The sequence below is a fragment of the Trichomycterus rosablanca genome, chromosome 22 (genome assembly GCF_030014385.1).
Source record: "Trichomycterus rosablanca isolate fTriRos1 chromosome 22, fTriRos1.hap1, whole genome shotgun sequence".
Taxonomy (NCBI): domain Eukaryota; kingdom Metazoa; phylum Chordata; class Actinopteri; order Siluriformes; family Trichomycteridae; genus Trichomycterus; species Trichomycterus rosablanca.
This window is the reverse complement of record NC_086009.1, coordinates 11,271,072-11,343,160: the sequence shown is the minus strand read 5'-3', so window position 1 is coordinate 11,343,160 and position 72,089 is coordinate 11,271,072. Positions and strand designations below refer to the sequence as shown.

Here is a 72,089-nt window from a genome sequence, read left to right as displayed (position 1 = left end):
CTATTCCATTGCTGGTATTTTTTTTTATTAACGTCCAAAACCTGATATTTCATTTGACAACTTCCAAAACCAAGTATAAAAGTCATAGAAAGTCATAGGAAGATACAAAAACACAAAATGCACTTCTCGTTCGCTTCATAGGAAGTCATAGGAAGATACAAAAACACAAAATGCACTTCTCGTTCGCTTCAAATGCTTTTTTGTGCCTCTCATGCGCTGAGGAAGCATTTAACGATGACCTTAAAAAGTTATCAACTTTTAAGTAGGGGATACAAACATTTAAAAAAATCATTTTCTCAGGTGCTTAAAACGGCTTCTTTAGTTTTTGTATTTCATTTATTAACGTCCAAAACAAGTTTCTCAGTGTGTACATTTAATATTACAATATGCTTTTCTGGTGTGTTTAAAGACGATATTTTGAGCTTCTCCTTGGCTGAAAACTCATTTAAAAACTTGCAAAAGCAAGTATAACACATAAAGATATAAAACTAAACAAGGACACAAAAGTAACTTCTCGTTCACTTCAAATGTTTTTTTGAGCCTCTCAAGCGCTGACAAACAGTGCTTTTAACGACGACCTTTTACAAAAATCAACTTTTAAGTAAGGGATAAATCCAAATTGAAAAAATGCTTTTGTCAGGAGCTTAAAACGGTTGTAAGCTTCTCCACTGTTTGCATTTCATTCATTAGCCTCCAAAAAAGATTGTCAAAAAATCAAAATGTATTTGACATCATCCAAAATCAAGTAAAGTAGTCTGTACATTCGGTATCACAAAATGGCTTTTCTTGTGTGCTGAACAATGTGTTTTAGGCTTGTTGGGTTTTGATCATTCCTTTAAAACATCAAAACCAAGTGTCTTTTTGTTAAGGTTACACAAACATGCAAGGAAACACTCAATGCACTGCTTGTTCGAATAAAATGATTTTTTGGTGCTTCTCTCGTGATGAAAAAGAATTAAACGTTCTTAAACAAGGACAGTAAAATATGTGTAAAACACAAAAAAAAATTGCTCTCTAAAGTTCTTAAAGCAGTCATTTTAAGCTATTCCATTGCTGGTATTTCTTTTATTAACGTCCAAAACCTGATATTTCATTTTACAACTTCCAAAACCAAGTATAACAGATAAAGTCATAGGAAGATACAAAAACACTAAATGCACTTCTCGTTCGCTTCAAATGCTTTTTTGTGCCTCTCATGCGCTGAGGAAGCACTTAACGATGACCTTAAAAAGTTATCAACTTTTAAGTAGGGGATACAAACATTCAAAAAATGATTTTCTCAGGTGCTTAAAACGGTTTTAAGGCTTCTCTAGTTTTTGTATTTCATTTATTAACGTCCAAAACAATTTTCTCAGTGTAAACATTTAACATCACAATATGCTCTTCTGGTGTGTTTAAACACGATATTTTGAGCTTCTGCTTGGCTGAAAACTCATTTAACAACTTGCAAAACCAAGTATAACACATAAAGATATAAAACTAAACAAGGACACAAAAGTAACTTCTCGTTCACTTCAAATTTTTTTTATGAGCCTCTCAAGCGTTTACAATGCATTTAACGACGACCTTTAACATGGATCAACTTTTAAGTAAGGGATAAATCCAAATTGAAAAAATGCTTTTGTCAGGAGCTTAAAACGGTTGTAAGCTTCTCCACTGTTTGCATTTCATTCATTAACCTCCAAAAAAAATTGTCCAGGAATGAAAATTTATTTGACATCATCCAAAATCAAGTAATGTAGTCTGTACATTCAATATCACAAAAAGGCTTTTCTTGTGTGCTGAACAATGTGTTTTAAGCTTGTTGGGTTTTGATCATTCCTTTAAAACATCAAAACCAAGTGTCTTCTTGTTAAGGTTACACAAACATGCAGGAAACACTCAATGCACTGCTTGTTCGCATAAAATAATTTTTTGGTGCTTCTCTCGTGATGAAAAAGAATTAAACGTTTTTAAACAAGGACAGTAAAATAGGTGTAAAATAAAAATAAAAAATTGCTCTCTAAAGTTCTTAAAGCAGTAATTTTAAGCTATTCCATTGCTGGTATTTCATTTATTAACGTCCAAAACCTGATATTTCATTTTACAACTTCCAAAACCAAGTATAACAGATAAAGTAATGTGAAGACACAAAAACACAAAATGCACTTCTCGTTCGCTTCAAATGCTTTTTTGTGCCTCTCATGCGCTGAGGAAGCACTTAACGATGACCTTAAAAAGGTATCAACTTTTAAGTAGGGGATACATACACATTTAAAATAATGATTTTCTCAGGTGCTTAAAACGGTTTTTAGGCTTTTCTAGTGTTGGTATTTCATTTATTAACGTTCAAAACAAGTTTCTCAGTGTGTACATTTAATCTCACAATATGCTCTTCTGGTGTCTTTAAACACGATATTTTGAGCTACTCCTTGGCTGAAAACTCATTTAACAACTTGCAAAACCAAGTATAACACATAAAGATATAAAACTAAACAAAGACACAAAAGTAACTTCTCGTTCACTTTAAATGTTTTTTTGATACTCTCAAGCGTTTACAATGCATTTAACGACGACCTTTAACATGGATCAACTTTTAAGTAAGGGATAAATCCAAATTGAAAAAATGCTATTGTCAGGAGCTAAAAACGCTTGTAAGCTTCTTTACTGTTTGCATTTCATTCATTAGCCTCCAAAAAAGATTGTCCAGAAATTAAAATGTATTTGACATCATCCAAAATCAAGTAAAGTAGTCTGTACATTCGGTATCACAAAAGGGCTTTTCCTGTGTGCTGAACAATGTGTTTTAAGCTTGTTGGGTTTTGATCATTCCTTTAAAACATCAAAACCAAGTGTCTTCTTGTTAAGGTTACACAAACATGCAAGGAAACACTCAATGCACTGCTTGTTCGCATAAAATAATTTTTTGGTGCGTCTCTTGTGATGAAAAAGAATTAAACGTTTTTAAACAAGATACAAATAAAAAATTGCTTTCTAATGTTCGTAAAACAGTCATTTTAAGCTATTCCATTGCTGGTATTTCATTTATTAACGTCCAAAACAAATATTATAGCATGTAAAGTTATAAAAATAAAAAAAATCATGAAATGCTTATCTCTAACGCTTAAAAGCCTTTTTTAAGTTAATCAAGTGTTTGGAAAAAAAACTGACAACGTTTAAAAACAAGTTTCCAAAATAAAGTAGTGTGTACATACAAAATCACAAAATGGCCATCTCGTAGGCTTAAACACGTTGTTTGGAGCGTCTTCGGTGCTGATATTTCATTTTACAACTTCCAAAACCAAGTATAACAGATAAAGCCAAAGGAAGATACAAAAACACAAAATGCACTTCTCGTTCGCTTCAAATGCTTTTTTGTGCCTCTCATGCGCTGAGGAAGCACTTAACGATGACCTTAAAAAGGTATCAACTTTTAAGTAGGGGATACATACACATTCAAAAAAATGATTTTCTCAGGTGCTTAAAACGGTTTTTAGGCTTCTCTAGTTTTGATATTTCATTTATCAACGTCCAAAACAAGTTTCTCAGTGTGTACATTTAATATCACAATATGCTCTTCTGGTGTCTTTAAACACGATATTTTGAGCTTCTCCTTGGCTGAAAACTCATTTAACAACTTGCAAAACCAAGTATAACACATAAAGATATAAAAATAAACAAAGACACAAAAGTAACATTTCGTTCACTTCAAATGTTTTTTTGAGCCTCTCAAGCGCTGACAAACAGTGCTTTTAACGACGACCTTTAACAAGGATCAACTTTTAAGTAAGGGATAAATCCAAATTAAAAAAATGCTATTGTCATGAGCTAAAAACGTTTGTAAGCTTCTTTACTGTTTGCATTTCATTCATTAGCCTCCAAAAAAGATTGTCCAGGAATGAAAATTTATTTGACATCATCCAAAATCAAGTAAAGTAGTCTGTACATTCGGTATCACAAAAGGGCTTTTCCTGTGTGCTGAACAATGTGTTTTAAGCTTGTTGGGTTTTGATCATTCCTTTAAAACATCAAAACCAAGTGTCTTCTTGTTAAGGTTACACAAACATGCAGGAAACACTCAATGCACTGCTTGTTCGCATAAAATAATTTTTTGGTGCTTCTCTCGTGATGAAAAAGAATTAAACGTTTTTAAACAAGGACAGTAAAATAGGTGTAAAATAAAAATAAAAAATTGCTCTCTAAAGTTCTTAAAGCAGTCATTTTAAGCTATTCCATTGCTGGTATTTCATTTATTAACGTCCAAAACCTGATATTTCATTTTACAACTTCCAAAACCAAGTATAACAGATAAAGTAATGTGAAGACACAAAAACACAAAATGCACTTCTCGTTCGCTTCAAATGCTTTTTTGTGCCTCTCATGCGCTGAGGAAGCACTTAACGATGACCTTAAAAAGGTATCAACTTTTAAGTAGGGGATACATACACATTTAAAATAATGATTTTCTCAGGTGCTTAAAACGGTTTTTAGGCTTTTCTAGTGTTGGTATTTCATTTATTAACGTTCAAAACAAGTTTCTCAGTGTGTACATTTAATCTCACAATATGCTCTTCTGGTGTCTTTAAACACGATATTTTGAGCTACTCCTTGGCTGAAAACTCATTTAACAACTTGCAAAACCAAGTATAACACATAAAGATATAAAACTAAACAAAGACACAAAAGTAACTTCTCGTTCACTTTAAATGTTTTTTTGATACTCTCAAGCGTTTACAATGCATTTAACGACGACAAGGATCAACTTTTAAGTAAGGGATAAATCCAAAATTCAAAAAATGCTTTTGTCAGAAGCTTAAAACGGTTGTAAGCTTCTCCACTGTTTGCATTTCATTCATTAGCCTCTAAAAAAGATTGTCCAGGAATGCAAATTTATTTGACATCATCCAAAAACAAGTAAAGTAGTCTGTACATTCGGTATCACAAAAAGGCTTTTCTTGTGTGCTGAACAATGTGTTTTTAGCTTGTTGGGTTTTGATCATTCCTTTAAAACATCAAAACCAAGTGTCTTCTTGTTAAGGTTACACAAACATGCAAGGAAACACTCAATGCACTGCTTGTTCGCATAAAATAATTTTTTGGTGCGTCTCTTGTGATGAAAAAGAATTAAACGTTTTTAAACAAGATACAAATAAAAAATTGCTTTCTAATGTTCGTAAAACAGTCATTTTAAGCTATTCCATTGCTGGTATTTCATTTATTAACGTCCAAAACAAATATTATAGCATGTAAAGTTACAAAAATAAAAAAAATCATGAAATGCTTATCTCTAACGCTTAAAAGCCTTTTTTAAGTTAATCAAGTGTTTGGAAAAAAAACTGACAACGTTTAAAAACAAGTTTCCAAAATAAAGTAGTGTGTACATTCAAAATCACAAAATGGCCATCTCGTAGGCTTAAACACGTTGTTTGGAGCGTCTTCGGTGCTGATATTTCATTTTACAACTTCCAAAACCAAGTATAACAGATAAAGCCAAAGGAAGATACAAAAACACAAAATGCACTTCTCGTTCGCTTCAAATGCTTTTTTGTGCCTCTCATGCGCTGAGGAAGCACTTAACGATGACCTTAAAAAGGTATCAACTTTTAAGTAGGGGATACATACACATTCAAAAAAATGATTTTCTCAGGTGCTTAAAACGGTTTTTAGGCTTCTCTAGTTTTGATATTTCATTTATCAACGTCCAAAACAAGTTTCTCAGTGTGTACATTTAATATCACAATATGCTCTTCTGGTGTCTTTAAACACGATATTTTGAGCTTCTCCTTGGCTGAAAACTCATTTAACAACTTGCAAAACCAAGTATAACACATAAAGATATAAAAATAAACAAAGACACAAAAGTAACATTTCGTTCACTTCAAATGTTTTTTTGAGCCTCTCAAGCGCTGACAAACAGTGCTTTTAACGACGACCTTTAACAAGGATCAACTTTTAAGTAAGGGATAAATCCAAATTAAAAAAATGCTATTGTCATGAGCTAAAAACGTTTGTAAGCTTCTTTACTGTTTGCATTTCATTCATTAGCCTCCAAAAAAGATTGTCCAGGAATGAAAATTTATTTGACATCATCCAAAATCAAGTAAAGTAGTCTGTACATTCGGTATCACAAAAGGGCTTTTCCTGTGTGCTGAACAATGTGTTTTAAGCTTGTTGGGTTTTGATCATTCCTTTAAAACATCAAAACCAAGTGTCTTCTTGTTAAGGTTACACAAACATGCAGGAAACACTCAATGCACTGCTTGTTCGCATAAAATAATTTTTTGGTGCTTCTCTCGTGATGAAAAAGAATTAAACGTTTTTAAACAAGGACAGTAAAATAGGTGTAAAATAAAAATAAAAAATTGCTCTCTAAAGTTCTTAAAGCAGTCATTTTAAGCTATTCCATTGCTGGTATTTCATTTATTAACGTCCAAAACCTGATATTTCATTTTACAACTTCCAAAACCAAGTATAACAGATAAAGTAATGTGAAGACACAAAAACACAAAATGCACTTCTCGTTCGCTTCAAATGCTTTTTTGTGCCTCTCATGCGCTGAGGAAGCACTTAACGATGACCTTAAAAAGGTATCAACTTTTAAGTAGGGGATACATACACATTTAAAATAATGATTTTCTCAGGTGCTTAAAACGGTTTTTAGGCTTTTCTAGTGTTGGTATTTCATTTATTAACGTTCAAAACAAGTTTCTCAGTGTGTACATTTAATCTCACAATATGCTCTTCTGGTGTCTTTAAACACGATATTTTGAGCTACTCCTTGGCTGAAAACTCATTTAACAACTTGCAAAACCAAGTATAACACATAAAGATATAAAACTAAACAAAGACACAAAAGTAACTTCTCGTTCACTTTAAATGTTTTTTTTATACTCTCAAGCGTTTACAATGCATTTAACGACGACAAGGATCAACTTTTAAGTAAGGGATAAATCCAAAATTCAAAAAATGCTTTTGTCAGAAGCTTAAAACGGTTGTAAGCTTCTCCACTGTTTGCATTTCATTCATTAGCCTCTAAAAAAGATTGTCCAGGAATGCAAATTTATTTGACATCATCCAAAAACAAGTAAAGTAGTCTGTACATTCGGTATCACAAAAAGGCTTTTCTTGTGTGCTGAACAATGTGTTTTTAGCTTGTTGGGTTTTGATCATTCCTTTAAAACATCAAAACCAAGTGTCTTCTTGTTAAGGTTACACAAACATGCAAGGAAACACTCAATGCACTGCTTGTTCGCATAAAATAATTTTTTGGTGCGTCTCTTGTGATGAAAAAGAATTAAACGTTTTTAAACAAGATACAAATAAAAAATTGCTTTCTAATGTTCGTAAAACAGTCATTTTAAGCTATTCCATTGCTGGTATTTCATTTATTAACGTCCAAAACAAATATTATAGCATGTAAAGTTACAAAAATAAAAAAAATCATGAAATGCTTATCTCTAACGCTTAAAAGCCTTTTTTAAGTTAATCAAGTGTTTGGAAAAAAAACTGACAACGTTTAAAAACAAGTTTCCAAAATAAAGTAGTGTGTACATTCAAAATCACAAAATGGCCATCTCGTAGGCTTAAACACGTTGTTTGGAGCGTCTTCGGTGCTGATATTTCATTTTACAACTTCCAAAACCAAGTATAACAGATAAAGCCAAAGGAAGATACAAAAACACAAAATGCACTTCTCGTTCGCTTCAAATGCTTTTTTGTGCCTCTCATGCGCTGAGGAAGCATTTAACGATGACCTTAAAAAGTTATCAACTTTTAAGTAGGGGATACAAACATTAAAAAAAATCATTTTCTCAGGTGCTTAAAACGGCTTCTTTAGTTTTTGTATTTCATTTATTAACGTGCAAAACAAGTTTCTCAGTGTGTACATTTAATATTACAATATGCTTTTCTGGTGTGTTTAAAGACGATATTTTGAGCTTCTCCTTGGCTGAAAACTCATTTAAAAACTTGCAAAACCAAGTATAACACATAAAGATATAAAACTAAACAAGGACACAAAAGTAACTTCTCGTTCACTTCAAATGTTTTTTTGAGCCTCTCAAGCGCTGACAAACAGTGCTTTTAACGACGACCTTTTACAAAAATCAACTTTTAAGTAAGGGATAAATCCAAATTGAAAAAATGCTTTTGTCAGGAGCTTAAAACGGTTGTAAGCTTCTCCACTGTTTGCATTTCATTCATTAGCCTCCAAAAAAGATTGTCAAAAAATCAAAATGTATTTGACATCATCCAAAATCAAGTAAAGTAGTCTGTACATTCGGTATCACAAAATGGCTTTTCTTGTGTGCTGAACAATGTGTTTTAGGCTTGTTGGGTTTTGATCATTCCTTTAAAACATCAAAACCAAGTGTCTTTTTGTTAAGGTTACACAAACATGCAAGGAAACACTCAATGCACTGCTTGTTCGAATAAAATGATTTTTTGGTGCTTCTCTCGTGATGAAAAAGAATTAAACGTTCTTAAACAAGGACAGTAAAATATGTGTAAAACACAAAAAAAAATTGCTCTCTAAAGTTCTTAAAGCAGTCATTTTAAGCTATTCCATTGCTGGTATTTCTTTTATTAACGTCCAAAACCTGATATTTCATTTTACAACTTCCAAAACCAAGTATAACAGATAAAGTCATAGGACGATACAAAAACACAAAATGCACTTCTCGTTCGCTTCAAATGCTTTTTTGTGCCTCTCATGCGCTGAGGAAGCACTTAACGATGACCTTAAAAAGTTATCAACTTTTAAGTAGGGGATACAAACATTCAAAAAATGATTTTCTCAGGTGCTTAAAACGGTTTTAAGGCTTCTCTAGTTTTTGTATTTCATTTATTAACGTCCAAAACAATTTTCTCAGTATAAACATTTAACATCACAATATGCTCTTCTGGTGTGTTTAAACACGATATTTTGAGCTTCTGCTTGGCTGAAAACTCATTTAACAACTTGCAAAACCAAGTATAACACATAAAGATATAAAACTAAACAAGAACACAAAAGTAACTTCTCGTTCACTTCAAATTTTTTTTATGAGCCTCTCAAGCGTTTACAATGCATTTAACGACGACCTTTAACATGGATCAACTTTTAAGTAAGGGATAAATCCAAATTGAAAAAATGCTTTTGTCAGGAGCTTAAAACGGTTGTAAGCTTCTCCACTGTTTGCATTTCATTCATTAACCTCCAAAAAAAATTGTCCAGGAATGAAAATTTATTTGACATCATCCAAAATCAAGTAAAGTAGTCTGTACATTCGGTATCACAAAAAGGCTTTTCTTGTGTGCTGAACAATATGTTTTAAGCTTGTTGGGTTTTGATCATTCCTTTAAAACATCAAAACCAAGTGTCTTCTTGTTAAGGTTACACAAACATGCAAGGAAACACTCAATGCACTGCTTGTTCGCATAAAATAATTTTTTGGTGCGTCTCTCGTGATGAAAAAGAATTAAACGTTTTTAAACAAGATAGGTGTAACATACAAATAATAAATTGCTCTCTAAAGTTCTTAAAGCAGTCATTTTAAGCTATTCCATTGCTGGTATTTCATTTATTAACGTCTGATAGCTGGTATTTCATTTATTAACGTCCAAAACATGTTTCTCAGTGTGTACATTTAATATCACAATATGCTCTTCTGGTGTGTTTAAACACGATATTTTGAGCTTCTCCTTGGCTGAAAACTCATTTAACAACTTGCAAAACCAAGTATAACACATAAAGATATACAACTAAACAAAGACACAAAAGTAACTTCTCGTTCACTTCAAATGTTTTTTTGATACTCTCAAGCGCTGACAAAGCATTTAACGACGACCTTTAACAAGGATCAACTTTTAAGTAAGGTATAAATCCAAATTGAAAAAATACTTTTGTCAGGAGCTTAAAACGGTTGTAGTAAGCTTCTCCACTGTTTGCATTTCATTCATTAACCTCTAAAAAAGATTGTGCAGGAATGAAAATTTATTTGACATCATCCAAAATCAAGTAAAGTAGTCTGTACATTCGGTATCACAAAAAGGCTTTTCTTGTGTGCTGAAACAATGTGTTTTAAGCTTGTTGGGTTTTGATCATTCCTTTAAAACATCAAAACCGAGTATCTACTTGTTAAGGTTACACAAACATGCAAGGAAACACTCAATGCACTTCTTGTTTGCATAAAAAGGTTTTTTGGTGCTTCTCTCGTGATGAAAAAGAATTAAACGTTCTTAAACAAGGTCAGTAAAATAGGTGTAAAATACAAATAAAAAATTGCTCTCTAAAGTTCTTAAAGCAGTCATTTTAAGCTATTCCATTGCTGGTATTTTTTTTTATTAACGTCTAAAACCTGATATTTCATTTTACAACTTCCAAAACCAAGTATAACAGATAAAGTCATAGGAAGATACAAAAACACAAAATGCACTTCTCGTTCGCTTCAAATGCTTTTTTGTGCCTCTCATGCGCTGAGGAAGCACTTAACGATGACCTTAAAAAGGTATCAACTTTTAAGTAGGGGATACATACACATTCAAAAAAATGATTTTCTCAGGTGCTTAAAACGGTTTTTAGGCTTCTATAGTTTTGGTATTTCATTTATTACCGTCCAAAACAAGTTTCTCAGTGTGTACATTTAATATCACAATATGCTCTTCTGGTGTGTTTAAACACGATATTTTGAGCTTCTCCTTGGCTGAAAACTCATTTACCAACTTGCAAAACCAAGTATAACACATAAAGATATAAAACTAAACAAAGACACAAAAGTAACTTCTCGTTCACTTCAAATGTTTTTTTGAGCCTCTCAAGCGCTGACAAAGCATTTAACGACGACCTTTAACAAGGATCAACTTTTAAGTAAGGGATAAATCCAAATTGAAAAAATGCTTTTGTCAGGAGCTTAAAACGTTTGTGAGCTTTTCCACTGTTTGCATTTCATTCATTAGCCTCTAAAGAAGATTGTCCAGAAATGAAAATTTATTTGACATCATCCAAAATCAAGTAAAGTAGTCTGTACATTCGGTATCACAAAAAGGCTTTTCTTGTGTGCTGAAACAATGTGTTTTAAGCTTGTTGGGTTTTGATCATTGCTTTAAAACATCAAAACCGAGTATCTTCTTGTTAAGGTTACACAAACATGCAAGGAAACACTCAATGCACTGCTTGTTCGCATAAAATGATTTTTGGTGCGTCTCTCGTGATGAAAAAGAATTAAACGTTTTTAAACAAGATACAAATAAAAAATTGCTTTCTAATGTTCGTAAAACAGTCATTTTAAGCTATTCCATTGCTGGTATTTCATTTATTAACGTCCAAAACAAATATTATAGCATGTAAAGTTATAAAAATAAAAAAAATCATGAAATGCTTATCTCTAACGCTTAAAAGCCTTTTTTAAGTTAATCAAGTGTTTGGAAAAAAAACTGACAACGTTTAAAAACAAGTTTCCAAAATAAAGTAGTGTGTACATACAAAATCACAAAATGGCCATCTCGTAGGCTTAAACACGTTGTTTGGAGCGTCTTCGGTGCTGATATTTCATTTTACAACTTCCAAAACCAAGTATAACAGATAAAGCCAAAGGAAGATACAAAAACACAAAATGCACTTCTCGTTCGCTTCAAATGCTTTTTTGTGCCTCTCATGCGCTGAGGAAGCACTTAACGATGACCTTAAAAAGGTATCAACTTTTAAGTAGGGGATACATACACATTCAAAAAAATGATTTTCTCAGGTGCTTAAAACGGTTTTTAGGCTTCTCTAGTTTTGATATTTCATTTATCAACGTCCAAAACAAGTTTCTCAGTGTGTACATTTAATATCACAATATGCTCTTCTGGTGTGTTTAAACACGATATTTTGAGCTTCTCCTTGGCTGAAAACTCATTTAACAACTTGCAAAACCAAGTATAACACATAAAGATATAAAAATAAACAAAGACACAAAAGTAACATTTCGTTCACTTCAAATGTTTTTTTGAGCCTCTCAAGCGCTGACAAACAGTGCTTTTAACGACGACCTTTAACAAGGATCAACTTTTAAGTAAGGGATAAATCCAAATTAAAAAAATGCTATTGTCTAAAACGTTTGTAAGCTTCTTTACTGTTTGCATTTCATTCATTAGCCTCCAAAAAAGATTGTCCAGGAATGAAAATTTATTTGACATCATCCAAAATCAAGTAAAGTAGTCTGTACATTCGGTATCACAAAAGGGCTTTTCCTGTGTGCTGAACAATGTGTTTTAAGCTTGTTGGGTTTTGATCATTCCTTTAAAACATCAAAACCAAGTGTCTTCTTGTTAAGGTTACACAAACATGCAGGAAACACTCAATGCACTGCTTGTTCGCATAAAATAATCTTTTGGTGCTTCTCTCGTGATGAAAAAGAATTAAACGTTTTTAAACAAGGACAGTAAAATAGGTGTAAAATAAAAATAAAAAATTGCTCTCTAAAGTTCTTAAAGCAGTCATTTTAAGCTATTCCATTGCTGGTATTTCATTTATTAACGTCCAAAACCTGATATTTCATTTTACAACTTCCAAAACCAAGTATAACAGATAAAGTAATGTGAAGACACAAAAACACAAAATGCACTTCTCGTTCGCTTCAAATGCTTTTTTGTGCCTCTCATGCGCTGAGGAAGCACTTAACGATGACCTTAAAAAGGTATCAACTTTTAAGTAGGGGATACATACACATTTAAAATAATGATTTTCTCAGGTGCTTAAAACGGTTTTTAGGCTTTTCTAGTGTTGGTATTTCATTTATTAACGTTCAAAACAAGTTTCTCAGTGTGTACATTTAATCTCACAATATGCTCTTCTGGTGTCTTTAAACACGATATTTTGAGCTACTCCTTGGCTGAAAACTCATTTAACAACTTGCAAAACCAAGTATAACACATAAAGATATAAAACTAAACAAAGACACAAAAGTAACTTCTCGTTCACTTTAAATGTTTTTTTGATACTCTCAAGCGTTTACAATGCATTTAACGACGACAAGGATCAACTTTTAAGTAAGGGATAAATCCAAAATTCAAAAAATGCTTTTGTCAGAAGCTTAAAACGGTTGTAAGCTTCTCCACTGTTTGCATTTCATTCATTAGCCTCTAAAAAAGATTGTCCAGGAATGCAAATTTATTTGACATCATCCAAAAACAAGTAAAGTAGTCTGTACATTCGGTATCACAAAAAGGCTTTTCTTGTGTGCTGAACAATGTGTTTTTAGCTTGTTGGGTTTTGATCATTCCTTTAAAACATCAAAACCAAGTGTCTTCTTGTTAAGGTTACACAAACATGCAAGGAAACACTCAATGCACTGCTTGTTCGCATAAAATAATTTTTTGGTGCGTCTCTTGTGATGAAAAAGAATTAAACGTTTTTAAACAAGATACAAATAAAAAATTGCTTTCTAATGTTCGTAAAACAGTCATTTTAAGCTATTCCATTGCTGGTATTTCATTTATTAACGTCCAAAACAAATTTTATAGCATGTAAAGTTACAAAAATAAAAAAAATCATGAAATGCTTATCTCTAACGCTTAAAAGCCTTTTTTAAGTTAATCAAGTGTTTGGACAAAAAACTGACAACGTTTAAAAACAAGTTTCCAAAATAAAGTAGTGTGTACATTCAAAATCACAAAATGGCCATCTCGTAGGCTTAAACACGTTGTTTGGAGCGTCTTCGGTGCTGATATTTCATTTTACAACTTCCAAAACGAAGTATAACAGATAAAGCCAAAGGAAGATACAAAAACACAAAATGCACTTCTCGTTCGCTTCAAATGCTTTTTTGTGCCTCTCATGCGCTGAGGAAGCACTTAACGATGACCTTAAAAAGGTATCAACTTTTAAGTAGGGGATACATACACATTCAAAAAAATGATTTTCTCAGGTGCTTAAAACGGTTTTTAGGCTTCTCTAGTTTTGATATTTCATTTATCAACGTCCAAAACAAGTTTCTCAGTGTGTACATTTAATATCACAATATGCTCTTCTGGTGTGTTTAAACACGATATTTTGAGCTTCTCCTTGGCTGAAAACTCATTTAACAACTTGCAAAACCAAGTATAACACATAAAGATATAAAAATAAACAAAGACACAAAAGTAACATTTCGTTCACTTCAAATGTTTTTTTGAGCCTCTCAAGCGCTGACAAACAGTGCTTTTAACGACGACCTTTAACAAGGATCAACTTTTAAGTAAGGGATAAATCCAAATTAAAAAAATGCTATTTTCAGGAGCTAAAAACGTTTGTAAGCTTCTTTACTGTTTGCATTTCATTCATTAGCCTCCAAAAAAGATTGTCCAGAAATGAAAATTTATTTGACATCATCCAAAATCAAGTAAAGTAGTCTGTACATTCGGTATCACAAAAGGGCTTTTCCTGTGTGCTGAACAATGTGTTTTAAGCTTGTTGGGTTTTGATCATTCCTTTAAAACATCAAAACCAAGTGTCTTCTTGTTAAGGTTACACAAACATGCAGGAAACACTCAATGCACTGCTTGTTCGCATAAAATGATTTTTTGGTGCTTCTCTCGTGATGAAAAAGAATTAAACGTTTTTAAACAAGGACAGTAAAATAAGTGTAAAATAAAAATAAAAAATTGCTCTCTAAAGTTCTTAAAGCAGTAATTTTAAGCTATTCCATTGCTGGTATTTCATTTATTAACGTCCAAAACCTGATATTTCATTTTACAACTTCCAAAACCAAGTATAACAGATAAAGTAATGTGAAGACACAAAAACACAAAATGCACTTCTCGTTCGCTTCAAATGCTTTTTTGTGCCTCTCATGCGCTGAGGAAGCACTTAACGATGACCTTAAAAAGGTATCAACTTTTAAGTAGGGGATACATACACATTTAAAATAATGATTTTCTCAGGTGCTTAAAACGGTTTTTAGGCTTTTCTAGTGTTGGTATTTCATTTATTAACGTTCAAAACAAGTTTCTCAGTCTGTACATTTGATATCACAAAAAGGCTTTTCTTGTGTGCTGAACAATGTGTTTTAAGCTTGTTGGGTTTTGATCATTCCTTTAAAACATCAAAACCAAGTGTCTTCTTGTTAAGGTTACACAAACATGCAAAGAAACACTCAATGCACTGCTTGTTTGCATAAAATGATTTTTTGGTGCTTCTCTCGTGATAAAAAAGAATTAAACGTTCTGAAACAAGGACAGTAAAATAGGTGTAAACTACAAATAAAAAATTGCTTTCTAAAGTTCTTAAAGCAGTCATTTTAAGCTATGCCATTGCTGGTATTTCATTTATTAAAGTCCAAAACAAGTTTCTCAGTGTGTACATTTAATCTCACAATATGCTCTTCTGGTGTCTTTAAACACGATATTTTGAGCTTCTCCTTGGCTGAAAACTCATTTAACAACTTGCAAAACCAAGTATAACACATAAAGATATAAAACTTAACAAAGACACAAAAGTAACTTCTCGTTCACTTCAAATGTTTTTTTGAAACTCTCAAGCGCTGACAAAGCATTTAACGACGACCTTTAACAAGGATCAACTTTAAAGTAAGGGATAAATCCAAATTGAAAAAATGCTTTTGTCAGGAGCTTAAAACGTTTGTGAGCTTTTCCACTGTTTGCATTTTATTCATTAGCCTCTAAAAAAGATTGTACAGAAATGAAAATTTATTTGACATCATCCAAAATCAAGTAAAGTAGTCTGTACATTCGGTATCACAAAAAGGCTTTTCTTGTGTGCTGAACAATGTGTTTTAAGCTTGTTGGGTTTTGATAATTCCTTTAAAACATCAAAACCAAGTGTGTTCTTGTTAAGGTTACACAAACGTGCAAAGAAACACTTAATGCACTGCTTGTTTGCATAAAATGATTTTTTGGTGCTTCTCTCGTGATAAAAAAGAATTAAACGTTCTTAAACAAGGACAGTTAAATAGGTGTAAAATACAAATAAAAAACTGCTCTGTAAAGTTCTTAAAGCAGTCATTTTAAGCTATTCCATTGCTGGTATTTCATTTATTAACGTCCAAAACCTGATATTTCATTTTACAACTTCCAAAACCAAGTATAACAGAAAAAGTCATAGGAAGATACAAAAACACAAAATGCACTTCTCGTTCGCTTTAAATGCTTTTTTGTGCCTCTCATGCGCTGAGGAAGCACGTAACGATGACCTTAAAAAGTTATCAACTTTTAAGTAGGGGATACAAACATTCAAAAAAATCATTTTCTCAGGTGCTTAAAACGGCTTCTCTAGTTTTTGTATTTCATTTATTAACGTCCAAAACAAGTTTCTTAGTGTGTACATTTAATATCACAATATGCTCTTCTGGTGTGTTTAAACACGATATTTTGAGCTTCTCCTTGGCTGAAAACTCATTTAACAACTTGCAAAACCAAGTATAACACATAAAGATATAAAACTAAACAAAGACACAAAAGTAACTTCTCGTTCACTTCAAATGTTTTTTTGAAACTCTCAAGCGCTGACAAAGCATTTAACGACGACCTTTTACAAGGATCAACTTTTAAGTAAGGGATAAATCCAAATTCAAAAAATGCTTTTGTCAGGAGCTTAAAACGGTTGTAGTAAGCTTCTCCACTGTTTGCATTTCATTCATTAACCTCTAAAAAAGATTGTGCAGGAATGAAAATTTATTTGACATCATCCAAAATCATGTAGAGTAGTCTGTACATTCGGTATCACAAAAAGGCTTTTCTTGTGTGCTGAAACAATGTGTTTTAAGCTTGTTGGGTTTTGATCATTCCTTTAAAACATCAAAACCGAGCATCTTCTTGTTAAGATTACACAAACATGCAAGGAAACACTCAATGCACTTCTTGATTGCATAAAAAGATTTTTTGGTGCTTCTCTCGTTATGAAAAAGAATTAAACGTTCTAAAACAAGGACAGTAAAATAGGTGTAAAATATAAATAAAAAATTGCTCTCTAAAGTTCTTAAAGCAGTAATTTTAAGCTATTTCATTGCTGGTATTTCATTTAGTAACGTCCAAAACCTGATATTTCATTTATTAACGTCCAAAACACGTTTCTCAGTGTGTACATTTAATATGACAATATGCTCTTCTGGTGTGTTTAAACACGATATTTTGAGCTTCTCCTTGGCTAAAAACTCATTTAACAACTTGCAAAACCAAGTATAACACATAAAGATATAAAACTAAACAAAGACACAAAAGTAACTTCTCGTTCACTTCAAATGTTTTTTTGAGCCTCTCAAGCGCTGACAAACAGTGCTTTTAACGACGACCTTTTACAAAAATCAACTTTTAAGTAAGGGATAAATCCAAATTGAAAAAATGCTTTTGTCAGGAGCTTAAAACGGTTGTAAGCTTCTCCACTGTTTGCATTTCATTCATTAGCCTCCAAAAATGATAGTCAAAAAATCAAAATGTATTTGACATCATCAAAAATAAAGTAAAGTAGTCTGTACATTCGGTATCACAAAAAGGCTTTTATTGTGTGCTGAACAACGTGTTTTAAGCTTGTTGGGTTTTGATCATTCCTTTAAAACATCAAAACCAATTGTCTTCTTGTTAAGGTTACACAAACATGCAAGGAAACCCTCAATGCACTTCTTGTTTGCATAAAATGATTTTTGGTCCGTCTCTCGTGATGAAAAAGAATTAAACGTTCTTAAACAAGGACAGTAAAATAGGTGTAAAATACAAATAAAAAAATTGCTTTCTAAAGTTCTTAAAGCAGTCATTTTAAGCTATTCCATTGCTGGTATTTTTTTTTATTAACGTCCAAAACCTGATATTTCATTTGACAACTTCCAAAACCAAGTATAAAAGTCATAGAAAGTCATAGGAAGATACAAAAACACAAAATGCACTTCTCGTTCGCTTCATAGGAAGTCATAGGAAGATACAAAAACACAAAATGCACTTCTCGTTCGCTTCAAATGCTTTTTTGTGCCTCTCATGCGCTGAGGAAGCATTTAACGATGACCTTAAAAAGTTATCAACTTTTAAGTAGGGGATACAAACATTTAAAAAAATCATTTTCTCAGGTGCTTAAAACGGCTTCTTTAGTTTTTGTATTTCATTTATTAACGTCCAAAACAAGTTTCTCAGTGTGTACATTTAATATTACAATATGCTTTTCTGGTGTGTTTAAAGACGATATTTTGAGCTTCTCCTTGGCTGAAAACTCATTTAAAAACTTGCAAAAGCAAGTATAACACATAAAGATATAAAACTAAACAAGGACACAAAAGTAACTTCTCGTTCACTTCAAATGTTTTTTTGAGCCTCTCAAGCGCTGACAAACAGTGCTTTTAACGACGACCTTTTACAAAAATCAACTTTTAAGTAAGGGATAAATCCAAATTGAAAAAATGCTTTTGTCAGGAGCTTAAAACGGTTGTAAGCTTCTCCACTGTTTGCATTTCATTCATTAGCCTCCAAAAAAGATTGTCAAAAAATCAAAATGTATTTGACATCATCCAAAATCAAGTAAAGTAGTCTGTACATTCGGTATCACAAAATGGCTTTTCTTGTGTGCTGAACAATGTGTTTTAGGCTTGTTGGGTTTTGATCATTCCTTTAAAACATCAAAACCAAGTGTCTTTTTGTTAAGGTTACACAAACATGCAAGGAAACACTCAATGCACTGCTTGTTCGAATAAAATGATTTTTTGGTGCTTCTCTCGTGATGAAAAAGAATTAAACGTTCTTAAACAAGGACAGTAAAATATGTGTAAAACACAAAAAAAAATTGCTCTCTAAAGTTCTTAAAGCAGTCATTTTAAGCTATTCCATTGCTGGTATTTCTTTTATTAACGTCCAAAACCTGATATTTCATTTTACAACTTCCAAAACCAAGTATAACAGATAAAGTCATAGGAAGATACAAAAACACTAAATGCACTTCTCGTTCGCTTCAAATGCTTTTTTGTGCCTCTCATGCGCTGAGGAAGCACTTAACGATGACCTTAAAAAGTTATCAACTTTTAAGTAGGGGATACAAACATTCAAAAAATGATTTTCTCAGGTGCTTAAAACGGTTTTAAGGCTTCTCTAGTTTTTGTATTTCATTTATTAACGTCCAAAACAATTTTCTCAGTGTAAACATTTAACATCACAATATGCTCTTCTGGTGTGTTTAAACACGATATTTTGAGCTTCTGCTTGGCTGAAAACTCATTTAACAACTTGCAAAACCAAGTATAACACATAAAGATATAAAACTAAACAAGGACACAAAAGTAACTTCTCGTTCACTTCAAATTTTTTTTATGAGCCTCTCAAGCGTTTACAATGCATTTAACGACGACCTTTAACATGGATCAACTTTTAAGTAAGGGATAAATCCAAATTGAAAAAATGCTTTTGTCAGGAGCTTAAAACGGTTGTAAGCTTCTCCACTGTTTGCATTTCATTCATTAACCTCCAAAAAAAATTGTCCAGGAATGAAAATTTATTTGACATCATCCAAAATCAAGTAATGTAGTCTGTACATTCAATATCACAAAAAGGCTTTTCTTGTGTGCTGAACAATGTGTTTTAAGCTTGTTGGGTTTTGATCATTCCTTTAAAACATCAAAACCAAGTGTCTTCTTGTTAAGGTTACACAAACATGCAGGAAACACTCAATGCACTGCTTGTTCGCATAAAATAATTTTTTGGTGCTTCTCTCGTGATGAAAAAGAATTAAACGTTTTTAAACAAGGACAGTAAAATAGGTGTAAAATAAAAATAAAAAATTGCTCTCTAAAGTTCTTAAAGCAGTAATTTTAAGCTATTCCATTGCTGGTATTTCATTTATTAACGTCCAAAACCTGATATTTCATTTTACAACTTCCAAAACCAAGTATAACAGATAAAGTAATGTGAAGACACAAAAACACAAAATGCACTTCTCGTTCGCTTCAAATGCTTTTTTGTGCCTCTCATGCGCTGAGGAAGCACTTAACGATGACCTTAAAAAGGTATCAACTTTTAAGTAGGGGATACATACACATTTAAAATAATGATTTTCTCAGGTGCTTAAAACGGTTTTTAGGCTTTTCTAGTGTTGGTATTTCATTTATTAACGTTCAAAACAAGTTTCTCAGTGTGTACATTTAATCTCACAATATGCTCTTCTGGTGTCTTTAAACACGATATTTTGAGCTACTCCTTGGCTGAAAACTCATTTAACAACTTGCAAAACCAAGTATAACACATAAAGATATAAAACTAAACAAAGACACAAAAGTAACTTCTCGTTCACTTTAAATGTTTTTTTGATACTCTCAAGCGTTTACAATGCATTTAACGACGACCTTTAACATGGATCAACTTTTAAGTAAGGGATAAATCCAAATTGAAAAAATGCTATTGTCAGGAGCTAAAAACGCTTGTAAGCTTCTTTACTGTTTGCATTTCATTCATTAGCCTCCAAAAAAGATTGTCCAGAAATTAAAATGTATTTGACATCATCCAAAATCAAGTAAAGTAGTCTGTACATTCGGTATCACAAAAGGGCTTTTCCTGTGTGCTGAACAATGTGTTTTAAGCTTGTTGGGTTTTGATCATTCCTTTAAAACATCAAAACCAAGTGTCTTCTTGTTAAGGTTACACAAACATGCAAGGAAACACTCAATGCACTGCTTGTTCGCATAAAATAATTTTTTGGTGCGTCTCTTGTGATGAAAAAGAATTAAACGTTTTTAAACAAGATACAAATAAAAAATTGCTTTCTAATGTTCGTAAAACAGTCATTTTAAGCTATTCCATTGCTGGTATTTCATTTATTAACGTCCAAAACAAATATTATAGCATGTAAAGTTATAAAAATAAAAAAAATCATGAAATGCTTATCTCTAACGCTTAAAAGCCTTTTTTAAGTTAATCAAGTGTTTGGAAAAAAAACTGACAACGTTTAAAAACAAGTTTCCAAAATAAAGTAGTGTGTACATACAAAATCACAAAATGGCCATCTCGTAGGCTTAAACACGTTGTTTGGAGCGTCTTCGGTGCTGATATTTCATTTTACAACTTCCAAAACCAAGTATAACAGATAAAGCCAAAGGAAGATACAAAAACACAAAATGCACTTCTCGTTCGCTTCAAATGCTTTTTTGTGCCTCTCATGCGCTGAGGAAGCACTTAACGATGACCTTAAAAAGGTATCAACTTTTAAGTAGGGGATACATACACATTCAAAAAAATGATTTTCTCAGGTGCTTAAAACGGTTTTTAGGCTTCTCTAGTTTTGATATTTCATTTATCAACGTCCAAAACAAGTTTCTCAGTGTGTACATTTAATATCACAATATGCTCTTCTGGTGTCTTTAAACACGATATTTTGAGCTTCTCCTTGGCTGAAAACTCATTTAACAACTTGCAAAACCAAGTATAACACATAAAGATATAAAAATAAACAAAGACACAAAAGTAACATTTCGTTCACTTCAAATGTTTTTTTGAGCCTCTCAAGCGCTGACAAACAGTGCTTTTAACGACGACCTTTAACAAGGATCAACTTTTAAGTAAGGGATAAATCCAAATTAAAAAAATGCTATTGTCATGAGCTAAAAACGTTTGTAAGCTTCTTTACTGTTTGCATTTCATTCATTAGCCTCCAAAAAAGATTGTCCAGGAATGAAAATTTATTTGACATCATCCAAAATCAAGTAAAGTAGTCTGTACATTCGGTATCACAAAAGGGCTTTTCCTGTGTGCTGAACAATGTGTTTTAAGCTTGTTGGGTTTTGATCATTCCTTTAAAACATCAAAACCAAGTGTCTTCTTGTTAAGGTTACACAAACATGCAGGAAACACTCAATGCACTGCTTGTTCGCATAAAATAATTTTTTGGTGCTTCTCTCGTGATGAAAAAGAATTAAACGTTTTTAAACAAGGACAGTAAAATAGGTGTAAAATAAAAATAAAAAATTGCTCTCTAAAGTTCTTAAAGCAGTCATTTTAAGCTATTCCATTGCTGGTATTTCATTTATTAACGTCCAAAACCTGATATTTCATTTTACAACTTCCAAAACCAAGTATAACAGATAAAGTAATGTGAAGACACAAAAACACAAAATGCACTTCTCGTTCGCTTCAAATGCTTTTTTGTGCCTCTCATGCGCTGAGGAAGCACTTAACGATGACCTTAAAAAGGTATCAACTTTTAAGTAGGGGATACATACACATTTAAAATAATGATTTTCTCAGGTGCTTAAAACGGTTTTTAGGCTTTTCTAGTGTTGGTATTTCATTTATTAACGTTCAAAACAAGTTTCTCAGTGTGTACATTTAATCTCACAATATGCTCTTCTGGTGTCTTTAAACACGATATTTTGAGCTACTCCTTGGCTGAAAACTCATTTAACAACTTGCAAAACCAAGTATAACACATAAAGATATAAAACTAAACAAAGACACAAAAGTAACTTCTCGTTCACTTTAAATGTTTTTTTGATACTCTCAAGCGTTTACAATGCATTTAACGACGACAAGGATCAACTTTTAAGTAAGGGATAAATCCAAAATTCAAAAAATGCTTTTGTCAGAAGCTTAAAACGGTTGTAAGCTTCTCCACTGTTTGCATTTCATTCATTAGCCTCTAAAAAAGATTGTCCAGGAATGCAAATTTATTTGACATCATCCAAAAACAAGTAAAGTAGTCTGTACATTCGGTATCACAAAAAGGCTTTTCTTGTGTGCTGAACAATGTGTTTTTAGCTTGTTGGGTTTTGATCATTCCTTTAAAACATCAAAACCAAGTGTCTTCTTGTTAAGGTTACACAAACATGCAAGGAAACACTCAATGCACTGCTTGTTCGCATAAAATAATTTTTTGGTGCGTCTCTTGTGATGAAAAAGAATTAAACGTTTTTAAACAAGATACAAATAAAAAATTGCTTTCTAATGTTCGTAAAACAGTCATTTTAAGCTATTCCATTGCTGGTATTTCATTTATTAACGTCCAAAACAAATATTATAGCATGTAAAGTTACAAAAATAAAAAAAATCATGAAATGCTTATCTCTAACGCTTAAAAGCCTTTTTTAAGTTAATCAAGTGTTTGGAAAAAAAACTGACAACGTTTAAAAACAAGTTTCCAAAATAAAGTAGTGTGTACATTCAAAATCACAAAATGGCCATCTCGTAGGCTTAAACACGTTGTTTGGAGCGTCTTCGGTGCTGATATTTCATTTTACAACTTCCAAAACCAAGTATAACAGATAAAGCCAAAGGAAGATACAAAAACACAAAATGCACTTCTCGTTCGCTTCAAATGCTTTTTTGTGCCTCTCATGCGCTGAGGAAGCATTTAACGATGACCTTAAAAAGTTATCAACTTTTAAGTAGGGGATACAAACATTAAAAAAAATCATTTTCTCAGGTGCTTAAAACGGCTTCTTTAGTTTTTGTATTTCATTTATTAACGTGCAAAACAAGTTTCTCAGTGTGTACATTTAATATTACAATATGCTTTTCTGGTGTGTTTAAAGACGATATTTTGAGCTTCTCCTTGGCTGAAAACTCATTTAAAAACTTGCAAAACCAAGTATAACACATAAAGATATAAAACTAAACAAGGACACAAAAGTAACTTCTCGTTCACTTCAAATGTTTTTTTGAGCCTCTCAAGCGCTGACAAACAGTGCTTTTAACGACGACCTTTTACAAAAATCAACTTTTAAGTAAGGGATAAATCCAAATTGAAAAAATGCTTTTGTCAGGAGCTTAAAACGGTTGTAAGCTTCTCCACTGTTTGCATTTCATTCATTAGCCTCCAAAAAAGATTGTCAAAAAATCAAAATGTATTTGACATCATCCAAAATCAAGTAAAGTAGTCTGTACATTCGGTATCACAAAATGGCTTTTCTTGTGTGCTGAACAATGTGTTTTAGGCTTGTTGGGTTTTGATCATTCCTTTAAAACATCAAAACCAAGTGTCTTTTTGTTAAGGTTACACAAACATGCAAGGAAACACTCAATGCACTGCTTGTTCGAATAAAATGATTTTTTGGTGCTTCTCTCGTGATGAAAAAGAATTAAACGTTCTTAAACAAGGACAGTAAAATATGTGTAAAACACAAAAAAAAATTGCTCTCTAAAGTTCTTAAAGCAGTCATTTTAAGCTATTCCATTGCTGGTATTTCTTTTATTAACGTCCAAAACCTGATATTTCATTTTACAACTTCCAAAACCAAGTATAACAGATAAAGTCATAGGACGATACAAAAACACAAAATGCACTTCTCGTTCGCTTCAAATGCTTTTTTGTGCCTCTCATGCGCTGAGGAAGCACTTAACGATGACCTTAAAAAGTTATCAACTTTTAAGTAGGGGATACAAACATTCAAAAAATGATTTTCTCAGGTGCTTAAAACGGTTTTAAGGCTTCTCTAGTTTTTGTATTTCATTTATTAACGTCCAAAACAATTTTCTCAGTGTAAACATTTAACATCACAATATGCTCTTCTGGTGTGTTTAAACACGATATTTTGAGCTTCTGCTTGGCTGAAAACTCATTTAACAACTTGCAAAACCAAGTATAACACATAAAGATATAAAACTAAACAAGAACACAAAAGTAACTTCTCGTTCACTTCAAATTTTTTTTATGAGCCTCTCAAGCGTTTACAATGCATTTAACGACGACCTTTAACATGGATCAACTTTTAAGTAAGGGATAAATCCAAATTGAAAAAATGCTTTTGTCAGGAGCTTAAAACGGTTGTAAGCTTCTCCACTGTTTGCATTTCATTCATTAACCTCCAAAAAAAATTGTCCAGGAATGAAAATTTATTTGACATCATCCAAAATCAAGTAAAGTAGTCTGTACATTCGGTATCACAAAAAGGCTTTTCTTGTGTGCTGAACAATATGTTTTAAGCTTGTTGGGTTTTGATCATTCCTTTAAAACATCAAAACCAAGTGTCTTCTTGTTAAGGTTACACAAACATGCAAGGAAACACTCAATGCACTGCTTGTTCGCATAAAATAATTTTTTGGTGCGTCTCTCGTGATGAAAAAGAATTAAACGTTTTTAAACAAGATAGGTGTAACATACAAATAAAAAATTGCTCTCTAAAGTTCTTAAAGCAGTCATTTTAAGCTATTCCATTGCTGGTATTTCATTTATTAACGTCTGATAGCTGGTATTTCATTTATTAACGTCCAAAACATGTTTCTCAGTGTGTACATTTAATATCACAATATGCTCTTCTGGTGTGTTTAAACACGATATTTTGAGCTTCTCCTTGGCTGAAAACTCATTTAACAACTTGCAAAACCAAGTATAACACATAAAGATATACAACTAAACAAAGACACAAAAGTAACTTCTCGTTCACTTCAAATGTTTTTTTGATACTCTCAAGCGCTGACAAAGCATTTAACGACGACCTTTAACAAGGATCAACTTTTAAGTAAGGTATAAATCCAAATTGAAAAAATACTTTTGTCAGGAGCTTAAAACGGTTGTAGTAAGCTTCTCCACTGTTTGCATTTCATTCATTAACCTCTAAAAAAGATTGTGCAGGAATGAAAATTTATTTGACATCATCCAAAATCAAGTAAAGTAGTCTGTACATTCGGTATCACAAAAAGGCTTTTCTTGTGTGCTGAAACAATGTGTTTTAAGCTTGTTGGGTTTTGATCATTCCTTTAAAACATCAAAACCGAGTATCTTCTTGTTAAGGTTACACAAACATGCAAGGAAACACTCAATGCACTTCTTGTTTGCATAAAAAGGTTTTTTGGTGCTTCTCTCGTGATGAAAAAGAATTAAACGTTCTTAAACAAGGTCAGTAAAATAGGTGTAAAATACAAATAAAAAATTGCTCTCTAAAGTTCTTAAAGCAGTCATTTTAAGCTATTCCATTGCTGGTATTTTTTTTTATTAACGTCTAAAACCTGATATTTCATTTTACAACTTCCAAAACCAAGTATAACAGATAAAGTCATAGGAAGATACAAAAACACAAAATGCACTTCTCGTTCGCTTCAAATGCTTTTATGTGCCTCTCATGCGCTGAGGAAGCACTTAACGATGACCTTAAAAAGTTATCAACTTTTAAGTAGGGGATACAAACATTCAAAAAAATTATTTTCTCAGGTGCTTAAAACTGTTTTTAGGCTTCTCTAGTTTTTGTATTTCATTTATTAACGTCCAAAACAAGTTTCTTAGTGTGTACATTTAATATCACAATATGCTCTTCTGGTGTGTTTAAACACGATATTTTGAGCTTCTCCTTGGCTGAAAACTCATTTAACAACTTGCAAAACCAAGTATAACACATAAAGATATAAAACTAAACAAAGACACAAAAGTAACTTCTCGTTCACTTCAAATGTTTTTTTGAAACTCTCAAGCGCTGACAAAGCATTTAACGACGACCTTTAACAAGGATCAACTTTTAAGTAAGGGATAAATCCAAATTGAAAAAATGCTTTTGTCAGGAGCTTAAAACAGTTGTAGTAAGCTTCTCCACTGTTTGCATTTCATTCATTAACCTCCAAAAAAGATTGTCCAGAAATGAAAATTTATTTGACATCATCCAAAATCAAGTAAAGTAGTCTGTACATTCGGTAGCACAAAAAGGCTTTTCTTGTGTGCCGAACATTGTGTTTTAAGCTTGTTGGGTTTTGATCATTCCTTTAAAACATCAAAACCAAGTGTCTTCTTGTTAAGGTTACACAAACATGCAAAGAAACACTCAATGCACTGCTTGTTTGCATAAAATCATTTTTTGGTGCTTCTCTCGTGATGAAAAAGAATTAAACGTTCTGAAACAAGGACAGTAAAATAGGTGTAAAATACAAATAAAATATTGCTTTCTAAAGTTGTTAAAGCAGTCATTTTAAGCTATTCCATTGCTGGTATTTCATTTATTAACGTCCAAAACAAGTTTCTCAGTGTGTACATTTAATCTCACAATATGCTCTTCTGGTGTCTTTAAACACGATATTTTGAGCTTCTCCTTGGCTGAAAACTCATTTAACAACTTGCAAAACCAAGTATAACACATAAAGATATAAAACTAAACAAAGACACAAAAGTAACTTCTCGTTCACTTCAAATGTTTTTTTGATACTCTCAAGCGCTGACAAAGCATTTAACGACGACCTTTAACAATTATCAACTTTTAAGTAAGGGATAAATCCAAATTGAAAAAATGCTTTTGTCAGGAGCTTAAAACGGTTGTAGTAAGCTTCTCCACTGTTTGCATTTCATTCATTAACCTCTAAAAAAGATTGTGCAGGAATGAAAATTTATTTGACATCATCCAAAATCAAGTAATGTAGTCTGTACATTCAATATCACAAAAAGGCTTTTCTTGTGTGCTGAACAATGTGTTTTAAGCTTGTTGGGTTTTGATCATTCCTTTAAAACATCAAAACCAAGTGTCTTCTTGTTAAGGTTACATGCAAAGAAACACTCAATGCACTGCTTGTTTGCATAAAATGATTTTTTGGTGCTTCTCTCGTGATAAAAAAGAATTAAACGTTCTGAAACAAGGACAGTAAAATAGGTGTAAAATACAAATAAAAAATTGCTCTCTAAAGTTCTTAAAGCAGTCATTTTAAGCTATTCCATTGCTGGTATTTCATTTATTAACGTCTGAAACCTGGTATTTCATTTATTAACAAAAAAAATTCATTTATCACAAAAAGGCTTTTCTTGTGTGCTGAAACAATGTGTTTTAAGCTTGTTGGGTTTTGATCATTCCTTTAAAACATCAAAAGCGAGTATCTTCTTGTTAAGGTTACACAAACATGCAAGGAAACAATCAATGCACTTCTTGTTTGCATAAAAATATTTTTTGGTGCTTCTCTCGTTATGAAAAATAATTAAACGTTCTTAAACAAGGACAGTAAAATAGGTGTAAAATAAATAAAAAAAATTGCTCTCTAAAGTTCTTAAAGCAGTCATTTTAAGCTATTCCATTGCTGGTATTATTTTTATTGACGTCCAAAACCTGATATTTCATTTTACAACTTCCAAAACCAAGTATAACAGATAAAGTCATAGGAAGGTACAAAAACACAAAATGCACTTCTTGTTCGCTTCAAATGCTTTTTTGTGCCTCTCATGCGCTGAGGAAGCACTTAACGATGACCTTAAAAAGTTATCAACTTTTAAGTAGGGGATACAAACATTCAATAAAATGATTATTTCAGGTGCTTAAAACGGCTTCCCTAGTTTTTGTATTTCATTTATTAACGTCCAAAACCTGATATTTCATTTTACAACTTCCAAAACCAAGTATAACAGATAAAGTCATAGGAAGATACAAAAACACAAAATGCACTTCTCGTTCTTTTCAAATGCTTTTTTGTGCCTCTCATGCGCTGAGGAAGCACTTAACGATGACCTTAAAAAGGTATCAACTTTTAAGTAGGGGATACAAACATTCAAAAAAATGATTTTCTCAGGTGCTTAAAACGGTTTTTAGGCTTCTCTAGTTTTTGTATTTCATTTATTAACGTCCAAAACAAGTTTCTTAGTGTGTACATTTAATATCACAATATGCTCTTCTGGTGTGTTTAAAGACGATATTTTGAGCTTCCCTTGGCTGAAAACTCATTTAACAACTTGCAAAACCAAGTATAACACATAAAGATATAAAACTAAACAAAGACACAAAAGTAACTTCTCGTTCACTTCAAATGTTTTTTTGAAACTCTCAAGCGCTGACAAAGCCTTTAACGACGACCTTTAACAAGGATCAACTTTTAAGTAAGGGATAAATTCAAATTGAAAAAATGCTTTTGTCAGAAGCTTAAAACGGTTGTAAGCTTCTCCACTGTTTGCATTTCATTCATTAGCCTCCAAAAAAGGATGTGTAGGAATAAAAAATTTTTTGACATAATCCAAAATCAAGTAAAGTAGTCTGTACATTCGGTATCACAAAAAGGCTTTTCTTGTGTGCTGAAACAATGTGTTTTAAGCTTGTTGGGTTTTGATCATTGCTTTAAAACATCAAAACCGAGTATCTTCTTGTTAAGGTTACACAAACATGCAAGGAAACACTCAATGCACTGCTTGTTCGCATAAAATGATTTTTGGTGCGTCTCTCGTGATGAAAAAGAATTAAACGTTTTTAAACAAGGACAGTAAATAGGTGTAACATACAAATAAAAAATTGCTTTCTAAAGTTCTTAAAGCAGTCATTTTAAGCTATTATATTGCTGGTATTTCATTTATTAACGTCCAAAACAAATATTATAGCATGTAAAGGTACAAAAATGAACAAAATCATGAAATGCTCATCTCTAGTGCTTAAAAGCCTTTTTTGACTTCATCACGTGTTTGGAAAAAAAATTGACAACGTTTAAAAACAAGTTTACAAAAAAAAGGTTGTGTGTACATTCAGAATCACAAAATGGCCATCTCCTAGGCTTAAACACGTTGTTTGGAGCGTCTTCGGTGCTGATATTTCATTTTACAACTTCCAAAACCAAGTATAACAGATAAAGTAATGTGAAGACACAAAAACACAAAATGCACTTCTCGTTCGCTTCAAATGCTTTTTTGTGCCTCTCATGCGCTGAGGAAGCACTTAACGATGACCTTAAAAAGGTATCAACTTTTAAGTAGGGGATACATACACATTCAAAAAAATGATTTTCTCAGGTGCTTAAAACGGTTTTTAGGCTTCTCTAGTTTTGGTATTTCATTTATTACCGTCCAAAACAAGTTTCTCAGTGTTTACATTTAATATCACAATATGCTCTTCTGGTGTGTTTAAACACGATATTTTTTTTGAGCTTCTCCTTGGCTGAAAACTCATTTAACAACTTGCAAAACCAAGTATAACACATAAAGATATAAAACTAAAAGTAACAAAAGTAACTTTTCGTTCACTTCAAATGTTTTTTTGAGCCTCTCAAGCGCTGACAAACAGTGCTTTTAACGACGACCTTTTACAAGGATCAACTTTTAAGTAAGGGATAAATCCAAATTGAAAAAATGCTTTTGTCAGGAGCTAAAAACGTTTGTAAGCTTCTCCACTGTTTGCATTTCATTCATTAGCCTCCAAAAAAAATTGTCCAGGAATGAAAATTTATTTGACATCATCCAAAATCAAGTAAAGTAGTCTGTACATTCGATATCACAAAAAGGCTTTTCTTGTGTGCTGAACAATGTGTTTTAAGCTTGTTGGGTTTTGATCATTCCTTTAAAACATCAAAACCAAGTGTCTTCTTGTTAAGGTTACATGCAAAGAAACACTTAATGCACTGCTTGTTTGCATAAAATGATTTTTTGGTGCTTCTCTCGTGATAAAAAAGAATTAAACGTTCTGAAACAAGGACAGTAAAATAGGTGTAAAATACAAATAAAAAATTGCTTTCTAAAGTTCTTAAAGCAGTCATTTTAAGCTATTCCATTGCTGGTATTTCATTTATTAACGTCTGAAACCTGGTATTTCATTTATTAACGTCCAAAACAAGTTTCTCAGTGTGTACATTTAATCTCACAATATGCTCTTCTGGTGTCTTTAAACACGATATTTTGAGCTTCTCCTTGGCTGAAAACTCATTTAAAAACTTGCTAAACCAAGTATAACACACAAAGATATAAAACTAAACAAAGACACAAAAGTAACTTCTCGTTCACCTCAAATTTTTTTTATGAGCCTCTCAAGCGTTTGCAAAGCATTTAACGACGACCTTTAACAATTATCAACTTTTAAGTAAGGGATAAATCCAAATTAAAAAAATGCTTTTGTCGGGAGCTTAAAACGATTGTAAGTTTCTCCACTGTTTGCATTTTATTCATTAGCCTCCAAAAAAGATTGTCCAGGAATGCAAATTTATTTGACATCATCCAAAATCAAGTAAAGTAGTCTGTACATTCGGTATCACAAAAGGGCTTTTCTTGTGTGCTGAACAATATGTTTTAAGTTTGTTGGGTTTTGTTCATTCCTTTAAAACATCAAAACCAATTGTCTTCTTGTTAAGGTTACACAAACATGCAAGGAAACACTCAATGCACTTCTTGTTTGCATAAAATGATTTTTTGGTGCTTCTCTCGTGATGAAAAAGAATTAAACGTTCTTAAACAAGGACAGTAAAATAGGTGTAAAATACAAATAAAAAAATTGCTTTCTAAAGTTCTTAAAGCAGTCATTTTAAGCTATGCCATTGCTGGTATTTCATTTATTAACGTCTAAAACCTGATATTTCATTTTACAACTTCCAAAACCAAGTATAACAGATAAAGTCATAGGAAGATACAAAAACACAAAATGCACTTCTCGTTCGCTTCAAATGCTTTTATGTGCCTCTCATGCGCTGAGGAAGCACTTAACGATGACCTTAAAAAGTTATCAACTTTTAAGTAGGGGATACAAACATTCAAAAAAATTATTTTCTCAGGTGCTTAAAACTGTTTTTAGGCTTCTCTAGTTTTTGTATTTCATTTATTAACGTCCAAAACAAGTTTCTTAGTGTGTACATTTAATATCACAATATGCTCTTCTGGTGTGTTTAAACACGATATTTTGAGCTTCTCCTTGGCTGAAAACTCATTTAACAACTTGCAAAACCAAGTATAACACATAAAGATATAAAACTAAACAAAGACACAAAAGTAACTTCTCGTTCACTTCAAATTTTTTTTATGAGCCTCTCAAGCGTTTACAATGCATTTAACGACGACCTTTAACATGGATCAACTTTTAAGTAAGGGATAAATCCAAATTGAAAAAATGCTTTTGTCAGGAGCTTAAAACGGTTGTAAGCTTCTCCACTGTTTGCATTTCATTCATTAACCTCCAAAAAAAATTGTCCAGGAATGAAAATTTATTTGACATCATCCAAAATCAAGTAAAGTAGTCTGTACATTCGGTATCACAAAAAGGCTTTTCTTGTGTGCTGAACAATATGTTTTAAGCTTGTTGGGTTTTGATCATTCCTTTAAAACATCAAAACCAAGTGTCTTCTTGTTAAGGTTACACAAACATGCAAGGAAACACTCAATGCACTGCTTGTTCGCATAAAATAATTTTTTGGTGCGTCTCTCGTGATGAAAAAGAATTAAACGTTTTTAAACAAGATAGGTGTAACATACAAATAAAAAATTGCTCTCTAAAGTTCTTAAAGCAGTCATTTTAAGCTATTCCATTGCTGGTATTTCATTTATTAACGTCTGATAGCTGGTATTTCATTTATTAACGTCCAAAACATGTTTCTCAGTGTGTACATTTAATATCACAATATGCTCTTCTGGTGTGTTTAAACACGATATTTTGAGCTTCTCCTTGGCTGAAAACTCATTTAACAACTTGCAAAACCAAGTATAACACATAAAGATATACAACTAAACAAAGACACAAAAGTAACTTCTCGTTCACTTCAAATGTTTTTTTGATACTCTCAAGCGCTGACAAAGCATTTAACGACGACCTTTAACAAGGATCAACTTTTAAGTAAGGTATAAATCCAAATTGAAAAAATACTTTTGTCAGGAGCTTAAAACGGTTGTAGTAAGCTTCTCCACTGTTTGCATTTCATTCATTAACCTCTAAAAAAGATTGTGCAGGAATGAAAATTTATTTGACATCATCCAAAATCAAGTAAAGTAGTCTGTACATTCGGTATCACAAAAAGGCTTTTCTTGTGTGCTGAAACAATGTGTTTTAAGCTTGTTGGGTTTTGATCATTCCTTTAAAACATCAAAACCGAGTATCTTCTTGTTAAGGTTACACAAACATGCAAGGAAACACTCAATGCACTTCTTGTTTGCATAAAAAGGTTTTTTGGTGCTTCTCTCGTGATGAAAAAGAATTAAACGTTCTTAAACAAGGTCAGTAAAATAGGTGTAAAATACAAATAAAAAATTGCTCTCTAAAGTTCTTAAAGCAGTCATTTTAAGCTATTCCATTGCTGGTATTTTTTTTTATTAACGTCTAAAACCTGATATTTCATTTTACAACTTCCAAAACCAAGTATAACAGATAAAGTCATAGGAAGATACAAAAACACAAAATGCACTTCTCGTTCGCTTCAAATGCTTTTATGTGCCTCTCATGCGCTGAGGAAGCACTTAACGATGACCTTAAAAAGTTATCAACTTTTAAGTAGGGGATACAAACATTCAAAAAAATTATTTTCTCAGGTGCTTAAAACTGTTTTTAGGCTTCTCTAGTTTTTGTATTTCATTTATTAACGTCCAAAACAAGTTTCTTAGTGTGTACATTTAATATCACAATATGCTCTTCTGGTGTGTTTAAACACGATATTTTGAGCTTCTCCTTGGCTGAAAACTCATTTAACAACTTGCAAAACCAAGTATAACACATAAAGATATAAAACTAAACAAAGACACAAAAGTAACTTCTCGTTCACTTCAAATGTTTTTTTGAAACTCTCAAGCGCTGACAAAGCATTTAACGACGACCTTTAACAAGGATCAACTTTTAAGTAAGGGATAAATCCAAATTGAAAAAATGCTTTTGTCAGGAGCTTAAAACAGTTGTAGTAAGCTTCTCCACTGTTTGCATTTCATTCATTAACCTCCAAAAAAGATTGTCCAGAAATGAAAATTTATTTGACATCATCCAAAATCAAGTAAAGTAGTCTGTACATTCGGTAGCACAAAAAGGCTTTTCTTGTGTGCCGAACATTGTGTTTTAAGCTTGTTGGGTTTTGATCATTCCTTTAAAACATCAAAACCAAGTGTCTTCTTGTTAAGGTTACACAAACATGCAAAGAAACACTCAATGCACTGCTTGTTTGCATAAAATCATTTTTTGGTGCTTCTCTCGTGATGAAAAAGAATTAAACGTTCTGAAACAAGGACAGTAAAATAGGTGTAAAATACAAATAAAATATTGCTTTCTAAAGTTGTTAAAGCAGTCATTTTAAGCTATTCCATTGCTGGTATTTCATTTATTAACGTCCAAAACAAGTTTCTCAGTGTGTACATTTAATCTCACAATATGCTCTTCTGGTGTCTTTAAACACGATATTTTGAGCTTCTCCTTGGCTGAAAACTCATTTAACAACTTGCAAAACCAAGTATAACACATAAAGATATAAAACTAAACAAAGACACAAAAGTAACTTCTCGTTCACTTCAAATGTTTTTTTGATACTCTCAAGCGCTGACAAAGCATTTAACGACGACCTTTAACAATTATCAACTTTTAAGTAAGGGATAAATCCAAATTGAAAAAATGCTTTTGTCAGGAGCTTAAAACGGTTGTAGTAAGCTTCTCCACTGTTTGCATTTCATTCATTAACCTCTAAAAAAGATTGTGCAGGAATGAAAATTTATTTGACATCATCCAAAATCAAGTAATGTAGTCTGTACATTCAATATCACAAAAAGGCTTTTCTTGTGTGCTGAACAATGTGTTTTAAGCTTGTTGGGTTTTGATCATTCCTTTAAAACATCAAAACCAAGTGTCTTCTTGTTAAGGTTACATGCAAAGAAACACTCAATGCACTGCTTGTTTGCATAAAATGATTTTTTGGTGCTTCTCTCGTGATAAAAAAGAATTAAACGTTCTGAAACAAGGACAGTAAAATAGGTGTAAAATACAAATAAAAAATTGCTCTCTAAAGTTCTTAAAGCAGTCATTTTAAGCTATTCCATTGCTGGTATTTCATTTATTAACGTCTGAAACCTGGTATTTCATTTATTAACAAAAAAAATTCATTTATCACAAAAAGGCTTTTCTTGTGTGCTGAAACAATGTGTTTTAAGCTTGTTGGGTTTTGATCATTCCTTTAAAACATCAAAAGCGAGTATCTTCTTGTTAAGGTTACACAAACATGCAAGGAAACAATCAATGCACTTCTTGTTTGCATAAAAATATTTTTTGGTGCTTCTCTCGTTATGAAAAATAATTAAACGTTCTTAAACAAGGACAGTAAAATAGGTGTAAAATAAATAAAAAAAATTGCTCTCTAAAGTTCTTAAAGCAGTCATTTTAAGCTATTCCATTGCTGGTATTATTTTTATTGACGTCCAAAACCTGATATTTCATTTTACAACTTCCAAAACCAAGTATAACAGATAAAGTCATAGGAAGGTACAAAAACACAAAATGCACTTCTTGTTCGCTTCAAATGCTTTTTTGTGCCTCTCATGCGCTGAGGAAGCACTTAACGATGACCTTAAAAAGTTATCAACTTTTAAGTAGGGGATACAAACATTCAATAAAATGATTATTTCAGGTGCTTAAAACGGCTTCCCTAGTTTTTGTATTTCATTTATTAACGTCCAAAACCTGATATTTCATTTTACAACTTCCAAAACCAAGTATAACAGATAAAGTCATAGGAAGATACAAAAACACAAAATGCACTTCTCGTTCTTTTCAAATGCTTTTTTGTGCCTCTCATGCGCTGAGGAAGCACTTAACGATGACCTTAAAAAGGTATCAACTTTTAAGTAGGGGATACAAACATTCAAAAAAATGATTTTCTCAGGTGCTTAAAACGGTTTTTAGGCTTCTCTAGTTTTTGTATTTCATTTATTAACGTCCAAAACAAGTTTCTTAGTGTGTACATTTAATATCACAATATGCTCTTCTGGTGTGTTTAAAGACGATATTTTGAGCTTCCCTTGGCTGAAAACTCATTTAACAACTTGCAAAACCAAGTATAACACATAAAGATATAAAACTAAACAAAGACACAAAAGTAACTTCTCGTTCACTTCAAATGTTTTTTTGAAACTCTCAAGCGCTGACAAAGCCTTTAACGACGACCTTTAACAAGGATCAACTTTTAAGTAAGGGATAAATTCAAATTGAAAAAATGCTTTTGTCAGAAGCTTAAAACGGTTGTAAGCTTCTCCACTGTTTGCATTTCATTCATTAGCCTCCAAAAAAGGATGTGTAGGAATAAAAAATTTTTTGACATAATCCAAAATCAAGTAAAGTAGTCTGTACATTCGGTATCACAAAAAGGCTTTTCTTGTGTGCTGAAACAATGTGTTTTAAGCTTGTTGGGTTTTGATCATTGCTTTAAAACATCAAAACCGAGTATCTTCTTGTTAAGGTTACACAAACATGCAAGGAAACACTCAATGCACTGCTTGTTCGCATAAAATGATTTTTGGTGCGTCTCTCGTGATGAAAAAGAATTAAACGTTTTTAAACAAGGACAGTAAATAGGTGTAACATACAAATAAAAAATTGCTTTCTAAAGTTCTTAAAGCAGTCATTTTAAGCTATTATATTGCTGGTATTTCATTTATTAACGTCCAAAACAAATATTATAGCATGTAAAGGTACAAAAATGAACAAAATCATGAAATGCTCATCTCTAGTGCTTAAAAGCCTTTTTTGACTTCATCACGTGTTTGGAAAAAAAATTGACAACGTTTAAAAACAAGTTTACAAAAAAAAGGTTGTGTGTACATTCAGAATCACAAAATGGCCATCTCCTAGGCTTAAACACGTTGTTTGGAGCGTCTTCGGTGCTGATATTTCATTTTACAACTTCCAAAACCAAGTATAACAGATAAAGTAATGTGAAGACACAAAAACACAAAATGCACTTCTCGTTCGCTTCAAATGCTTTTTTGTGCCTCTCATGCGCTGAGGAAGCACTTAACGATGACCTTAAAAAGGTATCAACTTTTAAGTAGGGGATACATACACATTCAAAAAAATGATTTTCTCAGGTGCTTAAAACGGTTTTTAGGCTTCTCTAGTTTTGGTATTTCATTTATTACCGTCCAAAACAAGTTTCTCAGTGTTTACATTTAATATCACAATATGCTCTTCTGGTGTGTTTAAACACGATATTTTTTTTGAGCTTCTCCTTGGCTGAAAACTCATTTAACAACTTGCAAAACCAAGTATAACACATAAAGATATAAAACTAAAAGTAACAAAAGTAACTTTTCGTTCACTTCAAATGTTTTTTTGAGCCTCTCAAGCGCTGACAAACAGTGCTTTTAACGACGACCTTTTACAAGGATCAACTTTTAAGTAAGGGATAAATCCAAATTGAAAAAATGCTTTTGTCAGGAGCTAAAAACGTTTGTAAGCTTCTCCACTGTTTGCATTTCATTCATTAGCCTCCAAAAAAAATTGTCCAGGAATGAAAATTTATTTGACATCATCCAAAATCAAGTAAAGTAGTCTGTACATTCGATATCACAAAAAGGCTTTTCTTGTGTGCTGAACAATGTGTTTTAAGCTTGTTGGGTTTTGATCATTCCTTTAAAACATCAAAACCAAGTGTCTTCTTGTTAAGGTTACATGCAAAGAAACACTTAATGCACTGCTTGTTTGCATAAAATGATTTTTTGGTGCTTCTCTCGTGATAAAAAAGAATTAAACGTTCTGAAACAAGGACAGTAAAATAGGTGTAAAATACAAATAAAAAATTGCTTTCTAAAGTTCTTAAAGCAGTCATTTTAAGCTATTCCATTGCTGGTATTTCATTTATTAACGTCTGAAACCTGGTATTTCATTTATTAACGTCCAAAACAAGTTTCTCAGTGTGTACATTTAATCTCACAATATGCTCTTCTGGTGTCTTTAAACACGATATTTTGAGCTTCTCCTTGGCTGAAAACTCATTTAAAAACTTGCTAAACCAAGTATAACACACAAAGATATAAAACTAAACAAAGACACAAAAGTAACTTCTCGTTCACCTCAAATTTTTTTTATGAGCCTCTCAAGCGTTTGCAAAGCATTTAACGACGACCTTTAACAATTATCAACTTTTAAGTAAGGGATAAATCCAAATTAAAAAAATGCTTTTGTCGGGAGCTTAAAACGATTGTAAGTTTCTCCACTGTTTGCATTTTATTCATTAGCCTCCAAAAAAGATTGTCCAGGAATGCAAATTTATTTGACATCATCCAAAATCAAGTAAAGTAGTCTGTACATTCGGTATCACAAAAGGGCTTTTCTTGTGTGCTGAACAATATGTTTTAAGTTTGTTGGGTTTTGTTCATTCCTTTAAAACATCAAAACCAATTGTCTTCTTGTTAAGGTTACACAAACATGCAAGGAAACACTCAATGCACTTCTTGTTTGCATAAAATGATTTTTTGGTGCTTCTCTCGTGATGAAAAAGAATTAAACGTTCTTAAACAAGGACAGTAAAATAGGTGTAAAATACAAATAAAAAAATTGCTTTCTAAAGTTCTTAAAGCAGTCATTTTAAGCTATGCCATTGCTGGTATTTCATTTATTAACGTCTAAAACCTGATATTTCATTTTACAACTTCCAAAACCAAGTATAACAGATAAAGTCATAGGAAGATACAAAAACACAAAATGCACTTCTCGTTCGCTTCAAATGCTTTTATGTGCCTCTCATGCGCTGAGGAAGCACTTAACGATGACCTTAAAAAGTTATCAACTTTTAAGTAGGGGATACAAACATTCAAAAAAATTATTTTCTCAGGTGCTTAAAACTGTTTTTAGGCTTCTCTAGTTTTTGTATTTCATTTATTAACGTCCAAAACAAGTTTCTTAGTGTGTACATTTAATATCACAATATGCTCTTCTGGTGTGTTTAAACACGATATTTTGAGCTTCTCCTTGGCTGAAAACTCATTTAACAACTTGCAAAACCAAGTATAACACATAAAGATATAAAACTAAACAAAGACACAAAAGTAACTTCTCGTTCACTTCAAATGTTTTTTTGAAACTCTCAAGCGCTGACAAAGCATTTAACGACGACCTTTAACAAGGATCAACTTTTAAGTAAGGGATAAATCCAAATTGAAAAAATGCTTTTGTCAGGAGCTTAAAACAGTTGTAGTAAGCTTCTCCACTGTTTGCATTTCATTCATTAACCTCCAAAAAAGATTGTCCAGAAATGAAAATTTATTTGACATCATCCAAAATCAAGTAAAGTAGTCTGTACATTCGGTAGCACAAAAAGGCTTTTCTTGTGTGCCGAACATTGTGTTTTAAGCTTGTTGGGTTTTGATCATTCCTTTAAAACATCAAAACCAAGTGTCTTCTTGTTAAGGTTACACAAACATGCAAAGAAACACTCAATGCACTGCTTGTTTGCATAAAATCATTTTTTGGTGCTTCTCTCGTGATGAAAAAGAATTAAACGTTCTGAAACAAGGACAGTAAAATAGGTGTAAAATACAAATAAAATATTGCTTTCTAAAGTTGTTAAAGCAGTCATTTTAAGCTATTCCATTGCTGGTATTTCATTTATTAACGTCCAAAACAAGTTTCTCAGTGTGTACATTTAATCTCACAATATGCTCTTCTGGTGTCTTTAAACACGATATTTTGAGCTTCTCCTTGGCTGAAAACTCATTTAACAACTTGCAAAACCAAGTATAACACATAAAGATATAAAACTAAACAAAGACACAAAAGTAACTTCTCGTTCACTTCAAATGTTTTTTTGATACTCTCAAGCGCTGACAAAGCATTTAACGACGACCTTTAACAATTATCAACTTTTAAGTAAGGGATAAATCCAAATTGAAAAAATGCTTTTGTCAGGAGCTTAAAACGGTTGTAGTAAGCTTCTCCACTGTTTGCATTTCATTCATTAACCTCTAAAAAAGATTGTGCAGGAATGAAAATTTATTTGACATCATCCAAAATCAAGTAATGTAGTCTGTACATTCAATATCACAAAAAGGCTTTTCTTGTGTGCTGAACAATGTGTTTTAAGCTTGTTGGGTTTTGATCATTCCTTTAAAACATCAAAACCAAGTGTCTTCTTGTTAAGGTTACATGCAAAGAAACACTCAATGCACTGCTTGTTTGCATAAAATGATTTTTTGGTGCTTCTCTCGTGATAAAAAAGAATTAAACGTTCTGAAACAAGGACAGTAAAATAGGTGTAAAATACAAATAAAAAATTGCTCTCTAAAGTTCTTAAAGCAGTCATTTTAAGCTATTCCATTGCTGGTATTTCATTTATTAACGTCTGAAACCTGGTATTTCATTTATTAACAAAAAAAATTCATTTATCACAAAAAGGCTTTTCTTGTGTGCTGAAACAATGTGTTTTAAGCTTGTTGGGTTTTGATCATTCCTTTAAAACATCAAAAGCGAGTATCTTCTTGTTAAGGTTACACAAACATGCAAGGAAACAATCAATGCACTTCTTGTTTGCATAAAAATATTTTTTGGTGCTTCTCTCGTTATGAAAAATAATTAAACGTTCTTAAACAAGGACAGTAAAATAGGTGTAAAATAAATAAAAAAAATTGCTCTCTAAAGTTCTTAAAGCAGTCATTTTAAGCTATTCCATTGCTGGTATTATTTTTATTGACGTCCAAAACCTGATATTTCATTTTACAACTTCCAAAACCAAGTATAACAGATAAAGTCATAGGAAGGTACAAAAACACAAAATGCACTTCTTGTTCGCTTCAAATGCTTTTTTGTGCCTCTCATGCGCTGAGGAAGCACTTAACGATGACCTTAAAAAGTTATCAACTTTTAAGTAGGGGATACAAACATTCAATAAAATGATTATTTCAGGTGCTTAAAACGGCTTCCCTAGTTTTTGTATTTCATTTATTAACGTCCAAAACCTGATATTTCATTTTACAACTTCCAAAACCAAGTATAACAGATAAAGTCATAGGAAGATACAAAAACACAAAATGCACTTCTCGTTCTTTTCAAATGCTTTTTTGTGCCTCTCATGCGCTGAGGAAGCACTTAACGATGACCTTAAAAAGGTATCAACTTTTAAGTAGGGGATACAAACATTCAAAAAAATGATTTTCTCAGGTGCTTAAAACGGTTTTTAGGCTTCTCTAGTTTTTGTATTTCATTTATTAACGTCCAAAACAAGTTTCTTAGTGTGTACATTTAATATCACAATATGCTCTTCTGGTGTGTTTAAAGACGATATTTTGAGCTTCCCTTGGCTGAAAACTCATTTAACAACTTGCAAAACCAAGTATAACACATAAAGATATAAAACTAAACAAAGACACAAAAGTAACTTCTCGTTCACTTCAAATGTTTTTTTGAAACTCTCAAGCGCTGACAAAGCCTTTAACGACGACCTTTAACAAGGATCAACTTTTAAGTAAGGGATAAATTCAAATTGAAAAAATGCTTTTGTCAGAAGCTTAAAACGGTTGTAAGCTTCTCCACTGTTTGCATTTCATTCATTAGCCTCCAAAAAAGGATGTGTAGGAATAAAAATTTTTTTGACATCATCCAAAATCAAGTAAAGTAGTCTGTACATTCGGTATCACAAAAAGGCTTTTCTTGTGTGCTGAAACAATGTGTTTTAAGCTTGTTGGGTTTTGATCATTGCTTTAAAACATCAAAACCGAGTATCTTCTTGTTAAGGTTACACAAACATGCAAGGAAACACTCAATGCACTGCTTGTTCGCATAAAATGATTTTTGGTGCGTCTCTCGTGATGAAAAAGAATTAAACGTTTTTAAACAAGGACAGTAAATAGGTGTAACATACAAATAAAAAATTGCTTTCTAAAGTTCTTAAAGCAGTCATTTTAAGCTATTATATTGCTGGTATTTCATTTATTAACGTCCAAAACAAATATTATAGCATGTAAAGGTACAAAAATGAACAAAATCATGAAATGCTCATCTCTAGTGCTTAAAAGCCTTTTTTGACTTCATCACGTGTTTGGAAAAAAAATTGACAACGTTTAAAAACAAGTTTACAAAAAAAAGGTTGTGTGTACATTCAGAATCACAAAATGGCCATCTCCTAGGCTTAAACACGTTGTTTGGAGCGTCTTCGGTGCTGATATTTCATTTTACAACTTCCAAAACCAAGTATAACAGATAAAGTAATGTGAAGACACAAAAACACAAAATGCACTTCTCGTTCGCTTCAAATGCTTTTTTGTGCCTCTCATGCGCTGAGGAAGCACTTAACGATGACCTTAAAAAGGTATCAACTTTTAAGTAGGGGATACATACACATTCAAAAAAATGATTTTCTCAGGTGCTTAAAACGGTTTTTAGGCTTCTCTAGTTTTGGTATTTCATTTATTACCGTCCAAAACAAGTTTCTCAGTGTTTACATTTAATATCACAATATGCTCTTCTGGTGTGTTTAAACACGATATTTTTTTTGAGCTTCTCCTTGGCTGAAAACTCATTTAACAACTTGCAAAACCAAGTATAACACATAAAGATATAAAACTAAAAGTAACAAAAGTAACTTTTCGTTCACTTCAAATGTTTTTTTGAGCCTCTCAAGCGCTGACAAACAGTGCTTTTAACGACGACCTTTTACAAGGATCAACTTTTAAGTAAGGGATAAATCCAAATTGAAAAAATGCTTTTGTCAGGAGCTAAAAACGTTTGTAAGCTTCTCCACTGTTTGCATTTCATTCATTAGCCTCCAAAAAAAATTGTCCAGGAATGAAAATTTATTTGACATCATCCAAAATCAAGTAAAGTAGTCTGTACATTCGATATCACAAAAAGGCTTTTCTTGTGTGCTGAACAATGTGTTTTAAGCTTGTTGGGTTTTGATCATTCCTTTAAAACATCAAAACCAAGTGTCTTCTTGTTAAGGTTACATGCAAAGAAACACTTAATGCACTGCTTGTTTGCATAAAATGATTTTTTGGTGCTTCTCTCGTGATAAAAAAGAATTAAACGTTCTGAAACAAGGACAGTAAAATAGGTGTAAAATACAAATAAAAAATTGCTTTCTAAAGTTCTTAAAGCAGTCATTTTAAGCTATTCCATTGCTGGTATTTCATTTATTAACGTCTGAAACCTGGTATTTCATTTATTAACGTCCAAAACAAGTTTCTCAGTGTGTACATTTAATCTCACAATATGCTCTTCTGGTGTCTTTAAACACGATATTTTGAGCTTCTCCTTGGCTGAAAACTCATTTAAAAACTTGCTAAACCAAGTATAACACACAAAGATATAAAACTAAACAAAGACACAAAAGTAACTTCTCGTTCACCTCAAATTTTTTTTATGAGCCTCTCAAGCGTTTGCAAAGCATTTAACGACGACCTTTAACAATTATCAACTTTTAAGTAAGGGATAAATCCAAATTAAAAAAATGCTTTTGTCGGGAGCTTAAAACGATTGTAAGTTTCTCCACTGTTTGCATTTTATTCATTAGCCTCCAAAAAAGATTGTCCAGGAATGAAAATTTATTTGACATCATCCAAAATCAAGTAAAGTAGTCTGTACATTCGGTATCACAAAAGGGCTTTTCTTGTGTGCTGAACAATATGTTTTAAGTTTGTTGGGTTTTGTTCATTCCTTTAAAACATCAAAACCAATTGTCTTCTTGTTAAGGTTACACAAACATGCAAGGAAACACTCAATGCACTTCTTGTTTGCATAAAATGATTTTTTGGTGCTTCTCTCGTGATGAAAAAGAATTAAACGTTCTTAAACAAGGACAGTAAAATAGGTGTAAAATACAAATAAAAAAATTGCTTTCTAAAGTTCTTAAAGCAGTCATTTTAAGCTATGCCATTGCTGGTATTTCATTTATTAACGTCTAAAACCTGATATTTCATTTTACAACTTCCAAAACCAAGTATAACAGATAAAGTCATAGGAAGATACAAAAACACAAAATGCACTTCTCGTTCGCTTCAAATGCTTTTATGTGCCTCTCATGCGCTGAGGAAGCACTTAACGATGACCTTAAAAAGTTATCAACTTTTAAGTAGGGGATACAAACATTCAAAAAAATTATTTTCTCAGGTGCTTAAAACTGTTTTTAGGCTTCTCTAGTTTTTGTATTTCATTTATTAACGTCCAAAACAAGTTTCTTAGTGTGTACATTTAATATCACAATATGCTCTTCTGGTGTGTTTAAACACGATATTTTGAGCTTCTCCTTGGCTGAAAACTCATTTAACAACTTGCAAAACCAAGTATAACACATAAAGATATAAAACTAAACAAAGACACAAAAGTAACTTCTCGTTCACTTCAAATGTTTTTTTGAAACTCTCAAGCGCTGACAAAGCATTTAACGACGACCTTTAACAAGGATCAACTTTTAAGTAAGGGATAAATCCAAATTGAAAAAATGCTTTTGTCAGGAGCTTAAAACAGTTGTAGTAAACTTCTCCACTGTTTGCATTTCATTCATTAACCTCCAAAAAAGATTGTCCAGAAATGAAAATTTATTTGACATCATCCAAAATCAAGTAAAGTAGTCTGTACATTCGGTAGCACAAAAAGGCTTTTCTTGTGTGCCGAAAATTGTGTTTTAAGCTTGTTGGGTTTTGATCATTCCTTTAAAACATCAAAACCAAGTGTCTTCTTGTTAAGGTTACACAAACATGCAAAGAAACACTTAATGCACTGCTTGTTTGCATAAAATGATTTTTTGGTGCTTCTCTCGTGATAAAAAAGAATTAAACGTTCTGAAACAAGGACAGTAAAATAGGTGTAAAATACAAATAAAATATTGCTTTCTAAAGTTCTTAAAGCAGTCATTTTAAGCTATTCCATTGCTGGTATTTTTTTTATTAACGTCCAAAACCTGATATTTCATTTTACAACTTCCAAAACCAAGTATAACAGATAAAGTCATAGGAAGGTACAAAAACACAAAATGCACTTCTTGTTCGCTTCAAATGCTTTTTTGTGCCTCTCATGCGCTGAGGAAGCACTTAACGATGACCTTAAAAAGTTATCAACTTTTAAGTAGGGGATACAAACATTCAAAAAAATCATTTTCTCAGGTGCTTAAAACGGCTTCTCTAGTTTTTGTATTTCATTTATTAACGTCCAAAACAAGTTTCTCAGTGTGTACATTTAATATCACAATATGCCTTTCTGGTGTGTTTAAACACGATATTTTGAGCTTCTCCTTGGCTGAAAACTCATTTAAAAACTTGCTAAACCAAGTATAACACATAAAGATATAAAACTAAACAAAGGCACAACAGTAACTTCTCGTTCACCTCAAATTTTTTTTGGAGCCTCTCAAGCGCTGACAAAGCATTTCACGACGACCTTTAACAAGGATCAACTTTTAAGTAAGGGATAAATCCAAAATTCAAAAAATGCTTTTGTCAGAAGCATAAAACGGTTGTAAGCTTCTCCACTGTTTGCATTTCATTCATTAGCCTCTAAAAAAGATTGTCCAGGAATGGAAATTTATTTGACATCATCCAAAATCAAGTAAAGTAGTCTGTACATTCGGTATCACAAAAAGGCTTTTCTTGTGTGCTGAACAATGTGTTTTAAGCTTGTTGGGTTTTGATAATCCTTTAAAACATCAAAACCAAGTGTCTTCTTGTTAAGGTTACACAAACATGCAAGCAAACACTCAATGCACTGCTTGTTCGAATAAAATAATGTTTTGGTGCGTCTCTCGTGATGAAAAAGAATTAAACGTTTTTAAACAAGATACAAGTAAAAAATTGCTTTCTAAAGTTCGTAAAACAGTCATTTTAAGCTATTTCATTGCTGGTATTTCATTTATTAACGTCCAACACAAATATTATAGCATGTAAAGTTACAAAAATAAAAAAAATAATGAAATGCTTATCTCTAACGCTTAAAAGCCTTTTTTAAGTTAATCAAGTGCTTGAAAAAAAAATTGACAACGTTTAAAAACAAGTTTCCAAAATAAAGTAGTGTGTACATTCAAAATCACAAAATGGCCATCTCGTAGGCTTAAACACGTTGTTTGGAGCGTCTTCGGTGCTGATATTTCAATTTACTACTTCCAAAACCAAGTATAACAGATAAAGTCATAGTAAGATACAAAAACACAAAATGCACTTCTCGTTCGCTTCAAACGCTTTTTTGTGCCTCTCATGCGCTGAGGAAGCACTTAACGATGACCTTAAAAAGATATCAACTTTTAAGTAGGGGATACATACACATTCAAAAAAATGATTTTCTCAGGTGCTTAAAACGGCTTCTCTAGTTTTTGTATTTCATTTATTAACGTCCAAAACAAGTTTCTCAGTGAGTACATTTAATATCACAATATGCTCTTCTGGTGTGTTTAAACACGATATTTTGAGCTTCTCCTTGGCTGAAAACTCATTTAAAAAAGTAACTTCTCGTTCACTTCAAATGTTTTTTTTGAGCCTCTCAAGCGCTGACAAACAGTGCTTTTAACGACGACCTTTAAAGGATCCCTTAAGTAAGGGATAAATCCAAATTGAAAAAATGCTTTTGTCAGGAGCTTAAAACGGTTTTAAGCTTCTTCACTGTTTGCATTTCATTCATTAGCCTCCAAAAAAGATTGTCCAGGAATGAAAATTTATTTGACATCATCCAAAATCAAGTAAAGTAGTCTGTACATTCGGTATCACAAAAAGGCTTTTCTTGTGTGCTGAACAATGTGTTTTAAGCTTGTTGGGTTTTGATCATTCCTTTAAAACATCAAAACCAAGTGTCTTCTTGTTAAGGTTACACAAACATGCAAGGAAACACTCAATGCACTGCTTGTTTGCATGAAATGATTTTTTGGTGCTTCTCTCGTGATGAAAAAAAATTAAACGTTCTTAAACAAGGACAGTAAAATAGGTGTAAAATACAAATAAAAAATTGCACTCTAAAGTTCTTAAAGCAGTCATTTTAAGCTATTATATTGCTGGTATTTCATTTATTAACGTCCAAAACGTGGTATTTCATTTATTAACGTCCAAAACAAGTTTCTCAGTGTGTACATTTAATATCACAATATGCTCTTCTGGTGTGTTTAAACACGATATTTATTTGACATCATCCAAAATCAAATAAAGTAGTCTGTACATTCGGTATCACAAAATTGCTTTTCTTGTGTGCTTAACAATGTGTTTTAAGCATGTTTGGTTTTGATTATTTCTTTAAAACATCAAAACCAAGTGTCTTCTTGTTAAGGTTACACAAACATGCAAGGAAACACTCAATGCACTGCTTGTTTGCATGAAATGATTTTTTGGTGCTTCTCTCGTGATGAAAAAAAATTAAACGTTCTTAAACAAGGACAGTAAAATAGGTGTAAAATACAAATAAAAAATTGCACTCTAAAGTTCTTAAAGCAGTCATTTTAAGCTATTATATTGCTGGTATTTCATTTATTAACGTCCAAAACGTGGTATTTCATTTATTAACGTCCAAAACAAGTTTCTCAGTGTGTACATTTAATATCACAATATGCTCTTCTGGTGTGTTTAAAGACGATATTTTGAGCTTCTCGTTGGCTGAAAACTCATTTAACATCTTGCAAAACCAAGTATAACACATAAAGATTTAAAACTACACAACGACACAAAAGTAACTTCTCGTTCACTTCAAATGTTTTTTTGAGCCTCTCAACGCTGACAAAGCATTTAACGACGACCTTTAACAAGGATCAACTTTTAAGTAAGGGATAAATCCAAATTCAAAAAATGCTTTTGTCAGGAGCTTAAAACGGTTGTAGTAAGCTTCTCCACTGTTTGCATTTCATTCATTAGCCTCTAAAAAGATTTTCCAGGAATGGAAATTTATTTGACATCATCCAAAATCAAGTAAAGTAGTCTGTACATTCGGTATCACGAAAAGGCTTTTCTTGTGTGCTGAACAATGTGTTTCAAGCTTGTTGGGTTTTGATCATTCCGTTAAAACATCAACACCAAATGTCTTCTTGTTAAGGTTACACAAACATGCAAGGAAACCCTCAATGCACTTCTTGTTTGCATAAAATGATATTTGGTCCGTCTCTCGTGATGAAAAAGAATTAAATGTTTTTAAACAAGATACAAGTAAAAAATTGCTTTCTAAAGTTCGTAAAATAGTCATTTTAAGCCATTCATACCATTGCTGGCATTTCATTTATTAACGTCCAAAACAAATATTTTAGCATGTAAAGTTACAAAAATAAATAAAATCATGAAATGCTCATCTCTAACGCTTAAAAGCCTTTTTTGAGTTCATCAAGTGTTTGGAAAAAAAATTGACAACGTTTAAAAACAAGTTTCCAAAATAAAGTAGTGTGTACATTCAGAATCACAAAATGGCCATCTCGTAGGCTTAAACACGTTGTTTGGAGCGTCTTCGGTGCTGATATTTCAATTTACAACTTCCAAAACTAAGTATAACAGATAAAGTCATAGGAAGATACAAAAACACAAAATGCACTTCTCGTTCGCTTCAAACGCTTTTTTGTGCCTCTCATGCGCTGAGGAAGCACTTAACGATGACCTTAAAAAGGTATCAACTTTTAAGTAGGGGATAAATACACATTCAAAAAAATGATTTTCTCAGGTGCTTAAAACGGTTTTTAGGCTTCTCTAGTTTTGGTATTTCATTTATTACCGTCCAATACAAGTTTCTCAGTGTGTACATTTAATATCACAATATGCTCTTCTGGTGTGTTTAAACACGATATTTTGAGCTTTTCCTTGGCTGAAAACTCATTTAACAACTTGCAAAACCAAGTATAACACATAAAGATATAAAACTAAACAAAGACACAAAAGTAACTTCTCGTTCACTTCAAATGTTTTTTTCATACTCTCAAGCGCTGACAAAGCATTTAACGACGACCTTTAACAAGGATCAACTTTTAAGTAAGGGATCAATCCAAATTCAAAAAATGCTTTTGTCAGGAGCTTAAAACAGTTGTAGTAAGCTTCTCCACTGATGGCATTTCATTCATTAACCTCTAAAAAAGATTGTGCAGGAATGAAAATTTATTTGACATCATCCAAAATCAAGTAATGTAGTCTGTACATTCGGTATCACAAAAAGGCTTTTCTTGTGTGCTGAAACAATGTGTTTTAAGCTTGTTGGGTTTTGATCATTCCTTTAAAACATCAAAACCAAGTGTCTTCTTGTTAAGGTTACACAAACATGCAAAGAAACACTTAATGCACTGCTTGTTTGCATAAAATGATTTTTTGGTGCTTCTCTCGTGATAAAAAAGAATTAAACGTTCTTAAACAAGGACAGTAAAATAGGTGTAAAATACAAATAAAAAATTGCTCTCTAAAGTTCTTAAAGCAGTCATTTTAAGCTATTCCATTGCTGGTATTTCATTTATTAACGTCCGAAACCTGGTATTTCATTTATTAACGTCCAAAACAAGTTTCTCAGTGTGTACATTTAATATCACAATATGCTCTTCTGGTGTGTTTAAACACGATATTTTGAGCTTCTCCTTGGCTGAAAACTCATTTAACATCTTGCAAAACCAAGTATAACACATAAAGATATAAAACTAAACAAAGACACAAAAGTAACTTCTCGTTCACTTCAAATGTTTTTTTTGAGCCTCTAAAGCGCTGACAAACAGTGCTTTTAACGACGACCTTTTACAAAAATCTACTTTTAAGTAAGGGATAAATCCAAATTGAAAAAATGCTTTTGTCAGGAGCTTAAAACGTTTGTAAGCTTCTCCACTGTTTGCATTTCATTCATTAGCCTCTAAAAAAGATTGTCCAGGAATGAAAATTTATTTGACATCATCCAAAATCAAGTAAAGTAGTCTGTACATTCGGTATCACAAAAAGGCTTTTCTTGTGTGCTGAACAATGTGTTTTAAGCTTGTTGGGTTTTGATCATTCCTTTAAAACATCAAAACCAAGTGACTTCTTGTTAAGGTTACACAAACATGCAAGGAAACACTCAATGCACTGCTTGTTCGCATAAAATAATTTTTTGGTGCGTCTCTCGTGATGAAAAAGAATTTAACGTTTTTAAACAAGATAGGTGTAACATACAAATAAAAAATTGCTTTCTAAAGTTCGTAAAATAGTCATTTTAAGCCATTGCTGGTATTTCATTTATTAACGTCCAAAACAAATATTATAGCATGTAAAGTTACAAAAATAAAAAAAATCATGAAATGCTTATCTCTAACGCTTAAAAGCCTTTTTTAAGTTAATCAAGTGTTTGGAAAAAAAATTGACAACGTTTAAAAACAAGTTTCCAAAATAAAGTAGTGTGTACATTCAAAATCACAAAATGGCCATCTCGTAGGCTTAAACACGTTGTTTGGAGAGTCTTCGGTGCTGATATTTCATTTTACAACGTCCAAAACCAAGTATAACAGATAAAGCCAAAGGAAGATACAAAAACACAAAATGCACTTCTCGTTCGCTTCAAATGCTTTTTTGTGCCTCTCATGCGCTGAGGAAGCACTTAACGATGACCTTAAAAAGTTATAAACTTTTAAGTAGGGGATACATACACATTCAAAAAAATGATTTTCTCAGGTGCTTAAAACGGTTTTTAGGCTTCTCTAGTTTTGGTATTTCATTTATTACCGTCCAAAACAAGTTTCTCAGTGTGTACATTTAATATCACAATATGCTCTTCTGGTGTGTTTAAAAACGATATTTTGAGCTTCTCCTTGGCTGAAAACTCATATAACAACTTGCAAAACCAAGTATAACACATAAAGATATAGAACATAACACATAAACAAACTAAACATAGACACAAAAGTAACTTCTCGTTCACTTCAAATGTTTTTTTGAGCCTCTCAATTCATTTTTGAATTAATAAGCTTTTTGGGTTTTGATCATTTCTTTAAAACATCAAAACCAAGTGTCTTCTTGTTAAGGTTACACAAACATGCAAGGAAACACTCAATGCACTGCTTGTTTGCATAAAATGATTTTTTGGTGCTTCTCTCGTGATGAAAAAGAATTAAACGTTCTTAAACAAGGACAGTAAAATAGGTGTAAAATACAAATAAAAAATTGCTCTCTAAAGTTCTTAAAGCAGTAATTTTAAGCTATTCCATTGCTGGAATTTCATTTATTAACGTCCAAAACCTGGTATTTCATTTATTAACGTCCAAAACAAATATTATAGCATGTAAAGTTACAAAAATAAGTAAAATCATGAAATGCTCATCTCTAACGCTTAAAAGCCTTTTTTAAGTTCATCAAGTGTTTGGAAAAAAATTGACAACGTTTAAAAACAAGTTTCCAAAATAAGTGTGTACATTCAGAATCACAAAATGGCCATCTCGTAGGCTTAAACACGTTGTTTGGAGCGTATTCGGTGCTGATATTTCAATTTACAACTTCCAAAACCAAGTATAACAGATAAAGTCATAGGACGATACAAAAACACAAAATGCACTTCTCGTTCGCTGCAAATGCTTTTTTGTGCCTCTCATGCGCTGAGGAAGCACTTAACGATGACCTTAAAAAGGTATCAACTTTTAAGTAGGGGATACATACACATTCAAAAAAATGATTTTCTCAGGTGCTTAAAACGGTTTTTAGGCTTCTCTAGTGTTGGTATTTCATTTATTAACGTCCAAAACAAGTTTCTCATTGTGTACATTTAATATCACAATATGCTCTTCTGGTGTGTTTAAACACGATATTTTGAGCTTCTTTTTGGCTTAAAACACAAAATGAACTTCTCGTTAACTTCAAATGTTTTTTGTGCCTCTCAAGCGCTGAAGCAGCATTTAACGACGACCGTAAACAAGGATAAACTTTTAAGTAAGGAGTAAATCCAAATTCAAAAATTGCTTTTCTCAGGAGCTTAAAACGGTTGTAAGCTTTGTATTTCATTCATTAACGTTCAAAAAGATTATCCAGTACTGAAAAACTATTTGACATCATCCAAAATCAAGTTTCTGAATGTACATATGGTATCACAAAAAAGCTGTTCTCGTGTGCTCAACAATGTTTTTCAAGCTTGCTGGGTTTTAATAATTCCTTTAACAAACTTTCAAACCAAGTTTACAAAGTGTATGGATACAAAAACATGTAAGGAAAAACTTAATGCACTGCTAGGTTGCATGAAAAAATTTGTTTGTGCATCTCTCGTGCTGAAAAAGCATTAAACATTAAATGTTCTTTAACAAAAAAAAGATTGTAAGATATGGGAAAAAAAGCATTGTTCTTGTGTGCTGAACAATGTGTTTCAAGCTTGTTGGGTTTTGATCATTCATTTAAAACATCAAAACCAAGTGTCTTCTTGTTAAGGTTACACAAACATGCAAGGAAACACTCAATGCACTGCGAGTTTGCATAAAATGATTTTTTGGTGCGTCTCTCGTGATGAAAAAGAATTAAACGTTCTTAGTCAAAGACAGTAAAATAAATGTAACACACAAATAAAAAAATTGCTCTCCAAAGTTCTTAAAGCAGTAATTTTAAGCTATTCCACTGCTGGTATTTCATTTATTAACGCCCAAAACAAATATTATAGCTTGGAAAGTTATAAAAATAAACAAAATCATGAAATGCTCATATCTAGCGCTTAAAAGCCTTTTTTGAATTTATCAAGTGTCTGGAAAAAAAATTGACAACGTTTAAAAACAAGTTTCCAAAACAAAGTAGTGTGTACATTCAGAATCACAAAATGGCCATCCCGTAGGCTTAAACACGTTGTTTGGAGCTTCGTCGGTGCTGATATTTCATTTTACAACGTCCAAAACCAAGTATAACAGATAAAGTCATAGGACGATACAAAAACACAAAATGCACTTCTCGTTCGCTTCAAATGCTTTTTTGTGCCTCTCATGCGCTAGGGAAGCATTTAACGATGACCTTAAAAAGGGATTCACTTTTAAGTGGGGGATACATACACATTTAAAAAAATGATTTTCTCAGGTGCTTAAAACGGTTTTTAGGCTTCTCTAGTGTTGGTATTTCATTTATTAACGTCCAAAACAAACATTTTAGCATGTGAAATAACAGGGACGTACAAAATAACAAAGTTTGAATTTCCAGCTATTTAAAGTTTTTTAAATTTTTCCAGTATTGAAAAACTATTTGACATCATCCAAAAAAAGTTTCTGATTTAAAGGGTACATTCAATATCACAAAGTGCTCTTCTCATGTGCTCAACAGTGTGTTTCAAGCTTCTTCCGTTTTGACAATTCCTTTAAAAAATCTTCAAAACCAAATTTCTACGTGTTAAGTTAGACAAACATGCAAAAAAACACATAATAAACATTACAACTTCTCGTTCTCATGAAATGATTTGTTGTGCTTCTCTCGTGCTAAAACAGCTTTAGATATTAAAGATTTTTAAACAAGGATCGAAAGTAAAATAAGTGATACATACAAATTAAAAACTGCTTTTCGAAAGTTCTTAAAGCAGTATTTTTAAGCTTCTCTATTGCTGGTATTTCATTTATTAACGTCCAAAACAACGATTATAACATGTACAGTTGTAAGAATATACAAAATCATGAACTGCTCATCTCGAGCGCTTTAAAGCCTATTTTGAGTTTATCAAATGTTTGGAAACAATTTGACAACGTTTAAAAACAAGCTTCTCAGAGTGTACATATAATATCACAAACTGCTTTTCTAGTGTGTTTAAACACGTTATTTTGAGCTTAAAACACAAAATGAACTTTTCGTTCACTTCAAATGCTTTTTGTGCCTTTTAAGCGCTGAAGACACGTTGTTTGGAGCGTCTTCAGTGCTGATACTTCATTTTACAACGTCCAAAACCAAGTATAACAGATTAAGTCATAGGAAGATACAAAAACACAAAATGCACTTCTCGTTCGCTTCAAATGCTTTTTTGTGCCTCTCATGCGCTGAGAAAGCATTTAACGATGACCTTAAAAAGGTATCAACTTTGAAGTAGGGGATACGTACAGGTACAAAAAAATGTTCTCAGGTGATTAAAACGGTTTTTAAGCTTCTCTAGTGTTTGTATTTCATTTATTAACGTCCAAAACAAACATTTGATCATGTAAAGTAACAGGGAATTTAAAGTTCGAATTTACTGCAATTTTAAACTTTCAAAAAATTTCCTGTATCAAAAAACTATTTGACATCATCCAAAAAAGTTTCTGATTTAAAGTAGTTGGTACATTCAATATCACAAAGTGCTCGTCTCGTGTGCTGAACAGTGTGTTTCAAGCTTCTTCCGTTTTGATAATTCCTTTTAAAAAATCTTCAAAACCAAGTTTCTACGTGTTAGGTTAGACAAACATGCAAAAAAAAAAAACACAATAAACATTAAAATTTCTCGTTCTCATTTAAATGATTTGTTGTGCTTCTCTCGTACTTAAGCGCTGAAGAAGCATTTAACGACGACCTTAAACAAGGATCAACTTTTAAGTAAGGGATAAATCCAAATTCAAAAAATGCTTTTCTCAGGAGCTTAAAACAGTTGTAAGCTTCTACAGTCTTTGTAGTTTATTCATTAACGTGCAAAAAGATTATCCAGTACTGAATAACTATTTGACATCATCCAAAATCAAGTTTCTAACTGTACATATCACAGCAAATTCCACAAACACAAAATAACTCTATGAGAGTTAATTTTAACACTTTTAAAGTGTCTTTATGGGTCCACTCCCCAGGGTGTTATTTTAACACTTTTCAAAGTGTTGGAATTTTAACACTGTGATATAGTTAATTTTGACTCCCTGGAGAGTTAAAATGTACCACTGTTTAACACTACTCAGTGTTAAATTTTTTTTTAGCACCAGGGTGCAGTGTTAATAACTGACTCTTTTATGGTGTCAATTTTTACTCTACAGGAGTTACCTCCATGTTGACATTGATTTGCATACTGCAGCTTTAAGATTGTGCAATTAATTCACTTTAGCTTAAAAAAGAGAATGACATACTACTGTTTGATTTAACATGTTTTTTATCATTTATTTCTGAACATGTGCACCACTTTCAATAAAACATTTTTAAATGTTCAATGACATGTTTCCAACATATAACAATATGGCACTATGCAAGCTCTGTTACCATTCTCATTGGAGTACTGCTTATCAAAGGGTCTGAAAAAAGGAGGCTGGTCTGTACAAATAACAGAAAATGCATCACCTCTCTCCTCAATACAGTATCCATTAAAGTGCTCATCAAAGTACAGTGTGTCAACGCTACCAGCTAGTATGAAAGCATGCTCTTCATGTATTATTATACTACAAATTTTTTTGAACTCTGGAAGATCATATGATCCAGTGCAAACAAACAAACCAACCTCATATTCAGTACCATAATTTCTGACCCAGTTAGTAGTTGAAACATCAGAAAATGCCTCCAATTGTAATGTCTGTCCAAGTACTTCTCCACCCTCCAAGCTAGATAGTGTTTGTGTTCTTGTAGGACCAAACTCAAATCTCTTGAAATAATAGTTCTCATAGTTAAATGCCAATTGACGCTGATGCTGCTTTACTAAAGATTTTATGAGATTTTTGAAATTTTTTACAGACCTTTTGAAAACACGGTGTTTAGCCTCAAATCTCATACACCAAATATGAATAAGAGGGCCAATTTTTTTAATACAGCGTGGATAGTGTATCATCAGGTGGTGTTTTGGAATCAAATTCCTATCAGGATACAGTAATTTGAACATGTTATGGTGATCACAAATCAAATGTTTCAGGTAACATATCATACCATCAGTTACAATTGGGGAGAACACTATGTTGACTATCTGTATCAAAAGGAGAAGTAGTTTCCAGTGACTGTTACCCCTTTCAATGACATCACCAAATATAAGGGGAGTGTTGCGCAGAACACACCATGACTGGACAGCATTCAACCCCAGGTGTTTGCTATTGTCATCCAATTGTAAGCCACTTGGTTTGTTTTTGCGTTCTTGGTAACCATAATTAAAGCTCTGTATTCTGTCAGACAAAGTGTTCACAGAAACATAGCCCTGTTTAATGAGGTAAAGAAAAAGCAGCTTAAGTTCATACTGTATGACACCCTCTAACAAATCATGCATGATGTCAACAGCATAGTTGTCAGAGCTATGGAAATACTGTAAAGCATTGAACACACAATTCTTTTTAACACCAAATACTGAAAGTTGAGCAGGATTTTCATTTAGTAACTTACAATGTTCAGTGTGAAGTTCTTTTGAACGTAAAATTACACCAGGATGATCCTCAGTAAATACAGACTGTATGTCTTTCTTATTAGTCAAACAAAATCTACAGAAATGTGTTCCACTGAAGGATTCCACAAAACCCAACAAGCCATTTAAAGCAAGGTTATCTCCTGTAATTTGAATTACTGAGCCAAACAATGGTTTTTCAAAAAAAGGAAGTTGTATTCCTTTTGTTTCCAAATTTTTAGATCATCAATGAGAGGCTTCAATATTTCATCAAAACCATATGTCTTCAGATCGTTAGTGTAAAAAAGAGTTGCAAGATGTATATTCATTAGCACAGAGTTACATTTAGGTGGAAGATTTTTCAAAATAAAATAGACACCACCAATTTTGTGAACCCCCTTCTTGGAACCTAAAGGGTTGGCTGTTTCAAAATCGTCATAATAGAGCAAAAGCTGTAGAGCATGTCTCTCTTGTGAAAATAGGGAATGATTTTGGAAATATGAACCATTATTAATGTCTTTGTAAATGCCCTTTTCACTCAATTTGTCCTGCAAGAAGCCTCTTATTTCCCTGTTTTTGAAAATGGATTTGAGTGTACCAAGAATGGGCACATACATATATTTGTCTGTTACAGGGAACTGGCTGTATATACCTGTAGTTCTATCTCTTCGTACATCCATTCTCACCCAAAGGACATGTTCTTCAGGTTCAACTATTTCCCACCTTTCATCAAAATGTTTCTGTCGTTTTGCCTCTGTGTTTAATGCTAAAAAAGGATGGTCTAGTTGATCAAAACAGTGCTCTATTTTTTTTACAAACACCTGAATCCTTTTCTTCAGGAGAAAAGGTTTTGAGAACTGCCTCTCGTGCTTGGTTGTGAACATCATTAACAACTTCTTCCATTGAGCTAACAATTGTTTGGACAGTGCTTTCAGAGAGACCTGCTGCTTGCAAATGTGCAACAATTGAACCACACATAGATGACAGATGAGACATATCATCAGAACTCTGTGAAGGTACATGAAACACTTCCGAAGTGGCAACAGAAGTTGAACATTTTGGTTGATTACTTGGAAACTGCACCTCATCTTCACTTTGTGCAGTGACATCCTCACTAGTATCAACATGGGGAACTGTGCCTATGTACATTGTTGAGGTGCTTTCTAAAGCCATTGTAAGTACAAAAAGATAAGGAACATCCTTGCTCTCCACATTTTAAACGTAAACTTTTGCCAGGATATAATCCATGGTGAAATTTTAAATGCTGACAAAGGAGTGAACAACTATTGTGGTGCACTTTACAGACAAAACATGTGAACATTATTTTTCAAAAAACTATACAAAAATTAGTTCAGATTTTGTGCTGCAGCAGTCTTGCTCTAAGTTCCTTAACGCGGGGGCTCTCCTTGGCACTTCCAACATCAATATTATACACTGTGGTCTGCACAAATGTATAAAAATTGCTTAGGGCTTCATCATAGGAAAGACTGAAGACGTAGTGAGCTTTAAATAGCTCATCAAAAGCAGCCACCGACGTCTGAGCCTTGCATGGGACAGTCTTCTGGTCGATGATGATGTAGAACTTTGAGATTTTGTTCTTTTGCTCACCAATGCAGAGGAGGAAGGGCTGTTTCGTTTCAGCTCTCTCAAGGAATGTAGTAAGACTGGCTCCTTCCTATAGGTTAGAAATATAGAACATGTTACAGGTCAGTGCAAGTAGAGCTTTCCATGCAGTGACATACAAATAATTGATAATCACTACTCTAAATGTTCTTTGAATCAATCCTTCATTAATTAATTTATTCAATCATTTTCTGTAATTGCTTCATCCTGTTCAGGGTTGTGGTGGGTCTGGAGCCTAACTGGAATCACTGGGCACAAAGCAGGAACGCACCCTGGACAGGGCACCAGCCCATCACAGGGCAACACACACACATACCTTTTAATAGCCAATACACCAACCAACCAACATGTGTTTTTAGACTGTGGAGGAATCCAGAGCACCTGAAGGAAACCCACACAGACTCAGGGAGAACACACCACATTCCAAAGTGACCTGAGGCAGGGTTTGAATCCACTCCACCAGAACCCTTGAGCTGTGTGACAGTGACACCATCTGTAGCGCCACTGTGCCACCCTTACTTCAAATCAAAGGTTTCTAAATGACAAGACAAAATACAGCATTGAATATGTACAAAAATCAAACACTACATACCGGAAGGTACCGCACAAGATGGTTGGTTGCCTGGGCTGAACTGATCTTTGATGTTTTTTTCTGGCCTCTTGGGGTTGGGGGAAGTAGATGCAGAAGCAGGAGAATTGCTGACATATCACTGTCCCATCCTAGAGAACAAACAGTGTTTAACTGACAAATGCTTTTTAAAAATCTTCAGAAATATTTTGGGAATAAAAAGTTCCACTCACCATAGATATCCTCAGGTTGGGGTTCAATTGCTGACAGCAGTTCCTCAACATACTGATTCGGGGTCAGGGTCCTGCAGTCACGGATGACTCTGGGCTTGAAAAAAGTAGGCCACTTTGCCAGAAACCTACTGGACATCTCATCTCCAAACATCATGGAGAAGTCCTGGTCAATCTTTGAAGGAGACACACAATTTCCATACATGATTAAATATACAGGTTGTCTAAACATGTTTCCAAAAAAAAAAAAAGAAAAGTGGAGACCTGTCTAATATTTAAGATGAATTTTCTTACCAATCCAGGAATGTCAAGGAAACGGGGAAAGTCATCCAGGACCGAAACTGATGCATTCTTATCATGAACCAGCTTCTGCCTATACTGGAAAGTTGCTCTCATTCTCTCTTTGACCACGGACTCATCTGTTGAGTGACTCATTGTAGATAAAGCCTCCCTGCACTCTTCACCAAACAGCTGTTCAACACTTAGCAGAGCTTCTCGTCTGCTTTTTGGACTATCCTGATAAGAAGGCCTTGAATGACTCTGGGAGCCAACAGAAGAGTTGCGCTGAACTGTATTAATCCTCCATGCTAGGTAGCCAGTGTTACCCACAGGATCGTAGTAGTGTTCCTGTTTTGGACGCAAACCAATCACAGCCACAATTTTTTATTTTTTTTTTCATTAAGAAACTTATAAATTTCAATTACTGAGACACAGCAGTTTGGGTCTTCAGCTAAGCAATAACATTAACTTACATATCCATTATCAGAGTATGGATCTTGGAGGTATGGAAACAGGGTCACAATTCCCAGTGCATAATTCGTCCGTGCACTTGATGGTGGAATCCTCCTTCAAAGAGAAAATAAATAAATAAATGACATTTTCAGTGTGTATCCTTAAATTTAATTGACTTATTATTCAAATTCACTTGAATGTCTTACCCATGTGTTTCGATCATATCAGCAACCAGGATGTTCACCATTTGTTTCCGTTTTGCATCTGTTAGAGTCTTAGTCTTGTCCTACTCCATGAAGATTTCTTCACCCTTTGGATTGGCCTTGAGAACTGCTGCAACCATCTTCAAAAACATAATTCAATGCCATATTATGTCTTACCATAAAACTTAGAAAAATTTAATTTTGACTAAAACTTAAAACTAGATAATATTAAAATAAAAATGTTTAATAAATTGTACCCGTCTTGCTTGATCCCGATCCATAAATTCTGGGACAACAAAAATGTTGCAATAAGCAACCTAGGCATAGAAACAGTAATATAAATTGTACTATATTCAAATCATCCACTTGTTATTGCTACAAGAAAAAAGTAATTAGCAATTTTTCTTACAAAAAACAATCTAAGTTAACAGGATTTTTCACAAGTATGCTGGCTATAGATTTGCTTGCCTTTGTTTATTTTTGCAAATAAAAAAATACTGTCTTGAAGAAATCTGTTGTATTCCACGCTTTCATCGGACTGTGGAACTTTGACGTATTTTTGTGTTCCTTCATACTCAACTTTAGCTAGCATATCCTACAGGGAAGAAAGTTAAGATTGTGATCATTTACCAAAGATGAATCACGTCTTAGCAGCAAAAACATCATTTACCACACGTTGTGAGATGTGGCATAAAATTGGGTTCAAAATCTCTTAGAATCATTCACATGGACACTTAAAAATAAATTACATGTTGTAGATGGCAAAAAATTTAAGTGTATTTACATCCTGACAGTTATTTACCTGCATATATATTCAAGTATTGGTTGAAACATGCCAAGACATGAATACACGTACATTTTTGCAGTCTACTCAAGTAATTACGTGTGTACATGTAATATTTTTGTGTCCATGCCAACTGTTCTAAAAGGTTTTGGTCTTAATTATGAGACATATTTAATATTTTTACCCTCTAAGTGAACTATTCTAAAAGATGTTGGCCCTAATTGTTAGCTATATGTAATATGTTTACCCTCTAGGCGAACTAAAATATTTTGGCGCCATTTCTATGCAATATTTAATATTTTTAGCATCTTTATGAACTATTTAAAAATGTTTCGGCCCTAAATGACATGCCATAATTAATATTTTTTTCCCTCCAGGCGAACTATTCTAAAATGTTTCGGCCCTAATGGTAGAACATTGTGAAACCGACTCAAAGAACTTCAACTCACTTATAAATGTCTGACCAAGTTTAACGCCTCGCCGTTACGCGACTCCACCACCACACACAACAATAATTAATTAAAAAAAACTTGTAACTAATACATATGCAAACCAATTCTACAGAAATATAAACGAACGCAGCACTTACCGATTAGATTTGTAGTTAATTAGATGGTTAATTAGCTGTCCAGTCGAAAAGAGCAAAATGGCGTTCTCCACTAGAGGTGGGCGGATCGATCCAAATATCGATAATATCGATACCAACGCTGGTATCGATATTGAGCAATACTCGTGTAAAAAGATCGATACTCAAGCTTTTTTTCTCTCCCGCACGCACTGACTGCTGCGCACGCGGATTCATCAAAGTCTACTCTCTGTCTGTAAGAGTAGCGCTGCGCTGTAGTTCTGCCATTGCTCCACTGTTTAACATGTTTAACACTCTATTTTGACACTGCAGTTTTTTTTACTGGGAGTGAAAACAAACAGATGAGACTCAATCCAGAGTTGGATTAACTCGGGCAGTAGTCAGATTGACTCTCTACTCTCAAATATTTCATCAACACCACATATTTAACTCTGCTGATTTTGCTGTGTGGTACCACAAAAAGGCTGTTCTCGAGTGCTCAACAATGTGTTTCAGGCTTGTAAGGAAAAACTTAATGCACTGTTAGGTTGCATGAAATAATTTGCTTGTGCGTCTCTCGTGCTGAAAAAGCCTTAAACATTAAACGTTCTTTAACAAAAAAAAAAATGATTGTAAGATATGGAAAAAATACGAATTTAAAATTACAACTGTATTACATTTTATTTATGTAAAAATGTATTAACGTCCAAAACAAATATTATAGCATGTAAAGTTATAAAAATAAACAAAATCATGAAATTCTCATCTCTAGCTCTTAAAAGCCTTTTTTGAGTTAATCAAGTGTTTGGAAATTTTTTTTACAACGTTTAAAAACAAGTTTCCAAAATAAAGTAGTGTGTACATTCAGAATCACAAAATGGCCATCTCGTAGGCTTAAACACGTTGTTTGGAGCTTCTTCGGTGCTGATATTTCATTTTACAACGTCCAAAATATAACAGAAAAAGTCATAGGAAGAAACAAAAACACTAAATGCACTTCTCGTTCGCTTCAAATGCTTTTTTTGTGCCCCTCATGCGCTGATTTTTAACGATGACCTTAAAAAGCAATTTTGAAGTAGGGGATACATACACATTCAAAAAAAGGATTTTCTCAGGTGCTTAAAACGGTTTTTAGGCTTCTCTAGTGTTGGTATTTCATTTATTAACGTCCAAAACAAAAATTTTAGCATATAAAATAACAGGGACGTACAAAATCTAAAAGTTCGAATTTCCTGCAATTTAAAGCTTTAAAAAAATTTCCAGTACTGAAAAACTATTTGACATCATCCAAAAAAGTTTCTGATTTAAAGTAGTTGGTACATTCAATATCACAAAGTGCTCGTCTCGTGTGCTGAACAGTGTGTTTCAAGCTTTTTCCGTTTTAATAATTCCTTTTAAAAAATCTTCAAAACCAAGGTTCTACGTGTTAGGTTAGACATACATGCAAATAAACATAATAAACATTAAAATTTCTTGTTCTCATGAAATGATTTGTTGTGCTTCTCTCGTGCTTAAAAAGCATTAGACATTAAAGGTTCTTAAACAAGGATCGAAAGTTAAGTGATACATACAAATTCAAAACTGCTTTTTGAAAGTTCTTAAAGCAGTATTTTTAAGCTTCTCTATTGCTGGTATTTCATTTATTAACGTCCAAAACAAAGATTATAACATGTACAGTTATAAGAATATAAAAAATTTTGTGTTTATCAAGTTTTTGAAAACAATTTGACAACGTTTAAAAAACAAGTTTCTCATTTAATATCACAAACTGCTCTTCTGGTGTGTTTAAACACGTTATTTTGAGCTTCTTCTTTGCTAATAATTCATTTAACAACGTCCAAAACCAAGTATAACACATAAAGATATAAAACTAAACAAAGACACAAAATGAACTTCTCGTTCATTTCAAATGTTTTTGAGCCTCTCAAGCGCTGAAGAAGCATTTAAAGACGACCTTTAACAAGGATCAACTTTTAAGTAAGGGATAAATCCAAATTCAAAAAATGCTTTGCTCAAAAGCTTAAAACGGTTGTAAGCTTCTGCAGTCTTTGTTATTCATTCATTACCGTCCAAAATCATTATCCAGTACTGAAAACTATTTGACATAATCTAAAATCAAGTATCTGAATGTACATCTGGTATCACATAAAAGTTGCTGGGTTTAAATAAGTCCATTAACAAACTTTCAAACCAAGTTTACGTGTATGGTTACACAAACACGTAGGGAAAAACTTAAATTAAAAATAATTTGTTTGTGCGTCTTTCGTGCTGAAAAAGCATTAAACATTAAACGTTGTTTAACAAAAAAAAAGTTTGTAAGATATGGGAAAAATATAAATTTAAAATTGTTTTTCAGAAACGCATAAAACAATGTTTCTGAGTTACTGCATTGCTGGTATTTTATTTATTAACGTCCAAAACAAAGTTTAACTTCTAAAGTCATAAAAATATACAAAATCATGAACCGCTCATCTCTAGCACTTCAAAGCCTTTTTTGAGTTTATCAACTTTATCAAGAAAAAATCTGACAACAGTTAAAAACAAGTTTCTGAAATAAAGTAGTGTGTACATTCAATATCACAAAATGATCATCTTGAAAGCTTAAACACTTTTTTTGGAGCTTCTTCGGTGCTGATATTTCATTTTACAATGTCCAAAACCAGGTATAACAGGAAAAGTAACAGGACGATAAAAAAAAAAAAAAATGCACACATTTTATTTATATAGCGCTTTTCAAGATACTCAAAGACGCTTGACATAAGACAAATAATCAAAACAAATACATACACCATACAAATCATAGTACAAAATCAAAATAGTACATCAACATCAAGAATAATTAAGATAAAAACAAAGAGAGCAGCATAAGACAGTTCATTAAAAATTAGCTAAATTATGAGAAAGAACAACAAATATAGAACAATTTCTTAAAATTAGACAGAAACAGGACACATTCACATGCAATCAGGAAACTGAAAACTTTACAAGTTTTAGGATCTAGGACTTCACATTTCTGTCGTGATCTAAGTATAAAAACTATTAAAAAGAATAGCAAAAATAAAAGCATTTATTTCGTGTTGTTACAAGTTAAATGCCACTCTGAATAGATGAGTTTTGAGAAGTGACTTGAATTTGGACAGGTCAGGACAATCTCGTAGGTGTTTGGGGAGGGCATTCCATAAAGATGGAGCAGCTATGGAAAAGGCCCTGTCACCCCAGGTCCGGTGCTTGGTCCTAGAGGGTATGGACAGTAGGTTAGCCTCAGAAGAGCGAAGGCTACGGGAGGGAATGTGGAGCAGGTCGGTGAGGTAGGATGGGGCCTGATTATGGAGAGCTTTGTGAGTGAATAGAAGAATTTTGAATTGAATGCGTTGAGCAACGGGAAGCCAATGAAGTTTTTGGAGAACAGGTGTAATATGATCACGGGAGCGAGTATGAGTAAGGAGGCGAGCAGCTGAATTCTGGATATACTGAAGTTTTTTTAGGATTTTGTTAGATGTACCATAAAGGATGCTATTGCAATAATCAATTCTGGATGTAATAAAAGCATGAATCAAGATTTCGGCGGCAGAAAAGGAGAGTGATGGACGTAGACGTGCTATGTTTTTTAGATGAAAGAAAGCAGTTTTGGTGATGTGATTTACATGGAGGTCAAAAGAGAGGTTGCTATCAAAAATTACACCAAGATTTCGGATGTTAGAAGACGGAGACAAAGTGTCATTATCAATGGTAATTTGAAAATTTTTTGTGGTTTTTGCCAGGGATGTAGGACCTACGATGATCATATCAGATTTTTCACAGTTTAATTTGAGGAAATTAGCTTTCATCCACAATTTCATTTCAGTGATGCAATTTGTCAGAGTGGAGTGAAGCTCAGTATAATACTGAGCTTCACTCCACTCTGACAAATTGCAAAATCGCAAAATCAAATTGCAAAATCCTTTATGGATTTGGAGGAGATGTAAAGCTGAATATCATCAGCATAGCAGTGGAAATGTAAACCCTGCCGACGTATGATGTCACCAAGGGGGAGCATATAAAGAATAAACAAAAGGGGACCTAACACTGAGCCTTGGGGAACGCCTTGGGACAGTGGAGCAATGGCAGAACTACAATTGTTGATATTAACAAACTGTTGTCTGTTTACGAGATATGACCTTAACCACAAAAGGGCAGTACCAGTGATGTTGACAGAGGATTCAAGGCGGGACAGAAGAATGGAGTGATTAATGGTGTCAAAAGCTGCAGTAAGATCAAGGAGGACGAGAATATTAATTTGTCCAGAGTCTGAGGAAAGAAGAAGGTCATTTGTGACTTTGAGGAGGGCTGACTCAGTGCTGTGCTGGGGGCGGAAACCAGACTGAAATGATTCAAATAGATTATTGGAATTTAGGTGATCTTTGAGCTGTGAGGCAACAACACGTTCCAGTATTTTCGACAGAAATGGAAGATTGGAAATGGGCCGAAAGTTACTGAAAATGTTAGAGTCAAGTCCAGGTTTTTTAAGTATGGGAGTAACAGCAGCCAATTTGAGTGATTGAGGGACTGAGCCAGAACTAAGAGAGGAATTGATTATCTCTGTGATAAGTGATGAGATAACTGGAAAACAACCCTTAACAAGTTTTGATGGAGCAGGATCCAAAACACAAGTGGAGCTTCGCATCCCTGTCAAGATCTCAGATAGGTCCAAATGAGACACAGGTGAGAACTGAGACAGAGGCTGGGTAATAAATTGAGGTGAGACAGGCGGAGAAACAGAGATGACAGGGGAAACTGTCAGAAAATTGTGGATATTCTCAACTTTTGTTTGAAAAAATGAGAGGTAAGAGTTACACTTGTCAACTGTAAAGGAATTGGTAGTATTGTCAACTGGTTTGAGAAGTTTATTTATTGTGGAAAAGAGAGTCTTAGGATTTGTTGATCCAGCATGTATGAGTTCGGAATAGTAAGTGGATCGGGCTGCCGTAAGAGCGTCTTTGTAATGTTGAAGATAATCAGAATAAATCTGATAATGTACTGTTAGACCGGTTTTCTTATAAAGTCTTTCAAGCTGGCGTTTACGGGATTTCATTTGGTGAAGCTCAATTGTGTACCATGGTGCAGAATGACTAAATGAAACAAATTTGGTTCTCAAAGGAGCCAGCTCATCAAGACATGAGGCGAGTATGTCATTATAGTAATCGACAAGGTCAGATGAATTACTAGACAGTACAGGACAGACAGACATCTTTTTAACAAGAGAATCTGAGAAAGCAGAGGGAGAGATATACTGAAGATTCCTGAAGGATATTTTATGTTTAGCTCTAGTGATGGGCTTAGTGACCTCAATGTCCATGATGATTGTCAAATGATCAGAGACAGTAAGGTCATGGCTGGACGGCTGATGAACTAGGACACCAGTAGAGCAGACAAGGTCAAGAGTATGACCTTTTTTATGAGTTGGAAAATTTATATGTTGTGTGAAATTAAAACACTGTAACAATTCCAAAAATTCCCTGGCAAATTTACAGTTGTTGTCATCAATATGGATGTTAAAATTACCCATAAGCAGTACAGAGGATGAGAGGGCACTAAGCTGGGTTAAATAATCTGAAAAATCAGAGAGAAAGGAAGCGTTTGGCTTTGGCGGACGATAAACTACAGCAGTGACCAGAGGAGTAGGCCCTGACAACTTGAAAGCCAGGTGTTCAAAAGAAAGAGCAGCAGGAAAAGACAAAGTGGTTATTTTAATATCATCCCTATAGACTGCAGCAACACCACCACCTCGCCCTTCCATACGAGGTTCATCAATATACGAGTATCCCATTGGCGTGGTCTGATTTAACGTAAAATAATCCAAGGGTTTATGCCAAGTTTCAGTGAGACAGAAAAAGTCTAGTTCACTGTCAGATATAAATTCACTGAGTACAGTACTTTTTGTGTTGAGTGAACGAACATTAAGCAGTGCCATTTTCAAGTGGTATTGTTGTGTAGTTGGCTGTGAGGAACGAGGAAGAGAACGGAGATTTGCAAAGTCCACTCCGCGTTTCCCATCCCACTCCGTGGACAGCGTTGTCATGGAGACTACACCGCTACTAGTGTGCAAGGCAGCAGTGCTCTGAAGATGTGTTTGCGGAGCGGCAGTGCGCACGGCTGACCAGAAGGATGGAATAGTACGGTGGCCGAGAAGTGCAAAACAAATTTACATTTCAGAAAACAAAATTACAAAAAAACAAAAACAAATTTACAACGAAAGCAAAACAAATTTACAAGTGCTTGGGTACCCAGTGTTTGTAAATTTGTTTTGGCATATGTAAAAGTGTTTCAGCACTTGTAAATTTGTTTTCGGCATATGTAATTTTGTTTTCTAAAATGTAAATTTGTTTTGCACTTCTCGGCCGCACATTTCTGACGGAAAGGGTAGGTACAATAAACAGGAAGTGCGTGTTGCTTACCTGCTGTCAATCAAACTGTTTCTCAGCGGTAAAGTGAACGGAGTTTGTGATGGTGACGATAAGTTTGTGGAAATCATTTTATCCAGTTGACCCGCTATTGTTTTTCTTGTGGAAAGTTATTAGATAGTTTGTGCAGATGTTTAGACGTGGTGTGTGCATCTCTATCTACCGTCCGCTCTTCTAAACATCTAAGGAATTCCCACAAGAACAACAAAAGCGAAATAATGAAAATAATTAACACAAAATGGACAAAACATTGTTTATTAGGGACGGAACATTTGATACCGAGGCTTTAAAGCTTGTTTCACTTTTGTAACACTGGACTCAGTGTATCGGAGCTCGTATTAAAGCAGCATGTGCGGGACTGATGAAGCTTTGGTGCTGTGTTTTATCTCACTCACTATATAAGAGACAATCAAACCAGGGTTACCAACCATCCCGTAAAATACAGAATCCTTCTTTATTTGGAAACTAAACGCCGCGTTCAGTATTTGTTCCGTATTTTTATCAATGGGAGACAGTGTGATGTGTATAAAACAGAAGGAAACTGCTGTTTAATCAATTATATTAAGTATTGTTCACTTTTATTCTTAGTAACGCGGTGTGTGCGCAATATAACCTGTGTAATACACCGCTGTATGAGCAGCGCAGTGGGCGGAGTGCGTTGTTTTGCCTAAAATATGGTTCTGACTTATTATTATAAAGAATGAAAATAATAAATGTTAAACACCATAAATAAAACCTTTGTTCTCGTGACTGTGTAAGGTGCCCCCCCCCCCCCCCCCCCCCCCCCCCCCCCAGGTATTTTCAGCACAATCAGGAAAAAAGCTTCAAAAGCTTAAATGAGGCTTCATCTGCACTCCGCCCACTGCGCTGCTCATACAGCGGTGTATTACACAAAACCTTGTTTATCGTCACCATCACAAACTCCGTTCACTTTACCGCTGAGAAACAGTTTGATTGACAGCAGGTAAGCAACACGCACTTCCTGTTTATTGTACCTACCCTTTCCGTCAGAAATGTGCGGCCGAGAAGTGCAAAACAAATTTACATTTTAGAAAACAAAATTACATATGCCGAAAACAAATTTACAAGTGCTGAAACACTTTTACATATGCCAAAACAAATTTACAAACACTGGGTACCCAAGCACTTGTAAATTTGTTTTGCTTTCGTTGTAAATTTGTTTTTGTTTTTTTGTAATTTTGTTTTCTGAAATGTAAATTTGTTTTGCACTTCTCGGCCACCGTAGAATAGCGTTACCGTTTCGAAAATAAACAAGCTTTCTCCGGGAGCCCCTGTGAATATCACGAGGCCGGCGAAGGAGTCCAAGCTGTTTGATGACTGAAATACACGATGGAGTAGTGCAATTGTTGAACTTCCTCAGCTGGTCAACGGAATAGTTCAACATTGATCCCAGGAAAACTCATCAACCGTTCACCACCGGCCGCAGACGCGATGTGCAGTAGAAAGAACAAAAAGTATCAAAAAAACAAATAAAAGTATCAAAAGTACCATAAAAGAAATAGAGCCACAAGGTGTGTAAAAAGATGAAAACGAAAAACGATAAAAATACAATAAAATACGATAAAATACGGTAACGGTAGCGGCAGCCAAATGCGCCAGCGTCCACCATCACCATGGCGATTGAGATGCAGCCTCAGGACTATGTAAAAACACAAAATGCACTTCTCTTTCTCTTCAAATGCTTTTTTGTGCCTCTCAAGCGCAGAGGAAGCATTTAAATACGACCTTAAACAAGGGTAAACTTTTAAATAAGGGATACATACACATTCACAAAATGATTTAAAAAAAAAAACATTTTAATGCACTTCTCGTTTGCATGAAATGATTTTTGGAGCTTCTCTTGTGTACACAAGGATCGAACGTAAAATAGGTGCTACATACAAATAAAAAACTTTTTCTAAAGTGCTTAAAGCAGTTTTTTTTAGTTTCTGCATCGCTGGTATTTTATTTATTAATGTCCAAAACAAAGTTTAACATAAAGTTGTTCGAATATACAAAATCATGAACGGCTCATCTCTAGCGCTTTAAAGCCTATTTTGAGTTTATCATTTTTATAAAGAAAAAAATCTGACAATGTTTAAAAACAAGTTTCTTAAATAAAGTAGTGTGTACATTCAATTTTACAAAATGATCATCTCCTGAACTTAAACACGTTGTTTGGAGCTTCTTCGATGCTGATATTTCATTTTACAATGTCCAAAACCAAGTATAACAGGAAAAGTCACAGGACTATGTAAAAACACAAAATGTACTTTTCTTTCCCTTCAAATGCTTTTTTGTGCCTCTCAAGCGCTGAGGAAGCATTTAAAGACGACCTTCAACATGGGTCCACTTTTAAGAAAGGCATACACATTCACAAAATGATTTTCTCAGGTGCTTAAAACGGTTTTTAGGCTTGTCTGGTGCTGATATTTCATTAATTAACGTCCAAAACAAACATTTTAGCATGTAAAATAACAGGGACGTACAAAATCACAAAGTTCGAATTTCCAGCTATTTAAAGCTTTTTGAATTTTTCCAGTACTGAAAAACTATTTGACGTCATCCAAAAAGTTTCTGATTTAAAGTAGTTGGTACATTCAGTATCACAAAGTGCTTTTCTCGTGTGCTGAACAGTGTGTTTCAATCTTCTTCCGTTTTGATAATTCCTTTAAAAAATCTTCAAAACCAAGTTTCTACGTGTTAGGTTAGACAAACATGCAAAAAAACACATAATAAACATAATAAACATTAAAATATTCTCGTTCTCATGAAATGATTTGTTGTGCTTCTCTCGTGCTGAAAAAGCATTAGATATGAAAGGTTCTTAAACAAGGATCGAAAGTTAAATAAGTGATACATACAAATTTAAAACTGCTTTTCGAATGTTCTTAAAGCAGTATTTTTAAGCTTTTCTATTGCTGGTATTTCATTTATTAACGTCCAAAACAAAGATTATAACATGTACAATTGTAAGAATATACAAAATCATGAACTGCTCATCTCTAGCGCTTTAAAGCCTATTTTGAATTTATCAAGTGTTTGGAAACAATCTGACAACGTTTAAAAACAAGTTTCTCAGAGTCTACATATAATATCACAAACTGCTCTTCTAGTGTGTTTAAACACGTTCACTTCAAATGCTTTTTGTGCCTTTTAAGCGCTGAAGAAGCATTTAACGACGACCTTAAACAAGGATCAACCAAAGGATAAATCCAATTTCAAAAAATGCTTTTCTCAGGAGCTTAAAAGGGTTGTAAGCTTCTCCAGTCTTTGTAGTTCATTCAATAACGTGCAAAAAGATTATTCAGTACTGAATAACTATTTGACATCATTAAAAATTAAGTTTCTGAATGTGCTTTTCGGTATCACAAAAAGGCTGTTCTCGTGTGCTTGTTGGGTTTTGATAATTCCTTTAACAAATTTTCAAACCAAGTTTACGTGTATGGTTACACAAATATGTAAGAAACAACTTAATGCACTGCTCGGTTGCATAAAATGATTTTTTTTGTGCGTCTCTCGTGCTAAAAAAGCATTAAACATTAAACGTTCTTTAACAAAACAAAAACATTTTAAGATATGGGAAAAATAAAAATTTTAAATTGCTTTACTAAAAAACATGAAACAGTGTTTCTGAGTTTCTGCATTGCTGGTATTTTATTTATTAACGTCCAAAACAAAGATTAACATGTAAAGTCATAAAAATATACAAAATCATGAACCGCTCATCTCTAGCACTTCAAAGCCTCTTTTGAGTTCATCAAGTTTATCAAGAAATAATCTGACAATGTTTAAAAACAAGTTTATGAAATAAACTATGTGTACATTCACTTTTACAAAATGATCATCTCCTGAACTTAAACACGTTGTTTGGAGCTTCTTTAATGCTGAACTTTTATTTTACAATGTCCAAAACCAGGTGTAACAGGAAAAGTAACAGGACGATATAAAAAAAACAAAAAAACAAAATGCACTTCTCTTTCGCTTCAAATGCTTTTTTGGGCCTCTCAAGCGCTGAGAAGGCATTTAAAGACGACCTTAAACAAGGGTACACTTTTAAGTAAGGTATACACACATTCACAAAATTATTTTTTTCTAAAAACATTATAATGCACTTCTCGATTGCATGAAATGATTTTTTGAGCTTCTCTCGTATACACAAGGATCGAAAGTAAAATATGTGCTACATACAAATAAAAAACTGTTTTTCTAAAGTGCTTAAAGCTGTTTTTTTTTAGTTTCTGCATCGCTGGTTAACGTCCAAAACAAAGTTTAACATGTAAAGTTATAAGAATATAAAAAGTCATGAACTGCTGAAGTATCACACAATAGGAAATAAAACTATTCAAAAACACAAAATGAACTTCTTGTTCACTTCAAATGCTTTTTGTGCCTCTCAAGCGCTTAAAAAGCATTTAACGACGACCTTAAACAAGGATCAACTTTTAAGTAAGGATATATCCAATTTCAAAAAATGCTTTTCTCAGGAGCTTAAAGCGGTTGTAAGCTTCTCCATTGTTTGCATTTCATTCATTAGCGTCCAAAAAAGATTGTCCAGGTATGAAAAACTATTTGACATTATCCAAAATCATGTAAAAAAGTGTGAACATTCGGTATCACAAAAAGGATGTTCTTGTGTGCTGAACAATGTGTTTCAAGCTTGTTGGGTTTTGATCATTCCTTTAAAACATCAAAACCAAGTGTCTTCTTGTTAAGGTTACACAAACATGCAAGGAAACACTCAATGCACTGCGAGTTTGCATAAAATGATTTTTTGGTGCGTCTCTCGTGATGAAAAAGAATTAAACGTTCTTAATCAAGGACAGTAAAATAGGTGTAACATAACAAATAAAAAATTGCTCTCCAAAGTATTATAGCTTGGAAAGTTATAAAAATAAACAAAATCATGAAATGCTCATATCTAGCGCTTAAAAGCCTTTTTTGAATTTATCAAGTGTCTGGAAAAAAAATTGACAACGTTTAAAAACAAGTTTCCAAAATAAAGTAGTGTACATTCAGAATCATAAAATGGCCATCTCGTAGGCTTTAACACGTTGTTTGGAGCTTCGTCGGTGCTGGTATTTCATTTTACAACGTCCAAAACCAAGTATAACAGATAAAGTCAGGACGATACAAAAACACAAAATGCACTTCTCGTTCGCTAGGGAAGCATTTAACGATGACGTTAAAAAGGAATCCACTTTTGGATACATACACATTAAAAAAAAATGATTTTCTCAGGTGCTTAAAACGGTTTTTAGGCTTCTCTAGTGTTGGTATTTCATTTATTAACGTCCAAAACATTTTAGCATGTAAAATAACAGGGACGTACAA

The 72,089-nt window shown here is 33.1% G+C and overlaps 1 long non-coding RNA gene across 1 annotated transcript; it reads right to left on the bottom strand.

The window, feature by feature from the left end:
• Window positions 1–57,213: 57,213 nt before the first annotated feature.
• Window positions 57,214–58,061, bottom strand: LOC134335923 (uncharacterized). The gene is made up of 3 exons (XR_010015663.1): window positions 58,035–58,061; window positions 57,826–57,953; window positions 57,214–57,285 (listed from the first exon to the last, which is right to left on the bottom strand). It is a non-coding gene; the product is annotated as an uncharacterized LOC134335923 (long non-coding RNA).
• Between the last annotated feature and the right edge of the window lie 14,028 nt (window positions 58,062–72,089).